Source organism: Amblyomma americanum, chromosome 4 (genome assembly GCF_052857255.1).
Source record: "Amblyomma americanum isolate KBUSLIRL-KWMA chromosome 4, ASM5285725v1, whole genome shotgun sequence".
In the NCBI taxonomy this organism is placed as follows: Eukaryota; Metazoa; Arthropoda; class Arachnida; order Ixodida; family Ixodidae; genus Amblyomma; species Amblyomma americanum.
This window is the reverse complement of record NC_135500.1, coordinates 131,964,555-132,036,643: the sequence shown is the minus strand read 5'-3', so window position 1 is coordinate 132,036,643 and position 72,089 is coordinate 131,964,555.

The window sequence follows — 72,089 nt, the reverse complement described above, 5'->3', positions numbered from 1 at the left end:
CTCTCATTACAATCCAGTGCTGGAGGATGGGACGAAAGAAGAGCCTTTCTCAGCATTCTAATGCGAGCAAGAGAACCTGACTGTTCAAAATATCAGCGGCACCGAGTGGTATGGCCAAGAAATTGATAACTACACAGGGAGAATGGCTGAGAGCAAGAGAGGAACAGGAAATGAACCAGGTATTTTGTCTTATTTGAAATAACCAAGAAGGAACTATACATTGTCACTCCCTCGACAGCGGAACGCCCTACGCCAGTGGTGTAGGTAGGGCAGAAACACTAAACGCTGTCAATGAGAAAAAAAATTCCGCAACAAAAATACAGACAAAGCTAATTTGTGATAACAGTTCGCGAATCAATAAAGAAGGCCGAATAACGTTTTGTCTCTAGTGTCTGTTTGTGTATTTTAATTAGATGCCGCTTGCAGGATCCGATATACAAACAATGCTCTCAAAGTTTGTACTGACAGTCAGCCAAAAACAGTGATCGTTAAAGATGCGCCTTATCTTCCATTGGTTCGACGCAATTGGTGGTTAGCAAATGGTTTCCTTGCACGTAAGGGCTCATACTTTTTCTGCTCCGAGGACAAATACTGCCACATTCGGTTTCGTGTTGATGCGTTAGCTTGTGTAATTTGTCCCACCTACGATGAAACGCTGGAGAAAGAAAGCGTCACGCCACTGCCATTCCCAAATCTTCCCAATTTATTGCCATAGTCTCCGACACGCGAATGTGCCTACTGCACGAAACCTTCGCATCCGAGTCCGATGTCTGTGGCCGCTGGTCGCCCTGGACGGCGTAGCTAAAAAAAAAACGGGCTTGACGATCCGGGGCAACGGCTTGCACGGAGTCCCTACCGTGAGCTGCCGCTTATCGACTTCTAAACTCCGCAATGCTGTCTTCTGGAAGAGACGATGACTTCTTATGCCACTGCTGCATACAACCTCCGTTTTGCGTCTTCGAAATTCGCTCGAACGCAGTTGGCGTGGAGTTCATAAACTTATTTGCATAATACAACGAGCGGAGAAAATTGATCCTCCAATACTTAAAGAAGGGAATTGCGCTAAAAAAGACATGGACGAGAAAAGACAAGGACGGGCGCAAACTCGCGACTGATTTTATTCAGAAAGAACACAAATATATATACACCTAGATTCTTATCCAATCATTGCCTAAGCGCACATGCCAGGAACGTTTTCTCTTTCTTATACAAATTGATACTACAATCGCTTACGCATTCATCACCGGACTTATCAATGAAAAAAGCCTCTGCGAGTTCACGTGCTACCTGGTTACGACTGCGCCTTAAGATTTTTGTTCTAGCCAGCAAAGGCTGGCATGCTTTATCAGGCGTAGCCAAAGGGCATGCGCCGCAATGTAAGGGCAAATTGGACCCTTTTCCGTTAACCATAGAAAGCTTGTGTTCCCTTAGTCGTTCATTTATACAACGGCCCGTCTGGCCGATGTAAACTTTTCCACATGTCAGGGGAATTTCATACACAGCCCCGACAGAACACCTGACAAACTGGGTGGCGTGACGTTTCGTGCAGTCTCGCACGCATTCACTCGCCGGAGACAATCCGGGGGCACAAAGAGGCCAACTTGCGCGGGGCAGAAAATACCACCGGCACACCGTAGCGATTGGCTAACATTCTTAAGGTTGTGGGACACCCTATGAATATAGGGGACAACCGCCGGTCTGGTCTTCGGTTGACCGCCACCTTCTTGAGGTGTTCTAAGTTTCAAGCTTTGCAGAAGCTTCTCTGCCACAGCAACCACAACGGAAACGGGAAAACCAGCTTTCTGTAACCTGCCAATCTGATTGTTGAGGCTGTCCTTTACCAGGTGAACACATGATTTCTGCAGGGCTTCCTTCAGGCACAGCATAACAATGGCGCGTTTAACCGTCTTAGAATGAGCAGACTCAAATGGCAACAGGTCTTTCCGGGCTCGTGGCGAGTATATCCAACACGTGTGATCTGGTGTTAAAGTGATGTTAATATCTAAAAACTGCAATCTATCTTGTTCAGGTAATTCGTGGGTGAAGGTTAGACCCTTCCCGTGTCGTTTAATGACAGATAAGGTCTCTTGCACGGTAACCGTGTGCGTCAAACCGGGCTGATCCTCCAATCTTTTCGTCCCTACTTTCATTCTCTTTTATTATTGGTTCGCCCCTCCTGTCCCAGTGAGCCTGCGTTTAGTTCGGCTATTCGTGTGTGCAGAGACCGGCTCGTCCTGTTTGCTAGCGGGTACAGCTTATTTACGTACCCTTATACGCCTTCCGATATTTCGTGTTTGCGCGTATCGGCTCGTCCGCTTTATTCCGGCGCAATATGCAGGGCCTCTTCTGGTCCCGGGACTCCGTATTTGGATATGTCCCTCTGGGAGGACGGCGCTCTCTCTGGGCGGTCAGTTTATGTGTGTCTCTCCGGGGAGCATCGATGGCAGCGAGTACATCCGGAGGGGATTAGGGAGATGGCTGCGGATGCTGCCGAGACGGGCCTGTGTCCCGAAGGAAGAGTCTGGGCCTCAAAAGGCGCCGCGTCCAGCGAAGAAACCCACACAAAGAACCGACTGGGGAAACGAGAAAAACATAAAATTGAGAGCCGAACGCACGATAAACTCGGTGAAGACGACACGAAACATACGCGGAGGATTTAAACAAACAGCAGACTCGAAGTAGTGTCAGATTTTCCGTCGATTTTCCAGCAGCATTTCTTTCCCTTGTTTAGCAGCGCATGCCAGGATAAAACCGTCTAGCTTGATGCTCGCTTCGGTGACAAGCCTAGTAAGCCTCTGGTGCTACACGTGCAGTCACGGCTGTTTTAAGATCACTGGAAAGTTGTTTTCATGAATGTGTAAGGATTTAACTTCACTTTCCTTCACGCATAGTTCAAGGTATTTTTACTCGCTTTTTCAAGAAATACTAGTTGTATACCGTATGTTTTCTTGCGTAAGCAACGAGGTCTTTGTAGTCGTCCTTCTTTCAATGTTTTTTTTGTATATTCATTGTACTGTATTTAGCTGCTGGTAAGTGATGACGTTAACCAGTTGAGGATTAGTGGGCGCTTTAGATACTGTCCCTCAACAAGTGATTCCGGTCGAAGTCATGATGGAGGGGGCTGGGTCAGAGCTATCGCTGCTGCTTCGTAACTTGGATTGAGAAAGGAGAAGCTTGCAGTTTCACAATGTTAGCTGTTACCAGCTCTCACCCCTTTTTTACCGCGTCATTGTATCCCATCGCGCGTAAGCAAAGAGCATCGGACCCGCTTATTAGTGAACAAGCGGCGTTACATATAACATCAATGCAGCGAGCCCTCAGTTAGGAAATAAAAAAACAATGTTTTTTTTAGCCGGGACCGGCTACGGGAATACGTTGATATTGTAGGCAGGCCTGCATTCTTCGTAAAAACTGATATTTACATGCGTATCAGTGCAGAGGACAAAATTAATAAACGGGAGCCTGCCATCTGCAATGGCCACAACAGTGCAGTGTAGCAAAATCGAGATTGTCGTATTTTAAAAGATTTGGTGTACTCATCTTATGTGTCTGGTATAATTATTTCCTGTCTTAACCGTTACTCTTTATGCTACCTTTTCTATGTTTTAAGTAACAGAAGGCAAAAATTTTAAAATTTTTTGCCATAATGCTATCACAACGTGAATATGGACGGATCGCAGTCGGAATCATTGAGGCGACATAATATTGTTTTCACTGTCTTTATTTCAACTCGCGGCAAACTTAAAGCGAATCTTCCAAGAGCACTTCGGTACTCTTGCTTAAAAAATAATCAAGTTATTCTTTACACCTTTGGGCCTTGTACAAACCGCTAACATATTGCTTCTGCTCAAACTAAATATATCACCTTGCTAGCTTTATAGATACTCAAGACAAAATTTAGGGTGTCCTTCCACCTACAGAAAAAGAGTTTAAAGAAAGTGGAAATGAAGCAAAAAAAAAACGCTGACGGAAATAATGCGGGGCCTCCATATTTATTTCGGATGTCTGCTAGGCAGAGGCGAATTTAACGCGCAAAATTCCTCCACTGTTTTCCTTCTGGCCTTAATCTCACTCTCATTTGTGGAAGACAGCGTCCTCTACGCACATTTCATTCCATACAACAAACTAATTCAAGCAAAACGCATGTCTTTTTGGATTCGATCAATTCTTTGCAGGCGCACGTGAACATTATTATACCTGAAGGGCGCTGTTTTCTTTGTGCGAAAAGACTCTGAAATTGGAAGACTAAAAATTGGTAGTGACTTTGCTCATCTGTGCCAGGATATACGTAGCGAGAGGTACGTTTCCCTGGCTGGGCTGCTTGAGGTCACTGTATGTTTAGCAATGAGACATTGGGTATACACATCTTTTATTCATTTTGCTTCACACAGACGAAGACTGCCCGATGATCTGTGAAGTAGCATGCAGTGGTCTCAATTTTGTCGATACAGTATTTCGATTTGGTAGAGCCTCTTTAGTATACAAGCTCTATAGTAGTTCGCCGTTGTGTAGTCTTAACATGAGGACCCGAAGCTAAAGTCAAACTCTTCTTAACACACTGACTAAGAGAGTCCTGTTTTCTGTTGAAATCCTCCAAAGTCACACAAAACTGAAACCATGCCTTATGCTGGTATACACGTGGCCACCACATCAATCTTCTGCATGACAGATGTTCCTGGTGCCACGTAGACTCCTTGGATAATAATTCCGCTTCCCAGAAGCCGAACACAGCCGGCTTCACCATTAATAACCGCGATCGAAGGGAGATGTCTGACAGCGGTGATACCTTGTTTCACGTGCACACAAACTCCATCGTTCTTAAAAGACTCAAGCCAACTGCCAGGCGAAAAGCTCCGGATCGGAAGAGGTAAACTTCTCTTGTCTATACCGCCGTTAAGCAGCGGCTGGACTTTCCTTCTCTGCATGCATGTAAAACGTTGTGATACCGAAGTCTGTCTGTCTGTTGTTGCCAGAAGAAAGAAAAGGAAAGTGCACAGGCCTGCCCACTGGCTCAAGCCGAGCCACAATAGCTACCACGTGCAGATAGTAGCAGAATTGAAAGGTGGGATAGAAAGACAGGACAGTAAAGACGCGCTAAAGACAAGGCCGATCCCGGAGGCAGTGCAATACCTTGCCAACCGGTGGCGGGAGTGAAGCATCCTTCAAACTCTCCGCCACATTTCCAAAAATAAGTCCAATTGGACCCGTAACAGATACTCTACGGGGTCCGACCGACGCCCACTGCATCTCCGCCTTTTATACGCAATCCTGTGCATGCGACGCGGGGTCCGTGTGATAGAGCGGCGATGCGGCGACGAAGAACGCGGCGCAGCTGTGTGGTCTCTCTGGTTACAATGGTATCGCCGCATGCGCACAACTGCTCATCCGCTTGACGTCACGCTCGGCTTTGACTGTGGAGCGGGCGCGCGGCCGCGGGGACGGCGAAGCGCACACAGCACTTTGCTCCTATTTGGTTGCCATGGTAACGGCGCATGCGCACAACTGGCCTGTCTTATGTACCGCGAAATGCTGTACTTGGTAGAATAGTGTAAATCTCGCTACAAAAAAAAGTGAATTAAAAACGTGACATCTAGAGGGGAAACGCCGAGAGATTAAAAGAGAATGCCAGTAAAAGAAAGACAGGGAGTTAACCAGGCGTAAAGCGTCTTGGCGGTCTTGCATTAGGACGACAAAGGTAAAGGAAACCTCGTAATAAAGGGAGAGCAAAATGCGGCTGAAGCGCACAGTTGTGTGTTTGGACGTGCAGATTGTCCGGACCCGTGGAGTATCTGTTACGGGTCTAAGTTGGACTTATTTTTGGAAATGTGGCAGAGAGTTTGAAGGATGCTTCACTCCCGCCACCGGTTGGCCCGGTATTGCACTACCTCCGGGATCGGCCTTGTCTTTAGCGCGTCTTTACTATCCTGTCTTTCTATCCCCTCTTTCAACTCTCCTTCTATCTGCACGTGGTAGAGATTGTGGCTCGGCTTGAGCCAGTGAGGAGGCCTGTGCACTTTCCTTTCTTTTTTTCTGGCAGTAACAGACAGACAGAGAGTGCCAGGCCCTACATAATTAAAGAGTTGTTTTCAACCAGGACCAACGGACAAATGCTCTGAAATGCTGGAATCTGAAAATGTACACACAAATGCGGACGTACATAAATTGTGGTGTGTTCGCGTCCGCGAAGAGAAGAAACGAAGGAAGAAATAAATACATATGTGAAGGAGAGCGCTCTTGCTTGTGTTGCATAGATCATATTCGGGAGCGTGTCAAAGCACCTATGGAGGCAACAGGCCGGGTTTTTCTCAATCACAAAAAACAAGCTGGAGAAGACGGAGAGATATTGTAAAGAAAGGAAAATGAAGAGAAAGACGATGAGGAAGGCATAAGTCAGTCTGCAAATCTCCCGTTTACGGAACGTCTGATCATACCCTGTACGCTGGTCGCTGTTCTGTTGACGTGGCTCAGCTACCCAGGCTGCGAGGCAGTGGCTAAGTACCTGGCGGTGTTGCGTTAGCTTGCTAAATTTCTCCTTCTTTTTGTCTGTACCTGTTTGCTCCTGTTCTGGGGTGATTGGGTGCGGGACGAGAGCTCAATGTCTACTTCTTCTCCTGGCTAGGGATTTTCCCCTTGGTCGGCATCCCTTCCTAAACACCAGCTCCCAATTGATCTCTTTTTCCGCAGCGGTGTTTCAAGCATTCCAGTCGCATTAGTGCCTTTCGATGGAGGCGCTATCCGACTGAACAACCCGGAGGCAGTGCAGGCGGCCCTTCAGTCCACATCGAAGCACTTTATGCACATTACCGATTTCCGGCAGTTCGGCAGGAGTGGTGTTTTGTGCCGGTCGTCGGATAAAGACTGTATTGAAGATCTTCTAAAGTACACGACCTTCGCCAGCCACCCGGTGAGCGCATTCATTCCGCCTCATCTAGCATGTTCCAAGGGCTTGGTCCGAGGGGTCGACTCTCGATTGAGCCCTGCGGAAACGCTTGAGAACCTCTCGCCTGCGGGAGTGATTGCTGTCCATCGATGCAGCAGGATGGTTGACGGAGTAAAAATTCCTACGGAGTCCGTCATTGCCACATTTGCAGGAATATTTTGCCCGTCCGAGATTAGGGTGTGGCCATTGGTTTTTCGAGTAGATGCCTTTAACTCTCGGCCCCTTCAGTGTCAAAACTGCTGGCGATTTGGCCACAGCGGCAAAGCCTGCAAATCGGCCTTACGCTGCTGTGCCTGTGGGGAACGTCATTGCAGAGAGGAATGTCCTGAACAGCAAGAGAAATGTTGTTTGTGTAGCGGTGCTCACCCTTCTGATTCGCCTGACTGTCCTGCACGAGCACAAGAAGTTCAGGTGCTCGAGCTTATAGACAAGCGCAGATGCACGCGGAGAGAGGTTTTTGGCGCAGTCAAGGAGAGAGCCTCAGCCTACTCTAGTGTGGCCGCCAAATTCCCACCCATAATGAATTCTAGTTGGACCCAGGCTATTACAGCGGCAGTTGAGAAAGCTGTGGCAAATGCAATGGATCGCATTATGGAAACCGTGTCCACGTGCATTTCGCAGGTCATAGCTACGCACAAGACCAATCTACTGCAGGTGCCCACCACTCCGGTCTTGCCTCCTTTGGCTTCGGAAGCTGCTCCTCCTTCTGTGGTCATCAATTGCGCTCCACAGGGCCAAAAGCAATATGAGCAACAAATGACTTCTGAGGTCTCTCGTCCGAAAAGCGTTATGGACGCATCCTCTGTCGACTGTGTGGATATGGAGTCGGATATCCGCGCCAAGAAACGAAGTGGGTCTCCTCTGAATATTGCAGCTCCATCTTGCCCCCAGTCAAAGAAAAAGAAAAGTAACGCAAGTCAAAACGCTAAGACCAGGATTGTAGAAAAGGCAGTCGCGGCAGCGGCACTTCCACCAAGATAGGGTTCTTAAGTGTACTCCAGTGGAATTGTCGATCTATATTCTCAGCTTCAACAGATTTAAATTGCCTATGCAATCAGCTTCTACCAGATTTAGTTGCTTTACAGGAAGCATGGCTAACTTCAAATTTCAATTATCATCTCAAAGATTACCATCCGTTCCGGCTTGACCGGTCATCACGAGGGGGAGGGTTGTTAGTGCTCATATCTACAAAGTTTTGCCACAGGGCATGCATTTCTTTTCAATATGTGGAAAATGAATGTGAAATCCTTGCGGTTGACCTCAGTGTCCCAGGTCAACAACCCTTACGGTAGCTAATGCATATTTCCCGTCTGGTGTGCGTGACACTCGGCCCCTTGACTCACTCATGTCTAGTAGCCGATCTCTGGTTCTATTACTTGGCGACTTCAATTCGCACCATGGGACTTGGGGGTTTAAAACAGACAGCTTTGGTTCTAGACTATTTGATTGGGCTTCTGGCAACAACTTGATCTGCAACAATTCCGGATTTCCTACGTTTGTTCGCAGTCAATGCCGCTCTGCCCTGGATTTAACTTTTTCCTCCTCAGGAGTCTCTGTTATGTCATGGGCGCCTGTTGAATGTGCAACAAACAGTGATCATCTAACGATTAGTTTCAAGTTTGCGCGTAAAATAACTCTTCCTGAGCGACATCAGCGTACGTTAATAAATTACAATTGCTTTAAAGACACGCTAAAATCAGCCCTTTAAATCACTTCAGACACTTGCGCTCAGAGAAGTGCCGAAAGCAAGGCTGCACATCTATGTTCAGTACTGGACCATGCAAGGCAAAAGTCTGAATTTTTAGTCAGGGGAACCTAGGATGCAATCGCCAACAATTGGTGGAATGCTGAGTGCACGCGTGCATATAGACGACGGAAAGCAGCTTGGAAGAAACTTCTCATCAATCAATGCCCAAAAAATTGGCTGGATTATAAGTATGTTGCAGCAACATTTAGGCGCACTGTCGCCCGAGCAAAGGGGGACTATGATACAAATCATTATGATTTACTTTCCCAATCAGGAAGTAAACGAGCTTTGTTTAATTCCATGAGGCGCAACAAGGTGATTCCTCCGGCTGCCAACATTGAATCCCTCGTTCAGCCCCTGCTGACATCGCAAAGGCCTTAGAGGATATTGCGTGCGGCCTAGAGCTTCGCTTTACATCTCCTTTACCTTCTCCTACTATATTCACATGCTCCTCAAGTGATTTCACTGATGTCTCTATGCCTGAGCTGTCGCAAATTGTTCTGCGCTTATCCCCAGCGGCTGCTGGCCCCGATAAGGTCACTTCACCTATGATCAAAATTTTGTTCAATGAATCTCCTGCAGACCTGTTGGCTCTAACTAACCATTCTATTAAAGGTCCTTGGATACCGCACGAGTGGCGTCTTGCTGAAATAGTTCCATTGCTTAAAAAGCAAGGGGAGGGCTTAACTTTAGGCAATATACGCCCTATTTCGCTAACATCGAACATAGTGAAATTGGTGGAAAGGGTCCTTCTCAGCCGTGTCATGTCATTCATTTCAGAAAATGCTGTATTGAATCCATGTCAAATTGGTTTCAGGCCGGGTTGTTCAATTTGGTGTGCTCATACTGACCTTGAGAGTCGTATTAAATTAGCTCGCAATAGAAAAAAGTTTGCTGCGCTTGTCACCTTGGATGTCAGTAAAGCATACGACAGCGTGGAGCAGTCGACTCTATTACTAAGATTACAGGAATTCAACTTCCAGAGCCATTTTGTAGCCTGGATTTCTGTTTTTTTGGAAAATAGAGAGTTTTACTGCTGCCAAAATGGTGTTTCCTCAAAGAGATTTCCACAGACAAGAGGTGTTCCGCAAGGATCCGTTCTCTCACCTGTTCTTTTTAACATTTTCTAAGCTCAATTCCATGCATTCAAAATGTGAAAACTTATGTGTACGCCGACGATATTGCATTTTTTTGCATCAGCAGATGACATTCACACTCTTTATCGAACCCTGCAAAATTACCTCAATGTTCTTGACAACTGGCTAGGAAGAATTCATCTGTTTCTTAATGTGAAGAAATGCGCATTGTTAGTATTTCCAGTTTCTGTTCCTGTAAATATCTGCCTGGTCTATAGAAATAACATAATACCTCAAGTTCAGACGGTGAAGTATCTCGGTGTAATATACGACTCTACTCTCTCCTGGCAGCCGCACATTGAGCAAGTTTCTGCAAAAGGAGTTCGGGCCATTGGCATCCTGCGCAGGCTTTGTAGTGCTAGGTCAGGCATGAGAAGGCATACGCTTCTGATGATCTATAAAATGTACGTCCGCCCAATTTTGGAGTTCGGGTGTGTTTTATTCTCAGGAGCCCCTGCCTATAAACATCGCCTTCTTGTGCTTTTGGAGCGTGAGGCGTTGCGCCTTTTTCTGGGGCTTCCAGAATATGTCGCCAATGCTGTTCTGCACCTTGAGGCGCGAATGCCTTCGTTATCAGCTAGGTTTCGCCTTTTAACAGTTCAAACATTTTTAAAATTGTGCGACTCACCTCTTCACGCTTCCAGTATAATATTTCTCAGTCAACCTTCCGCCTTTTTTAGTGCTGCCTGGTCTCGATTTCATACCCCGCAGATATGTTACGTGCAGTCCCTCCTTGATCGCATAAATATTCATTTCACAGATGTCCGCCCAATATATAACAACTTCTCATCTGTCCAGATTGAATTAGGTGACATTTTCCCATCGAATGCAAAGCTGCAGCCCTTCTCGCTTCTTCAGGGTCTATTGCAGGACCACCTAAGGTCCTTTCCCTCTCATGTTCTTATTGCTACCGATGCCTCGCAGGATCGCGAAAAGGCAGGTGTGGGAATTTTTTCACCTTCACTGGATTGGTCTTTTTCTCTCCGTCTTCCTGACTTCACTCCAATTTTTCTGGCTGAATTATTAGCAGTAATCTTAGCCTTACGAAAATTAGAATCTACCATTTCCCAGGTCGTGGTTATGACAGACTCTCTGTCCATTTGCTCTTCCATATCCTCACCCACTGACTCTCGGCCATTACGGCTCTTTAAGTTCCTGATTCCGCTCCATCTAAATTCGGTAAGGTTGCTTTGGGTACCAGGTCACATGGGCTTTCACTTAAATGAGGTTGCAGATTCCTTAGCAAGAGCCTCTCTCAGCGGCCCAATTGTTGCTGTCTTACCATCGTGTGCATATACAGCTGCGGTGAGGTTTCGCAGCTACACAATATTTCAGGAATTTGCTGCCTCGGCTCTTACATTATCTCCTTAATATCAGCTTCTTCTGCATCCTTGGAGTAGCAAAAACTGGCTCTCACGCAGACTAGAGGTCTCTTTCACGCGCTTGCGTTGCCGGGTTCCCCTTCTAAATTTCTACCTTCACAGATCTGGCCTGGCAGCTTCCCCACTGTGCCCTTTTTGTGCCGAACCTGAGACAATAGGTCATTTCCTGCTGTTCTGCCGCCGATTTTCTCATTTGAGGAAGCGTCTTTTGCAAATTCCATTTCATCAACTGGGCTTGCCTGTGTCTTCCGCGGTTGTTCTGTCCATTGGCGCTTCTTTGCTTGGACGAAGCGACAGGAGTGTGCGCTCTGCTGTGCAAAATTTTCTTCAAGAAACGCAGCGACACCCATTCTAATTTCTTTTTCCCGCTCTCAGTCAGTACGACAACATTGCAACATTACAGGCATTAAGCAATTGCCCCGTCCATTAAGCAATTGTCCCGTCTTCGATCTCCAAGTTAACTGGACCCCTTTCCTTCCCTCTTCCAATCTATCAGACTACATACTATTGCCACTGCTTTTCCCGTCAAAACTTTCCTGTATCCAGTAATTAACCGCCTGTGTCTTGGCCACTCCCCCGTAGCGGGTATGTACCAGCAACGTCTGAGGCCTTCCTTCCTTCCTTCCTCCCGTCGAGGGTATGTGCCATTAAGCCTGAGGACACCATCATCATCATCATCAAGACAACCTGTTCCTGCAACTAAGCTGAGAGGTCGATTTCGCACTTGACCGAGCCACATCTTGTCCGTCGAGCGATCCATACGCGTCGCCTCTGTGGGGCCTCATGCCTTTGGAGTGTTTCTTGCCATGTGGGCAGATTTTTAACGCGACAGCGTTAAGGAGCTCGTGTCGCAGAAAATATGGAGGATGCTTAGGCTTCATTTTTAACAGTGAGACGCGACAGCGTGTTGCAGCGCTGCCCAGGAGTCCACGAAACGCCAACGTCTGTTCGGCGCGACGCGTGGCCCGTTGGTCAATTTAAGGAAAGGACACCAGTCTCACATATCTCGGTGGGCACCCAAACCGGGCCGTAAGGGAAGGATAATCTCTTCCCTTACGGTGCGGTTCAGGTGTCCATCGAGAGGCACCATTTTTCGCTCGCGGCCAAAGGCGCCGACGACACCGGCTCTTCCGCGACACGAGCTCCTTAACGCTGTCGTGTTAAAATAATATATAAAAGGAGCATCTACTCTGTTGGGCTCATTTTGGTGGAGGTAGATTGCGAGTCAAACTACTCGCGTTCTAAATTGGGCGCGGCCGTTGCTCTTTGCTATGCGATGTCAGTGCACGTTAAAGATCCGCAGTTGGTTGAAATTATTCCGGAGACCTCCATTACCGCACCGCTTTCTTCTTTCTTCCTTCACTCCAACCTTCCTCCCTCCCCATCACGGCGTTGTGCGGTGTCCACCAAGAACTCAGACAGTTACTGTGCTATTTCTTTTCGCGAAAAACCACTAATTTTTACCTTTCATGCACAAGTTTGAGCAGCCCACCCTACCTTGAACCTATCCTTTTTCTTCAAAAAAAGTTAACTGTCGCATTTCGCTGCCGCTATTTTGATAAAGCAATAACACGCAAACCGAACAACCGGGGTCACGCTCTACTGTTTTTTAGAGATATTTAAGAACACATATTGTGAAGTGCGGATGTCCAGAACATATTTCTTTCCTTCATATATTTTATGTCATTACCCTTACCCCACTTTTTATTCTTTTTTGCGATGCCTTTGTGCTACTAAGAATGGTCAGCAATGAAGCGTACCCATTTATCGAGTCAATTCTATAATGAATACTTTCTCCACTTTACCATGCCAGCACTATAGCTCTGATTGAACTTTGTCTGTTGGGCGGACTTTTGTTTGTGTGTTGTGTAAGAGGATGGTGTATTGCGACATCTGTATCTCATTATTTATTACTTTTAACTTTTTTTTTCGGATGCGCTCATTTTTCTTCCTAAATGCGCTCTTGAATGTCTGCAACATTTTCCTTTCTTTGCCACTACTACTGTTATTTTCTCCTCTACAATTGGCTCTTCTCACTGCTCCGTGCGCCAGCCACGCCCACCGGCGCAGGCGGCGCGCCCGTTCATCCTGTTTTCCCCATTCTCTTTCAAGTATTCCTTCTCCCAGCGCTCTTAAGCAACTGGATATAAGGCGCGTTTTCTGGGTTTTCTTGCAGTGCAAAAGCTTTTTAAGTTATATTCTTGAGCAAACAAAGACGGGGTTAAAGTAAATAGATAAACAAAGAGAAAATGTACCTTATTTTAAATTATCGGAAGAGTTCTCAGAAAGACAAAGAGAACTGAAATAAAAACGTCACCCTTCACCAGAAAAAAAAAATGGTAGGAAAAACCCGCATACCTAGATATAGCGAATTGCCGATTTCTAACATATTGTTGTGCCGCCTTCTGCCTCCTTTGCGTGATGTTTCTATCGTAGCAGTCTGCTCTATAAAGTTATTTACAAAAATCTCACTTCAATCCTTCATTGTCAGCGCTGTTTCTGTTATAATTAGAACTGCCACTATACAGCTTTTATTGATTATTTCTGGACGTGTTCTATTAACACAATGAACTTAGCATTTCTTTGGCTTCCTGTTTTTCACTCACCACACATATTGAAGCCAGGTAAGCATTCGTTCATAAGCCTCTGCCATTTTATGTGCCTCAAAAAGTTGAGAACTGCTCGGATTTGTAAGATAAGCTAGCTTCTGAAAGCAGTGAAAGACATTTTCCCTCGATCAAGGCTACCAAATAAAACTAAACAAAGGACGCAGTGTTGTTGACAGTAGAGTAGTCACAAATTCAAATCCGCAAAAAGTGAAGCTAAGGAATAAAGTCACAGTACGAACCACTCTCTACACAGAAGGTGCGCTGGAAATAAGCAAGGCCGTTTCTTCGGCACTGAGAGGCGCAGACAATGGTACCGGTCCTCCTAAAAACAAGCAGTGGAGACAATAATTAAAATTGATTTTTGGGGAAAAAACAAGGCACAGTATCAATCTCACATATCGGCTGACACCTGAACCGCGCCGTAAAGGAAGAGATAAATGAGGGAGTGCAGTAAGAAAGGAATAAAGACGTACCGTAGTGTAGGGATCCGGAATAATTTCGACCACCTGGCGATCTTTAACGTGCACTGACATCGCAGAGCACGCATGCGCCTATGCGTTTCGCCTCCATCGAAACGCTGCCGCCGCGGTCGGATTTGAACCAGGGAACTCCGGATAAGTAGCCGAGCGCACTCCCCACTGAGCGCCCACGGCGGGGTAGCCGTGGGTGGCCAACCAAGAGTTTTGCCTCCATCGAAAAGCTATGGCACCCGTGTGCAGTGCGAAGTCAGTGCAGGTTAAACATCCCCAGGTGGTCGAAATTATTCCGGAGCCCACCACTACGGCATCTCTTTCTTCCTTTCTTCTTTCACTCCCTCATTCATCCCTTCCCTTACAGCGCGGTTCAGGTGTCAGCCGATATGGGAGGCAGTAATTGAAGCGTTACCATATCGCGCCACAAGCCGAATTCTAGGCCCACCTTGACCCCCCAAACGAAGCAAGTTCCGTTTGGGATGTATCTTGAGGAGGTGTAACTGGACAACGGGCGCATTCTTCCTCGCTTTCTTCGTCTGGTAATCCAAACTGCTTACGCTCGTTACTTCAATGTCTGCCAGACGGTGGCGGCCTTTTTTTCTTCTACCGATCCGTCCAACCCTTGATCTGCTTCTTCTTCCGTCCATGTCTTACGAAGGCGCGTGACATTTCCCTCCTCATAGACGAAGTCCGTCGGCTGAGTTATAGAGCATTTCGAATGAAATCGCTTGAGGCGGGCTACATGCACTACCTGAGACTGGCGTGACCGTCGACCACTTGCAATTAGGCGTGCAACACGTAATTAGGTCGCTTATGTACTCTAGCACAACAAACGGTCCAGTGTATTGTGACAGCAGTTTCTGGCACAGACCACGCTTGCGTAGAGGTGTCCAAAACCACACAGTGTCACCGGGAACGTAAGAAACTTGTTGGTGTCGGGCGTCGTAGCGGTTCTTGGAACACTCTTGCGTAGATAAAATTCAAACGCGGGCGCGGTTCAGGTGTTCAACAATGTATGAGACAGATACTGCGCCATTTCCTGTCCCCAAAAACCAATTATTATTATTATTAAGCTGGCGAGCTTCTCCAGCTCTGCAGAGTGTGGCAGCAAGAGAATGGCCACCATGAATGAAAAATGGCAGTATGGTGTCGAGGCCAGAGCGAAGCGAGCGAGCATAAAGCAGGTGGAAGGGCCAGTAGCCAGTTCTCTCATGTTGCGCTGTGTTACATGCATGAGTAATAAACGGTAGGATGACATCCCAGTGCTTAATTATGATCTGCAGCGACGTACATAATCAGCATTGTGGTGAGTGTCCAAAATAGTGCCTTCTACGACACCGTTCGTTTGAGGATATGATGTCGAGTGGCGAAAACTGCAGGCGCTGAGGCGGAATTTTTCGACAACTTGCGCTATGAATTGGCGTCCACAGCCACTAATGAGAACAACAGGAGGGCTGTGGCGAAGAATGACAAATCGAAGTAGGAAATGAGATACTTCAGACAACAGCAGGAGCACCCGTCGACACCAGCTCTCTGCTGGATAGCGGCTAAGTACCTGACGTTGTTGCGCTAACTTGATCAATTTGTCCTTCTTGTCTGTGCCTGCTCCTGTTCTAGTTTGATTGGGCGCGGGACGAGGGCTTAATGCCTACTTCTTCTCTCGGCCAGGAGTCTCGGCCCTTTGTTCAGCCTCTCTTCCTCAATGCCAGCTCCCAATTGGTCTCTTTTTCCGCAGTGGCGTTTCCAGCATTCCAGTCGCTTGAGTGTCTTCCGATGGAGGCGCTATTCGACTGAACAACCCGGAGGCAGAACAGGCGGCTCTTCAGTCCACATCGAAACACTTCATGCGCATTTTTGATGCCCGGCAGTTCGGCAGGGGTGGTATATTGTGCAGGTCACGGGATAAGGACTATATAGAAAATCTGCTGAAGTGTACCTCTTTCGCCAACCTCCTGGTTTGCGCATTCATTCCGCTTCATCTAGTGTGTTCCAAGGGTTTCGTCAGAGGGGTCGACTCTCGACTGAGCCCCATGGAAACGCTTGAGAACCTCTCGTCTGCAGGAGTGATTGCGGTCCATCGATTCAGCAGAATGGTCGACGGAGTAAAAATTCCTAGAGTCCGTCATTGCCACATTTGCAGGAATATTATGCCCGTCAGAGATAAAGGTGTGGCCATTGGTTTTTCGAGTAGATGCATTTAACTCTCGGCCCCTTCAGTGTCAAAACTTCTGGGTATTTGGCCACAGCGTCAAAGCCTGCAAAGCGGCCTTACGCTGATGTGTATGTGGAGAAGGTCATGGAAGAGAGGAATGGCCCGAACAGCAAGAAAAATGTTTGTGAATGGTGATTACCCTGCTGATTCGCCTAACTGTCCTGCACGAACACAAGAAGTTCAGGTGCTCGAGCTTATGGACAAACGCAGATGCACGCGGAGAGAAGCTTTTACCGTAGTCAAGGAGAGAACCTCAGGCTTCTCTAGTGTGGCCGCTCAATGCCCACACATAATGGACGCCAGTTGGTCCCAGGCTATCACAGCGGCAGTTGAGAAAGCTGTGGCAAATGCAATGGATCGCATTATGGAAACCGTATCCACGTGCATTTGTCAGGTCATAGCTACCCACAAGACCAATCTACTGCAGGTGCCCACCACTCCGGTCTTGCCTCCTTTGGCTTCGCAAGCTGCTCCTCCTTCTGTGGTCATCAATTGCGCTCCACAGGGCCAAAAGCAATATGAGCAACAAATGACTTCTGAGGTCTCTCGTCCGAAAAGCGTTATGGACGCATCCTCTGTCGACTGTGTGGATATGGAGTCAGATATCCGTGCCCAGAAACGTAGTGGGTCTCCTTTGAATATTGCAGGTGCATCTTGCCCCCAGTTGAAGACAAAGAGAAATAATGCTAGTCAAAATCCTCAGACCAGGATTTTAGAAAAGGCAGTCGCGGCTGCGGCACTCCTGCCAAGATGGGATTCTTAAGTGTACTATAAAGGAATTGCCGTTCGATATTCTCGGCTGACCCGCCGCGGTGGCGCTCGACTACTGATCCGGAGTTCCCGGGTTCGAACCCGACCGCGGCTGCTGCGTTTTTATGGAGGAAAAACGCTAAGGCGCCCGTGTGCTGTGCGATGTCAGTGCACGTTAAAAATCCCCAGGTGGTCGAAATTATTCCGGAGCCCTCCACTACGGCACCTCCTTCTTCCCTTCTTCTTTCACTCCCTCTCTTGTCCTTTCCCTTACGGCGCGGTTCAGGTGTCCAACGATATATGAGACAGATACTGCGCCATTTCCTCAAAAACCAATTATATATATATTCTCAGCTTCAACAGATTTAAATTGCCTATACAGTCAGCTTCTACCAGATTTCATTGCATTACAGGAAACATGGCTAACTAGAGATTATAATTATCATCCTAAAATTTACCATCCGTACCGGCTTGACCGGTCATCACGAGGGGGAGGGTTGTTAGTGTTAATATCTACAAAGTTTTGTCAAAGGGCATGCGTTCCCTTCCAATATGTGGACAATGACTGTGAAATCCTTGCGGTTGACTTCAGTGTCCCAGGCCAATAGCCCTTTACGGTAGCTAAAGCATATTTTCCGTCAGGTGTGCATGACACTCGGCCCCTTGACTCACTGATGTCTAGTAGCCGTTCTTAGGTATTATTACTTGGTGGCTTCAATTCGCATCTTGTGGCGTGGGGGTTTTAAAACAGGCAGCTTTGGTTCTAGATTACTCGATTGGGTTTCTGACTACAACTTGATCTGCAACAATTCCGCATTGCCTACGTTCTTTTAGGAGTCAATGCCGCTCTGCCTTAAATATAACTGTTTCCTCACCAGAAGTCTCGGTTACGTCCTGGGCGCCAATTGACTGTGCAACAAACAGTGATCATCTACCAATTAGGTTCAAGTTTGCGTGTCAATTAACTCTTTCCGAGCGACATCAGCGAACGTTAATAAATTACAGTTGTTTAAAGACACGCTAAAATCAGCTCTCAAAATGACTTCAGACAGATGCACTGAGACAAGTGCCGAACGCAAGGCTACACATTCATGTTCAGTACTGAAACATGCAAGGTAAAAGTCTGAATTTTTAGTCAAGGGAACCTAGGATGCAATCGCCAACAATTGGTCGAATGCTGAGTGCACGCGTGCATATAGACGGCTGAAAGCAGCTTGGAAGAAACATCTCATAAATCAATGCCCAAAAAGTTGGTAGGATTATATGTTGCAGAAACATTCAAGCGCACCGTCTCCTACGCAAAGGAGGAGTATAATACAAATCATTATGATTTCCTTTCGCAATCAGGAAATAAACGAGCTTTGTTTAATTTCAGGAGGCGTAAAAAAGTGATTCCATCGGTTGTCAACATTGAATCCCTCGTTCAGTCTCTTGACACATCGCCAAGGCTTAGAGGACACTGCGTGTGGCCTAGAGCTTCGTTTAACATCTACTCTACCTTCTGGAGCTTCAGTCACATGTACCTCATGTGATTTCGCGGAAGTGTCTATGCCTGAGTGGTCGGAAATTGTTCTGCGCTTATCTCCTGCGGCTCCTGGCCCCGATAAGGTCACTTCGTCTATGATAAAAATTTTGTTCAATGGATCTCCTGAAGACCTATTGGCTCTAGTTAACCTTAACATTACAGGTCCTTGGATACCCCATGAGGCGTCTTGCTGAAATAGTTCCACTGCTTAAAAAGCAAGGAGAGGGTTTTACTTTTGCAACATACGCCCTATTTCATTAACACCGAACATAATGAAATTGGTGGAAAGTGTCCTTCTCGGCCGTGTCCTGTCTCATTTCTGAAAATGCTCTCTTGCATCCGTGTCAAATTGGTTTCAGGCCAGGTTGTTCAATTTGGTGTGCTCATACCGACCTAGAGAGACGTATTAAATTAGCACGCAACAGAAAACCATTTGCTGCGCTTGTCACTTTAGATGTCAGTAAAGCATACGACAGCGTTGAACACTCGACTCTGTTACTCAGATTACAGGAACACAACTGCCCAAACTATTTTGTAGTCTGAATTTTCGCTTCGAAAATAGAGAATTTTATTGCTGCCACAATGGTGTTTCCTCTAGGAGATTTCAAGAGACAAGAGGTGTACCGCAAGGATGAGTTCTCTCACTTGTTCTTTTTAACATTTTTCTAAGCTGAATTCCATGTATTCAAAATGTGGAAACATTTGTGTCCGCCAATGATATTGCATTTTTTGCATCGGCAGCGGATATTCACACTCTTTATCAAATCTTGCAAAATTACCTCAATGCTCTTGACAGCTGGTTAGGAAGAATTCATCTGTCCCTCAATATGAAGAACTGCGCACTGTTAGTATTTCCGGTGTCTGTTCCTGTGAATATCTGCCTGGTCTATAGAAATAACATAATTCCTCAAGTTCAGAGGGTGATGTATCTCGAAGGGATATACGACACTACTCTATCCTGGCGGCCACCCATTGAGCACGTTTCTGCAAAAGGAGTTCGGGCAATTGGCATCCTGCGCAGGCTTTATAGCGCTAGGCAAGGCATGAAAAGGCATACACTTCTGATGATTTGTAAAATGTACGTCCGCCCAATTTTAGAGTTCGACTGTGTTTTATTACCAGGAGCTCCTGCCTAGAAACTTCGCCCTCTTGTGCTCTTGGAGCGTGAGGCGTCGCGCCTCTGTCTGAGGCTTCCAAAATAAGTCGCCAATGCTGTTCTGCACATTGAGGCGCGAATCCAACCTTTATCAGCTAGGTTTCGCATTTTAAAATTTCAAACATTTTTAAAATTGTGCGACTAACCTCTTCACGCCTCCAGTATAATATTTCTTAGTCAACCTGAAGCCTTTTTCAGTGCCGCCTGGTCTTGTTTGCATACTCCGAAGATATGTTTCGTGAAGTCCCTCCTTGATCCCTTAAACATTCATTTCACAGATGTTCGCCAAATGTATAACAACTCATCTTCTGTGCAGATTGAATTCGGTGACATTTTTTCATCGAATGCAAAGCTGCAGCCCTTTCCTCTTCTTCAGGGTTTGTTGAAGGGCCACCTAAGGTCCTTTCCCTCTCATGTTCTTATTGCTACCGATGCCTCGCAGGATCGCGAAAAGGCAGGTGTGGGAATTTTTTAACCTTCAATGGGTTTTGTTTTCTCCGTATTCCCGAATTCACGGCGATTTATCGGGTTGAATTATTAGCAGTAATCTTAGCCTTACGAAAACCAGAAACTACCGTTTCCTAGGTTGTGGTTTTGACAGACTCTTTGTCAACTTGTACTTCACTATCCTCACCTACTGAGTCTCGGGCATTACCCCTCTAAGTTCCTGATCCCGCTCCATCTAAATTCGGTAGGGCTGCTTTGGGTACCTGGGCAGATGGGCTTTCACTTATATGAGGTTGTAGATTTTTTTAGCAAGGGCATCTCTCTGCGGCCCAATTATTGATTTCCTGCCAACCTGCCCATATACTCCTGCGGTGAGGTTTCGCAGATACACAATATTTCAGGAGTTTGCTGCCTCGGCTCTTACATCATATCCTGAATAGCAGCATCTTCTGCATCTATGGAGTAGCAAATACTGGCGCTCGCACACACTAAAGGTCTCTTTCACGTGTTTGCGTTGCCGGGTTAATAATATTAATAATAATAATTGGTTTTTAGGGAAAGGAAATGGCGCAATGTCTGTCCCATATATCAGCAGACACCTGAAGCGCGCCGTAAGGGAAGAGATAAAGGAGGGAGTGAAAAAAGAAAGGAAGAAAGAGGTGCCGTTGTGGAGGGCTCCGGGATAATTTCGACCACCTGGGGATCTTTAACGTGAACTGACATCGCACAGCACACGGGCGCCTTAGCGTTTTTCCTCCATAAAAATGCAGCCGCCGCGGTCTGGTACAAACTAAAATGTTACTTCTCCCCCTATCCTCTCTTTCTGTACCCTCACCTCTTTCATTTCATTTCTCCATTCTGCCTGCTATCCTTTATTTCCGCTGCCCCAGCTCAGGTGCTTCAGTATCGATTGCAGATGCCGGGGCTAGGAAAACTCTTTTCCTTCCTTTTTACTATTATTTTTAATAAAACCACTACCACCACCACCACCGTGGTCTGGTACGAACCCGGCGACCCCTTCTAAAATTCTACCTTCACAGATCTGGACTGGCAGCTCCCATTGTGCCCTTTTTGTGCCGAACCTGAGAAAATAGATCACTTCCTGCTGCTCTGCCATCGCTTCTCTCAATTGAGGAAGCGTCTTTTGCAAATTCCGTTTCATCAACTGGGTGTGCCTGTGTCCTCTGCGGTTGTTCTTTCCATTGGCGCTTCTATGCTTGGACGAAGCGACAGGAGTGTGCGCTCTGCTGTGCAATTTTTTTTTTCAAGAAACTCAACGACTCTCATTCTAAATTCTTTTTCCGGCTCTCAGTGAGTACGGAATTGAAACCATGCAGGCACCGTACACTATTATACATATTAAGCCATAGTCCCGTCTTCGATCTCCTAGTTAACAGGACCCCATTCCTTGCGTCTTCCAATCTATCAGCTTACATATTATTACTCCTTTTTGCTGTCAAAACGTTCCTGTATCCAGCAATTAACCGCCTGTGTCTTTGCCACTCCCACGCAATGGGTATGTGCCAGCATTGTTTGAGGCCAACAACAACAACAACCTCAGATGCAGTAGTGGCTGGTATCACGACTGTTCCGCAATAACGGGTTAACTAATCTACGCACACAAGAATCTATCGCTTTCCTTTGGAGGTCCGTGGGAAAGGTCCAAAAAGGTCAATTTCAACTTCCTCAAACGGTGCTGTTGAAAGTGTGAACGGCCGCAGTTTTCTTGTGAACTTGAAAATCGGCAGCTTAAAGCGCCGGCATTGCACACAGCTGGCTACATAGCGCTGGATAGTTGAACGCATTTTAGGCCAGTAAAATTGTTGCTGTGTGCAGTGGAGGGTTCGGACCCTCTCAAGTGCCCAGACGTGGCGTCATCGTGCATCATTTCAAGAACTCTGGTGCGTAGGGTTTCTAGCACGACAAGAAGCATGCGTGCTGTCGGTCCGTCCGTCCGTCCGTCCGTCCGTCCGCCCGCCCGCCCGCCCGCCCGCCCGTCCGCCCGTCCGCCCGTCCGCCCGCCGGCGCCCGCCCGCCCGCCCGCCCGCCTGCCGTGAAAGAAGAAAGGAAGAAAGAGGTGCCGTAGTGGAGGGCTCCGGAATAATTTCGACCACCTGGGGATCTTTAACGTGCACTGACATCGCACAGCACAGGGGCGCCTTAGCGTTTTTCCTCCATAAAAACGCAGCCGCCGCGGTCGGGTTCGAGCCCGGGAACTCCGGATCAGTAGTCGAGCGCCCTAACCACTGAGCCACCGCGGCGGGAATTTTTTTTAATTTCTCCTTTATCCCTTCCCTTAAGGCGCGGATCAGGTGTCTCCCTTATCCCTTCCCTTAAGGCGCGGGTCAGGTGTCTGCCGACATGTGAGAGAGATAATGCGCCAATTTCTTTCCCTAAAAACCAATTTACATTTTGATTTTGATCTCCAATGGGCTCGGCTACTGATCCGGAGTTCCCGTGTTCGAAGCTGTCTGTCTGTCTGTTGTTGCCAGGAAGAAAGAAAAGGAAAGTGGACAGGCCTGCCCACTGGCTCAAGCCGAGCCACAATCACTACTACCACGTGCAGATAGTAAGAGAGTTGAAAGATGAGGTAGAAAGGCAGGGTAGTAAAGACGCGCGGTATAAAGACCCAGGCCGATCCCGGAGGCAGTGCAATACCGGGCCAACCGGTGGCGGAAGTGAAGCAAGTGAATTCAGGACAAGGCCAGCTCGTTCCATGCAATCAAACACAATATACGGCTGTTGTGCTCTCTAAATGTTTGCCAAATATTACAACGTCGTCCAAATAAACAATTTTGCCACTTCAGTCCATGCCGGATTGTTTCCATGAACCGCTCGAATGTTGCAGGCGCAATACATAAAACAAAAGGCAGAACATTAAATTGATAAAGGCCATCTGGTGTTATGAAGGCCGTTTTTTCTTTATCTGCAGTGTGCATAGGGATTTGCCAGTAGCCTGATCTCAGATCAATAGAAGAAAAATATGAAGTTGAGTGCAGACATTCAATTGCGTCCTCTATACGTGGAAGCGGGTAGACGTCTTTCTTCGTGGCTGTATTTAAGCGACGGTAGTCAAAACAAAATCTCCATGTGCCATCTTTTTCCTAACAAGGATAAGTGCAGCTGCCAAAGGACTAGAAGATTCTCGAATAACGCCGTGCTTTAGCATCTCTTGAACTTTGTCATCTATTAACTTGCGTTAAGTTGCTGAGACTCGAAAGGGCTTCTGGCGTATCGGAGGTGCGTACCCAGTTTTGATCGTGTGATGAATACGACTGGTAGGCAGCGGTGTTGAGTCGTCCTTGGCAAAGTAGAACACGATCAGGTGCTTCAGAAGTAGTTCCACTACAATGCGACGCTCGGTTGTAGAAAGAGACTGATTAATAATAGTCTTAACTTGGCTCTCCATATCACGTTGTACGGGCTGCTCAATGACAGAGCTGGTTAACACCGCGGCGAAACCTGACACTCCTTCCTCGAAAGGGGCGAGTTTCAGGCCCCGAGGCATTACAGGTGGCTCTTCAGAGTGTTTGACTGTCCACAGCTCGGTGCGGCCACTGACCACGGGAAAGACGCAATGAGGCACGAGGATGCTCTTCTTAGAGAAGGCGAGTGTCATAGGTTCGACTACAGCTTCAAAAGATGCGCACTGATTGCGAATAGAGAAAACCCGCACGAATGCTGCAGATAAAGCTGGTACTATAGTGTCTTCTTCCACCGCAAATACTCCAAACTCTGGTGTCGAGTCGTCCACAAGAGCCGAAAGCAGCTAAGAATTCAAAGTACGACAGTCTAAAGTTGCGCCACGCTCTTGCAGAAAATCAATCACAAGAATCATATCATGCGTTGACCGAGGTAGCACTGCGAATTCTGTTCGAAACGTTAGACCACTATGAACAACATCCGAAGCAAACACACCAAGCGGGACCAAACGTTCACCACCGACGCCACGGAATAACGCTGAATGGTGACCGCTAAACATTACTTTATTGCCTAAACTGTTCTTAAACTTCAAACTCATAACGTATACTGTAGCACCAGTGTCTGCAAGACCCATTGTTTTTACACCATCAATAAACACTTGGAATTAGTTCAACATAAAAACGGGTAGAGGTATGGACGTCATCGCCTCGCCGGCGGCCTCACCTCCATCGTCCACGCTGCCTAGTTTCCCGGAGGCGGAGAGGAAACACAAGATCCAGGGGAAGATGACCACCGTTTGCGATGAGGTGGCGACGTCACAGTGTGATCAGATGGAGGTGGTGAATTCTGCAAGTGTGTCGAATGGTACGTGTCCCAAGCGGACATAGTCGCAGGTCGCTGCTGTTCGGTATGCAGTTGTCTGTGATTATTCGCCGGGGGCCGGTAGTCTCGAGCAGTCGGGAAACGGCGGCGGCAATATCTAGCGATATGACGTGCGATGCCACACCGATAACACAAAGGCTGAGAGCGCCAGAGATCGCCATAAGAGCCCTGGCGAACAAAGTTGCGACGTTGGTTGTAGCCAGGCTCTCGCTGCTGACGAACCAGGTTTTCGGAGTAGGCGGGCCTCCTTCCCGTTGGGTGTTGAGCATTACGTTAATCGTAGTTGCTGCGGTCGTACATATGCGAAGCGCCGCTAGGTTGGGCCAGCGGAGTGGATAGGACGGCGACATCTGCCTGCGGGGCACAACTATGCAGCAGATATTCTGCACGGCAGAAGGTGGCGTCCCTAGATATGGACAATTTCTAGCGCACAACCTCTCGTATCATATCAGCCATCGAATGTGGACAGGCTTCAATATTTGCTACAGAGGTGTATTGGCGAGTCTTGCGAATTTAGGAGTGATTCAACGAATCTGGAGAGCTTCAAATGGTATACAATGTCTTATAACGTCGGTGGTGGTGTGCAGGTTTTCTTTGCTAATCAGAACGTTATAACCGTCTTCCGCAATTTTTTTAGGATGTGGCCGAATTTGCCTTCTTCAAACATGCTGGAATTCACTAGTTTGCACAGCTTTGAGATAGCTTCGATGTATGCAGTGCAAGTTTCTCCGGGTACTTGCATCCGGTGAAGCAATGTCTTTACCGCACGCTTCTTTGCCGATTCGTCGCAAAAATTTTTCTTTATCTTGCTTTTAAAGGTAGCCCATGTATGTACTTAGTGAATCCTCATGATTGTCAAACCAGTCGAAGGCAGTAGCGGCAAGGAAGAACACGACGTTAGCCAGTTTAGTTGCATCGTACCAACGATTATATATGCTCACTCGTTCGTAGTGTTGCAGCCACTCGTCAACGTCCTCCTCAGGTTTTCCGAAAAATGTCCGGGGCCCTCGATACTGAGGCCAGTTTTTGGATGGTCCTGGTTACTAAATATTGTCGTCTCCAGTCATGTCCGACGGCATAGGTTGTAAGCCAGCGAGTCTACCGCTCCTTCGATAGATGGAACGCTCCGTGGTCAATACCCGGCACTCCTTTCCAACCTTTTAGGTGCATAGCACTCACGTGTAGTAGTAGTAGAAAACATTTATTCCAAAAAGGTAGGATAGAGAGGCGAAAATACAGATTTTTGGGTGGAGTCCTTATTTCAGGACCCCAATGTCCACAGCAGTTGTTCTTGCTTGGGATATCAGCTTTCGCTGCGTCGCCAAGTCAGAGCTGAGCAGGGCAGACTCCCACTGTTCCTCGGAGTGATGTTTGTCTAGTTCGGGGGGCTTGAGACCGGAGCAGCCCCATGTTACATGATATGTTGTTGGAATTCCGCCACACCAGGGGCAGATGCCGTCATATCTGTTTGGGAAGATGATGTGGTACTTGTGTAGGTTAGGAAAGGTGTTCGTCTGTAGTTGTCGCCATTCCCTCGCCTCTGCCGCCGTTAGCTTACGGTGTGGTTGGGGATAGACGTCTTTGTGTTCAGAGAAGGAGGAGGCGCTCGCCGTACGTAGAGGGGAGAGGGGTGAGGTCGGGGAGGTTAGTCGCTCGGTTAGTATATCCTCGAGCTAGACTGTCCGCGGCCTCGTTTCCCTCGAGCCCCTCGTGCCCAGGAGTCCAAGTCATTTGGTGTTTGCATGTGGAATTTTGAACTTGTGGGGTAGTCAGAATGAGAGCGACGGAGTGTGGAAGTCTGCCTGAGAGGAAGAGGCGACACGCGGACTGGGAGTCGGTAATAATTTTTAACTGATTTCCCGTAGCATCGCCGTGCTGGATTGCGAGGGCAATTGCAGCAGTTTCTGCTACTGTGGGAGAACAGTTTCGTAGAGAGGCGCTGGCGATTTCCTTGAAATTGGTGTCCAAGACGACCGCCGCCTTGTTTGCTGAATCGGGGTACATGGCTGCGTCGACGTATACAGCATTTTGTGCCTGTCGATGTGTGCGGCGCAGATAGTCCACTCGCGCATTTCGTCGTCCCTTTTGTGAGTCCGAGTGCATGTTCTTCGGGAGTGGAGCTACATACACGCGAGTTCGCAGAGTTGAGGGTAGGTCTCGGTTGTCCTGGACGGCGCGTATGTGAGCCGGGGAACCCACTCTGTGGAGTTCACTGACCTTTTCGCGAACTCGCTGGTCTTGTGTTCGCAAGGTAGGCCGCTCCAGTGGGGTCGGAAGTCGCCAACAAAGGGACTCGTCCCGTCTCGGCCTCCCCTGCTTGCGGCGGACGTCCTCGTTTACACCGCGCCGCCTCGGGAATAATCCGCCTTGAAAAAGCCTAACCAGATACAGCTGTTGACATGTGTGCGTCGTCAAGGGGTGACGAGACTTCGGCGATGCGGGAGAGATACAGCTGGATGGGGACCGAGTGCTGGGTGACCAGGAAACGGATTATTCCCTTAACGACTGTGTTCTCTTTGTTGCTGTCAACAACCTGAGACATCGCCTCGTCGGCAAATGTTTCTAGCATCTGTGGCGCCGTGGGTGGCGTGGGGAACGGAAGTCGCGTTTGTGTTGTTTGTGTGGTTATTTGAAACCTCCTTCCCAAATGTTTTAATCAGAACTTTTTCCCCAATCTCTGATCAGTGGGCGGACCTTATTTTCTTTTCCCTAACCACTGATTGGCGAGATGGGTCGTTTGTTATCTTATTGGTTACTGTCCCCGCTAAGGGCTGAGACAGAGGGTCTTTAAACCAAGCGCTCTGGGTTGAGCGGGGGCTGAATTCGTCTGATCCACGATTTAGTAATGTAAATAGTTTTCTCCTTGCTTTGTTTCTTCTAGTTTTTTTACCTATGTTGTAAATAAATAGTTAACCTTCTCCTTTCCTTGAGTAATATGAATGTTTGCGAGTAGAACCACCGGGCCTTCAAGAAACCCCGATTTCATCATCAAGTAGTTTCCTCTCATCGCCACCGGAAGGGGAAACTTATCTCACTCTTTCCAAGATTGCGCGTCCAGCTTTGGTGGTGAGGAGGCGTTCCTTTTGCGATGCTAGGACGGCTTCTCGAATTTCTTCTAATGTGTTGGTCAGTCCCAGGTCCTCGAGGTGGCAGTTGGCCGTGTACATCGATAGGCCTAACGCATGTTTGTAGGCGGTACGGATGATGGCATCTGCTTTGTCTCGCTCATTCCCCAGAAGTGGTAGGAATGGGAGACCGTATGACAGGCGGCTCATAACTAGAGCCTGTATCAGTCGAATTGTATCCTCTTCTCTCATGCCTTTTCGGTTGCGCGTGATGCGCCGAATCATGCGGGAGATCTGGAGGGCAGTTGTCCGGAGACACTGTAGCGGGTGGTTGGCTTTCCTGTCGCTCTGAAGCCAAAGGCCCAGGATGCGGATAAGAGGGACTTCCTTTATTCTCGTGCCTTCGAGGTAAACCTCGATGTCGCCGGGAGATTTGTAGGCATAGCCCTGAATGCGGATAATTTCGAATTTTTCGGGTGCGCAGCGGAGGCCGCAATTTGCTGCTTGTCTTTCTACGAAATTGACAGCCTCTTGTAGGGTGATTTCTTTGTCGGCAAGGGAGCCTCAGGTGGACCAGATAGTAATATCATCAGCGTAGATAGTATAGCCGATGCCTTCAATAGCCTCGAGTGCTTTTGCCATGCCGATCATAGCTATATTGAAGAGGAGAGGAGAAATGATAGAGCCTTGGGGAGTGCCTTTGTTGGGTGTCTGCTCTGTGCCGGAGCGGACATCTCCCATGCCAATCGTGGCCGTGCGGTTGCTGAGAAAGTTTTTGATGTAGTTGAAGGTCTTGGGTCCGCAATCGAGGGCGTTGAGCTCTTTCAAGGTTGCGTCGTGAGAAACGTTGTCAAAAGCGCCTTTCAGATCAAGTACCATAATTAGGTGCTCGCCGCCTCTCGGGATGTTACTGAGTACTTCTTCCTTGAGAAGGAGGAAAGCGTCTTGCGTAGAAAGACCTTTCCTGAACCCGATCATAGTAGGTGGAAAGAGATTGTTGTCCTCTATGTAGTTTTGGAGGCGGGTCTGGATAACGCGCTCGTATAGTTTGACCAGGCAAGAGGTGAGGGAGATGGGTCGTAATGGTTCCAGGATTGGTGGTTTGCCTGGTTTTGGGATAGTCACGAGTTCGGAGTGTTTCCACTCTGCAGGGAGTTCTCCCGCCTCCCATACGGTGTCATTTATGTAGGTAGTGAGGACCTCGATCTGCGACTTGCCCAGGTTTCGAATCATCCCATTTGTGATCTTGTCCGCGCCAGCTGCCGTGTTGCGTGTGGCAGATCGAGCCGCGGCGTAAACCTCGGCAGTGGTGATGGGGGCATCCAGCCTCTCATTTGGGCCTCCCGTGTACGAGATTGTGCTGGGAGGATGGGGGGCGCCGATGTATTTGGTTTTGAGGGCGGTGAGAAGGACCGCGTCGTCTCCGGGGTACAGATGGGCGATTTTCTTGAGTGTACGGTTAGTGGCAGACCGCGATGTTTGCGGATCGACGAGGCTGCGGAGGATCGCCAAGGTGCGGGAGGTCCCCAGCGTGCCGCGTAGTGACTCACGAAATTCCTGCCAATTCTGTTGAGAGAGGTGTTGTGCATACTCTTGTGCTTCTGCCGTGATCTGTGATATGGGGATTCTCAAGGGACGATTGAGGCGTTGGCGTTTCCATCTGTGAACCAGAGTCCGTCGGGTCTGCCACAACTTCAGAAGGTGACGAGGTTTATTTACAGAGGTTTCGATCGAAGCAGGATCGCGACGAAGCATACAAGCGTCCTTCTGCTCTTCCTTCCCTTTTAACGCGACAGCGTTAAGGAGCTCGTGTAGCAGAAAAGCCGGTGTCGTCGGCGGCGTTGGCCGTGAGCGAAACAGCCTCCTCCTCGCACTCTTCCCCCTCTCTTTCCTCCACCTCACAATGTACCCCACTGCCCCAACAGATAGCGCGCGATGGCAGCGCCTCCCGCTCGTCTCGTTCGGGCGCAGTGGGGCCGCGCGAACACGCAGGAATCACGCGGTGTGAGGCGAACAACGCAGCGCACATCCAAAGCGCGTTCACCACGAAGCTTGCGGCTTGCGGCCCGTTCGTTCGGCGCGGAAGCTATGCTGGCGTTCGTGGCATCGGGTTGGTCGAGAACGATCTGCCGACGCACTACGACTGCAACTTGTGTCCCGCGCGTTTCGGCAAGGCGCATGGCAGCGCTTCTACGTGGTTTGCCGCTCCACGCGTCCGTTTCACCGCACGTAGCAGAGCGATTTGTCTTAACGGGAAGGCGTCGCGCCGAACGGGCGATGGCGTTCCGTAGACTCGCTGGCAGTGCTGCAACACGCTGTCGCGTTCCACTCTTAAAGGCGAAGCTTAAGCGTCCTCTAATTTTTCCTCTACCGATCCGCCGAACGTTGATCTGCTTCTTCTGTCGATGTCCTACGAAGGCGCCTTACAATATTTTGACACTTTTTTTTATTTTGTTGCTGCATTTCTAAGGAGTCTATAGAACGCAATCGACGGCGCGATTCCTGAAGCCGTTTGACAATTTAAGGAAAGGAAATACCCGCCGTGGTAGCTCGTTAAAGATCCCCAGGTGGTAGAAATTATTATCTCAGCCCACCACTACGGCGCCTCTTTCTTGCTTTGTTCTTTGACTTCCTTCATCCCTTCCCTTACAGCGCGGTTCGGGTGTCAGCCGAGATGTGAGCCAGATACTGCGCAGTTTCAAGGAAAGGAAATGACGCCTGTCGCATCTATCTTGGTAGACACCCAAACCGCACTGCAAGAGAAGGAATATGAACTGAAAATTGGCTTTAAGGAAAGGAGAAGTCTGTCTCACATTCTCACATATCTCGGTACTTTTCCACTCCTGAGTTTTTTTGCTGTCACACGCAATGAACGAACGCTCCGCGAGTTCTGCCTTGGAGGATTAACATCTGGACGCCCCACTTCAGTTGTAGTCAACATAGTGCTGTGCGCATGTGTTTTTAATGCTCCATCATTATCTAATCACGCGCACCACCTGGACAGATTTGTTATTGTTAAATTGTTTGTGTATATTACCTCTGCCCCTATCCTCTCTTCCTCTCCCCTTACTGCTTTCATTTCATTCCTCCAATCTGCCTGCTATTCATTATTCCCGCTGCCCCAGCTCAGGTGCTTCAGTATCGATGGCAGATGCCGGGCTAGCAAAAATCTTTACCTTCCTTTTTATGATTATTTTAATAAAAACCACTTCGTGCTACTACAACCACACGAAAAATTCGTTGGACGGTTAAGGTATACATGGTTTGCATGTGACGTCACGTCCGGTGGCGCGCGCTGTGGTGGACATGTTGGTGCAGTCTGGGCGGAGTCGGCGGAGTGCGGGTCCCGTGCGTTTCCTCGTGTACGAAAGTGGTAACGCGGGGAATTTTGTTGCATTTTGTGCCACATGCCGCCACTTCTAAGTAAGCAGCCTTTAGACGCTACCTACTACTTATATCTTACGGGGTCTGAACGCGTACGGTATGCGGAAAATGTGCGTATCTGTGAAAACATCGACCGCGTCATGCTATTACCGGGAACGGACACAAGAAGCAATGTCGACGTATTTCCCCAGATTTGTTACGGCGACATCGCCAATTACCTTGTTTTCTCTGCAAACTTTCTGACGCTTGGGGAAGTGAAGGCGTTTAAGTCCACCGAGGCTCATAATTATTTCACTAGCTGCTGGGTGAAGGGTCTGTCCTCAAAACAGCTGCAAGAGGACAAGGTGCTTCTACTTGTAGAGGTAAGCCGCAGTACTTTGATCTTTGTAAGGATTACAGTAAAGAAATAACGTTTATTCACTCCACAAGTGACTGAGTGTAAGCACTCACTCAGTGAAGTTTTAAAAAATTGTTTGCAAACTGTCAGGCTAGTGATTCATTTCTTCTTATGTACTGTACCTGGACGATTTCAGGTTTAATCACGAGCCATTCTCTATTTATGGGTATATGAGAGGAACCTTTGCTGGTTTGTCTTAGTTTGGCAACTTAACAAGTTATTGCGCAAGAAAGAAGCGGTCACGCGTGGAGATATTGTTATCGCTCGCTACAGATTTGCCGACCAACAGTTTAGGTCTCGCCTGTCGCGTCGCGCAGTTTTTATGGCCTGCCTTAACTGATCAAGCTCATCGCTGTTGCCGTTTTGGACGGTTCGGCAGCGCAAGAAGATCTACAGTGACGTGCGCCTGTGCAGAGATGTGTCCAATGTTAATTTGGATTTTGCCGTATTTTCATTGCAGGTGAACCATTCACAAAGGTTGCGAGACCAGCCTCTACATGTATAGATTCTCTGTAAAAAAAGTGTGGATGTGCTCACAGACCACTGCACGTGAATGGCAGGAGCAGGAGAGGTCTGTTCTCATGTTGGAGCCTGCTTTTATGCAGTTGAGACCAGTGTGAGAATGCAAAACGCCACCAGCTGCACCTCAAAGAGCAACATCTGGCTTCCTGCCTACGTCGAGAAGGTACAATTCAAGAGGCTCAAAGATATTAACTGTCAAGGGTGAAAAAGCGAAAGCTGGATAATGCAATCAACAGCAGCAGTTCAAATGATACCAAAGCGAAGAAACGAAAGGATATCCTACCACCAACAGAAGAACTTGATGAAATTTACAGCGCTTTCCAACATACGAACGTTGTACCTGCGCTATTTTCTGTGCTGCCAGAATATTACGACCGTTTTCAGGAGCCCGTAAAGACACGACCTGCTCACTTAAGAAAGTTGTACTCTCAAGAGAGCTTGGCTGACGATCTTGATGTGCTTGTGGAGAAGGTCAACAACTTTCTTTCCACATTTTCAGTCGGAGAGGACACGGTAAAATCAGTTGAGGCTGCAACAAGGCACCAGAGTAACTCACCGGACTGGTTCTTTTACACAGCTGGCAGAGTGACAGCTTCAGTGATGAAAATGGTGTGTCACGCAAGTGTTGAGAGCCCCAGCGTGTTATTGTTGAAGTCTTAAGGTTACCCTGAACAAAATTCTGTCAATGTGCCTGCTGTTATGTGGGGTTTGGAACATGAGAAAGATGCTTTTGAGGCTTATAAAGCTAAAGAAGCCACAAAGCACCACGGCTTCCAATGCCGAAGGTCAGGGCTGCACCTGAGCACCGCTTACCAATTTGTTGGCGCATCACCAGATACCATAGTTTCATGCAGCTGCTGTGGGAGAGGTGTTGTGGAGTTGAAGTGTCCATTTTTGTTGAAATATGGTTAGGAGATCACCACCAAGAATTCGTGTTTGAGTGTATCAATGGAACACTTAAACTTGACACAAGTCATGCTTACTACTATCAAATCCAGACTCAGATGAAGGTGTGCCGGATTGAATTCTGTGACTTTGTGTTGTGGGGACCCAACGTGCTACACATTGAGATAGTAGGGTGTGATGAGCAGTTTTGCACTGACATATTTGCTCGTGCGAGGCAGTTTCTCCAGAGGGTAACTTTACCTTAACTGTTCAGCGGCTATTTCACAAGGCAACAAAACAGTCTAGAGGAGAAGCCGCCCAATGGTGTAGAATACTGTTTCTACCGTGGACCGGATCCTGGAAGAATGGTTGCTTGTGACAGTGCGTCATGCCAGTACAAGTGGTTCCACTTCTCCTGTGTTGGACTGAAGCGCAAGCCGAGAGAAAAGACGGTTTTGTCCTGAAGACAAAGAAAAGACTGATTAGTCTTTTTTTCCTCACTCTTTCTACTCAAGTGCAGTTCAGGCTTCCAGTTTCTTTGTTGCCAATGCAAAGAAAATACAAAAGAATACAATGCAAAGGAACCCTGCCTTTTTCTATCCCTCTGTGTCATGGCGCTATGCATCCTAACACATTAGCATCAATGACAGCGAGCAAAACATACAGCTGACAATTGCACGAAAAATGTGTTGAAGTTGCATTTTAAAACCACTTTATTGGCATCCATCTACAACCCTAATCTAATCAGAAAAATGTATACATCGAAAGATGTTACAATATGTGTAGTGGTAAAGGCAGTAACAGAGATTCGTATGTGTAAGAGGTTTATATATTCAATGCAGGCCACAGAGTATCGTATACCTAAGAGTGAATAGGAAGAAGGGGAGTCGATTGTTCCCCTTTTCTATATTGTTGCTGGTTAACAGGAATATTTCATTTTTGCCATGCTGAGACTACAAATGTACGCATTTCAAAAAAGACAAATGGAACAGAAACAACGCATCATTTACGAAAGTCTGAGGGCCAACCGCATTTAGGGTACAAAGCTATGCAAGACCCAGTGCCGTGGATAGCTTTGCACCTGAATAATCTGCGATTCGCTGATGGCATTGCCTTGCTGAGTCACTCAGGAGGTGAACTGCAAATCACGATCAATGAGTTAAGACAGGCAGAGCAGAACGGTGGGTCTAATAATTAGCATGCAGAAAACCAAAGTAATGTTCAACAGTCTAGCAAGAGAACAGCTGTTCAGATTTGGCAGCGAGGTGCTGGATGTGGTAAAGGAATATTAGAGCAGGTAGTGATAGCTGATCTGGATCATGAGGAGGAAGTAACTAAAGGGATAAGAATGGGGTGGAGCGTATACGGCAGGCACTCTCAGATCATGAATGGCAGTTTACCAGCATCCCTCAAGATAAAAGCATACAACAGCTTTATTTTACTGGTACTAACCTGCAGGGCAGAAACGCAGAGGCTAGCGAAAAGGGCTCAGCTTAAGTTAAGAACAACGCAGCGAGCCATGGAAAGAAAAATAATAGGTGTAACGTTAAGAGACCGGAAGCGGGCAGAGTGGGTTGGGGAACAATAACGAGTTAATAACATTCTATTCGAAATGAAGAGGAAGAAATGGGCTTGAGCAGGGCATGCGATGCGGAGGCTAGAGCAGCAGGGGGTGGCAGCAGGTTAGGTGGGCGTTCAAAATTAAGAAGTTTTGCAGGCATAGTGTGGGCGTAGCTGGCAAAGGACAGGGTTAATTGGACAGTCGTGGGAGATGCCTTTGCCCTGCAGTGGGTGTAGTCAGTCTGATGATGACGGGCTTGAGCAGGGCATGCGATGCGGAGGCAAGAGCAGCAGGGGGTGGCAGCAGGTGAGGTGGGCGGACAAAATTAAGAAGTTTGCAGGCATAGTGTGGGCGTAGCTGGCAAAGGACAGGGTTAATTGGACAGTCGTGGGAGATGCCTTTGCCCTGCAGTGGGTGTAGTCAGGCTGATGATGATGAAGGACTAATGAAGCACACTTACTTGAATGAACCCCCTAAGGTGAAATTACTCGTTAAAAAGTTTCTTGGTGGGATTGAAACCTAAAAGTTCCATTATAATTCCTCAGCCAAGAGAGGCACCTGGTCTTCATTGTACTGTTTTAGTGATGCTACTATTTAAGGCCATAGGTTGGAAAGGGCAGAAATGGCAGTCACAATCTTGTCAAGAGGTGTCAAATCATCTCCAGATCTGCAAACAACAGTCAATGGACAGTGTGGCTTTCAGAATAACATACATAATTCTGATAAGCCCGATAACTCTCTCAAAGGGGATCCTTACATTTGCTGGTTTTCTCGTGGTCAGAACGCCTGCTGCGGACAGTTTAGCACAGTAAAACCTGACACTTTCGGACACATTGAACCCTCGGTCCGCAAGCACTACATCACCTGGAAGCAAGTTATCTAGAAGTCAACAGTGCTCAGTTATGTGCCTGTCACTACAGCGCCCTCCCAGACTTCAGACATGAAGTTGACAATTCCTTGTGGTGCAATGCCGATTAAATACTTTGCCGTATTGCTGCCTTTTTACTGAGACCATGTCTCACTTCTGGGCAAATAAGAAGATGGCCTCTCTATATTTATTTCAAAGCAGTCAATTATCACGGCAACATTTTCTCCAAAAGAATCATAAGATGCTTATGGGATTGTCCGGTGCAGAGCACTTCGTTGCGGCCACAGTATTTGGAACTTTAGACGAGAGTAGGCAGCATTCAGCCATTTGTCTTATATACGTAACCCTGTGGCATCCTACACATTAAACCCGAATGCGAGGTCAGTGACGTGCAAATTCAGTTTCAACTTCATCATGAATAGCCGGAACTCCAGGAACTTCACCAAACATTTAGTCTATTATGTGATACAAACCTCTCTGGAACATTAAGGAGTGCATAAAGAATTGTAAAGTTTGCCATACCAGTGTAGAACACACCCTTAGCGTCGCTACATTTGAGGGCATGTTCTGTCAACTTCAGCAGCTTATTTTCATTCCTTGAAGTGTAGAGACGCTCATTGAGTGCCACACATTCGTTCTTCAGTGCTTCAATGACGCCCATTTTAATGTCGGTCTGAACTGCAATCCCTGCAACAAAATGAATTTTGTTCTGTAGTTGATGTGCTGGAAAAAATACATTAACATAAGATGTTGGGGGGAAGCATTGTAGTAGAGCGTGAGGGTTAGGAGGCTGGAAAAAAAGCAGGAGGGTGACATCTGGGGTGCGCCACATAAATGAATATAAAAACTCAGTCCCTCCTACACTCCCCACATTTTTACTTTGCCGCACCCTACCCCAAACTCGCAAAATAAAAAAGACGTTCGCCTGTTTCGCAGTCTTCTACGCTGACGACGTGCTCCGCTCCCGGAGAGGACAACGGAGAAGCGGCAACGACGTACGGATTCATTGCCTCCATTGTTCCCGACTCCTCAGCCTGACACTCCGTTTGATCCGCACGTTTCTGGGTCCGTCTTCTTGCCGCACAAACGTGGCGTTCGGGATCACCATGTTTTGCGCTGTAGCCGAGCAAAAGCGTAGGGGCCTAGTCCGGGTCCGTCTCCTCCCACAGTTTTGATGGTCTGCCTACAAATGCAAGGGAAAGTTTTTTTTTAAATGAGATTTTCCGCTATGCTTGTACGTCATGCACCTAGATAAACATTGTGCATATGCTACGGACTTACATTTTACGAAGTGGGCGCTGCAAACACGTATGCCCGTCCTTTCGGTGTTGAGCTCGGCGCGTTTTATCCGAGCCAGCCACACCTAACATCCCTTCGCGCATAGAGCTTTCGTACGGTCACCTTGATGCTCAATGATCTTTGGGAGACGAAAAAAGTTTGCATTTGTTTGATTTCGCCCAACTGCGCTTGGAGCATCCAACAACAGCGCATATAACCATCGCGACGCCGTCGTAGTACACCGTACGCGTGAATTGTATGAACTGCACCACAGCCGCTGTGGCTGTCTCATATATCCTTGGACACCTGAACCGCGTCATAAGGGAAGGGTAAAGGAAGGAGTGAAATAAGAAAGGAAGAAAGAGGTGCCATAGTGGAGGGTTCCGGAATAATTTCGACCACCTGGGTATGTTTAACGTGCGCTGACATCGCACACCACACGGGAACCTTTGCGTTTTGCCTCCATAAAAACGCCGCCGCCGCGGTCGGGTTCGAACCCGGGAACTCCGGATCAGTAGCCGAGCGCCCTAGCCACTTAGCCACCGCGGCGAGTAGGGCTCCGGAATAATTTCTACTGCCTGGGTATCTTTAACGTGCGCTGACAACGCACAGCACACGGGCGCGTTAGAGTTTTACCTCAATAAAAACGCATCCGCCGCGGTCGGGCTTGAACCCTGGAACTCCGGATCAGCAGTCGAGCGCCCTAACCACTGAGACACCGCGGCGGGTGGAAAATGAAATGAACGATTGCTTTTAAGGAAAGGAAAGCTTTTCGCTTCAAAAATTTGGAGAGCGCCATAACTTCGTCTTTAAGCGTGAGACGCGACAGCTTGTTGAAGCGTTGCCAAGGGAGCACTGCCCAACCCTTAAGATGCAAATAAAGTTGCTCTCTCTCTTTCTCTCTTGAACTACGATGCGGCCAACATCAAATGCGGTACCTCCCCGTCCATCGAGGAACACAGTGCTTTATTTATCCCTGTATATCTCTTTAATGAAACCCATGACAGAAGCTGCGAAACAGAAATCATTCTGGGCACCGTATATACACTCATGATTTGATAACAGAAAGCCGAACATACTTGGACCGCTAATTCTGGACTCAGGTAAAGCGGCAGCACTCGAACGTCACACAATAGGGCGTCCTCTCTTTACCTAGTGACCTAGCCGCATTGAGTTAAACCTAGACCGCCTAGGACGTAGATACGATGGTAAAAACCATATATCGAGAAGAAGTGCGACATCCCCACACGTTTATAATTTAAAATGCCCATCATACAAACAAACAGGCCAACCAAAGTCAGCGGCCAAAACCAAATAGTGAATGGTTCATTGCTATTCCTCCTCCACGAGAAAAAATTGATAATGATAATTGGTTTTTGGGAAAAGGAAATGGCGCAGTATATGTCTCATATATCGTTGGACACCTGAACTGCGCTGTATAGGAAGGGATAAGGGAGGGAGTGAAAGAAGAATGGAATAGGTGCCGTGGTGGAGGGCTCCGGAATAATTTCGACCACCTGGGGATCTTTAACGTGCACTGGCATCGCACAGCACAGGGGCGCCTTAGCGTTTTTCCTTCATAAAACCGCAGCCGCCGCGGTCGGGTTCGAACCCGGGAACTCCGGATCAGTAGTCAAGCGCCATAACCACTGAGCCACCGTGGCGGGGCTCGAAGTAAAGTATGAAAATTGGTTTTTGGGGAAAAGAAATGGCGCAGTATCTGTCACATCTCCGTGGACACCTCAACTGCGCCGTTAGGGAAAGGATAAAGTAGGAACTGAGAGAAGAAAGGAAGAAAGAGGGGTCGTACTGGAGGGCTCTGGAATAATTTCGACCACCTGGGGAGCTTTAACGTGTACTGGCATTGCACAGCACACTGGCGCCTTTGCGCTTCGCCTCCATCGAAACGCGGCCGCCGCGGCCGGGTTCGACCCCGGGTACTCCGGACCAGTAGCCGAGTGCCCTAAGCACTGAACTACCGCGGCGGGTCCTGCACAAGTACGTGGAGAGTGGTTCTGAGAGAAGTGAACCGACGCAATAACTGCCTCTGTTCTTGGTGGACACCTCACCCGCCCAGTGAAGGATGGGGCCAGTGACAAATAAAAGAGAGAGGGATGCCATTGTATACGGCTCCAAAATAATTATCCCGCCGCGGTTGCTCAGTGTTTAGAGCACTCGGCTATTGAGCCGCAGTACCCTGGGTCGGAACGAGCCGTGTTTCGATGAAGGCATGTTCCCGGGTTCTAACCCGGCTGCGGCAACCGTGACAGCCGTGTTTCGATAGCGGCGGAACGAAAAGTTGCGTTTGTGTTGTGCGACATGAGTGCACGTTAAAGAGCCACAGGTGATCTAAATTATTCTCCACTATGACACCTCTTTCTCTCTTTCTTCTTTTACTCCCACCTTCCTTTCTTTCCTTGCTACGCGGTGTGTGTGTCACCGCGATATAAGACAATTACTGCGCCATTTTCATTCGTCAATAAATTGCTGAAGGTTTTACTCTTCTAAACCTAGTTATAAAAAGCGAAAGAGGCCCATATCTGCGGGGTGATCAGATGTGGCTTGCTGACGACGTTGCAAGGTCCTCTGCGCACCGTTTTGATAAGGCCCAGCTTCGACCGGATCTATGGCGAAGGGCATATTGCCTAGTCCGCGGCGGCAGCGTTTCGATGGAGGCGAAACTCAATGGCGCCTGTGTGCTGTGCAACATGCCAGTGCACGTTAAACATCCCCAGGTGGTCGAAATTATTCCGGAGCCCTCCACTACGGCACCTCTCTATTCCTTTCTTCTTTCACTTACACCTTCCTCCCTTCTCTTTCGGCGGGGTTCAGGTGTCCACCGAGATATGTGAGACAAATACTACCCTCCATTTCCTTTCTTCTAAACACCGATTTTCTTCGCAAGCGGTGCGCTCCTCTGAAGTCCGCTGTACGATCGTTTTTTTTTTTTCGTATGCACACGCGTCCTTGCGACGATGCGCACGGGCACGCGAGGGCGCGTTGCGGATGAGGTGCTGTACGATCAATTTTGCAGCATACGACCGAGCGGACGACTCCGGCGTTCTTATTGGCGCGCTCGTGAGTGCTGCCCGTGAGGAAGCACTAGGCATCTGCCGTGGCAAAACGCGAAGATAACTGGCCGTACGAATATAGACACATTGATATTGTGGTTCACCCGAGACATGTTTGGCTGTGAGATTTTTCGTAGCTGATAAAACCGCGATCGGATGTGATAGCCGTGCATCTCTACGCGGCCAATTCTGATGTCCGCGAACGAAGTCGCAACAAACTTTTCAACACCGCAGGCGAGGTTCTAAAACAGCTTCGCGGGAAACGATTAACGGTTGCGCTATTTCCACTTAAGAAAGTGAAAAAAGGCATCACACCGCGATCGTGACCCAACTCGTTCGTCCGCTAGTCGCTTAGACTCCGCTGAAGACCATCCATATATGCACCGTTCTAACTACGATCTACGATTTTTGCCTCCTAATATTTGAAGAGTGCCCCTATTGAAAGTTACGCTATACCCTAACGTGCAATAAAGATTTCACAACGACGACGCGATTCGTATCGCGAATTCTCGGAGCCAAGGATACGGGACTAGAACAATAAGCTATAGGTTAGCAGTACAGTCACATTTGGTCGTTTGTAATTATAACAGGGAAATTCACGTAGCTGAGATCAGGCACAGGTTAAATCATAAGTTCTTCAAACTAGAGCACTGTAGTCTTTTTACATATATTTTAATAGCCTTTATTCTGTTGCTTTTTCATTATTCCATGCACCCTTTAGTTATCATCTATAAACGTTGCTTGTTTCTGTCAAGTAAGCAGGCCTCCTTGCTGTCTCCCCACTTTACTGTTATTGCAAAATACACTTATCTATCCAATATCAGAAATGTGTGTCTGAATTTGGCATGTATAAAAAATTTCATATTTTAGCACACTGCTTTCGAATACAAACCCAAATACAAGAGTAAATTATAAGATTTCCAGTAATTTGGAATATGTAAAATCAGTTGTAACTGCAGCAGCTTTGCCTTTCACAGAAGAGTGACCATGCAACAGTACTGCTTTCTCTCTGTAATATTATTCAATCCGTTAGAAAACCAAAACTGAAATAGCACAGTGTCTTGACAATTAAAGGGGCTAAGTCATCTATCACTGCACTGAAATGCAAAGCTTTGTTTTTGCACAGAGACCGCGGGCGACCAGTTTTATTTTAGCAGTACTTCCTTAGTTCATAACGGATGAGAATTGCACAAGCTGGAATGCAGCAGTGCAGACAAGCCTGGAGAGTTGTGCTCAGAGCTAGCCAATGGTGACACATGCAGAAACAAGCTAGCATGTTGTTTGTACAACTCCAAAAAATTCTGAAAGTGCCGATGTTAACGAAAACAAAGTGGTTGCTTAGTGCTAAGTAAAAGGCCATACATGCCTTTTGCCTTCAGTGTACACATAACATGATGTGGAAGTTTGTAAACTGGTTTACATCTGGGTGGCTCATGGTTGAATTTGAAAAAGAATGCTTCAAATATTTTGAGAAACAGGATGCACTGACCATGCATAGTGTTTATCTCAAGCAGAATTTGTAGAAAAATATTCACAAGGTTAAGCTGTTTGTTGCAAAATACAATGAAATAAAAATAAGCATACAAGTGTGTGTAATCCTCTCATTTAGCTTTACAGTAATGTTTAAGACTCTTTTCTGAGTGGAAAAAAATGAGGGATCGTAACAGTGATTCTGGTTCCCAAAACAGCAGATAAAAGTGAGCATTGACTACACCACTTGTCATGAATAAAATTTTGGAATGGGCTAGCTGTTGTTATTAGCAACACCTGCTGCAAAGTAAAGCTTATTTCATTGCCAGTTTGGTTTTCAAGCTGCCAAAATTCTCTTTAGGCATACCTGATGTTAAAATGATTTAGTTGTTACCCTAACTTCTTGAAGATCTCTGCCTAGGCTATGCCTACTTTTCGGCTTCATGCAGGGAGTGCATGAGAATTTAAACCCACATAGAAGGGCTGCATGCATTAGGCAAACCAATTTCTTGTTTTTTGGCCTCCTTTTTCAAAATAACGCACCAAAATCATAATACTCCTCAGGGCCCTATGCGAAAACTCGTGTTACTAATGTAAGGAAAACAGCAACTCTATAAAAAATAATATTGAGCACAGGTTTGTGCCTTTTCATGCGGTTCGCTGCCATCAATGTAAGAAAATCACATTCGCACACAAAATTCACAGCAGCTGTAATCTGACTCCCTTCATGACGACAGAACTGTATGTGAAATTTAATTTTATTATAGAGGAGAAGGAGGCGCTCTCTTATAGACACTGTAAATGCTGGCGCCTTACCATACCTAGCTGGCCATTTCAGATGAAGATAAGGATAAAACGACACACGCACATAACAGTCCCGTGCGTAAACAAACGCACCTAGCATTTTAACCACAGCCCATAATGGTAATCTCTGTGTTACTTTGCTTGAAACAGGATAGCATACAAGCACAAAGGAAATACTGACACATTTATGCTCGCAATGGAGATGGGTATGGATGACAGTGAAAACTATTGATGCAGTCCTATTAACATTGCCAAATAGGTCATTCCCGAGCACAGACACGGTTGTTCTGGAGTGTTGGAATGTTGATATTGATAGTGGGATGGCAGAGCATATAGCAATCAATGAAGACTAGTTAAATGAGACAGTGAAATGAAGCAAGTCAGCAATTTGGGCTAGTTGGTTGTACATTTGATGAGAATAACGCGCTACACGCAGACAAAACCGACAACTGAAACGACGGATACTGTACGAGCGCGCACTAACTAAAATTTATTCTTGTACGATGTCACATAAATACATTTCATGCACATGCTGAAAACAATCAGTTCATTTCCACCGGCTTTTTCGCACGCTCCTTCGTTTCTTGATTAGTTCTAACTCCTAACTTCATGGCAACACCGAGGGTGTGCTTGCGCACTCTTCACCGGCCTCCCATATCTCAAAGGCTTCTTTTATTTTCTTTCTTGTCGCTTGCACGAGCTACAATTGTAGTCCGTTCAAAGTAAGGTAATACCCTGTAATATGATGGCTCGAATTATAGAAAATTTTTCTGAGGATGAAATTTTATCAAATCATGCATGCCTTTAACACAGAAACTTGCTGTTTGGACCAATTACAGGCTTTAAATGCACAAAGCCAATTGGGGCCCGCATATTTTTGTCGTGCAATATAGACTGCAATGCGAACGCCTGGACTGTGGTAACCAGCTAATATAACATAGCGCAAGGACTTTTAGAAGTGTTTGACGACAAATACAGACTGAATCTAATGGCTGTTGCGCCGTGTAATTGCCCTCATATCACATGCAGTGCAGCGTGCAGTTTTTGTTAAACATTGAACTGCCAGGCACGCTGACTCCTCCGCTTGCACTTTCTGACTGACAAAGCACTTCTCTTTCTGGTGTCAAAATCATTGGCCCTGGAAGGCTCGGTGACTCATTACCTGGCGCACTTTGTTCACTGCAAATATTATTTAATTAAGCCACTCGCTTCCTGTATAACCTTTTTTGTTTTAATCTAACAGAGGTTTACTTGCAACGGAGCACACCGCACGAAGAAAAAAACCACTCGAGTGAAAGCATGCCGGGCACGAGGAGAACTTGGCGCAGGTGCAAAGCAGGGAATCTGCAAATGCAATCCAAGTAGTAAGGAAATGGGTAGAAATTAAATGTTATCTCAACCTCGACAGGTCGATGGCTGCATCGGCACTGTAGGATTTTTAGAAACGGCTCAACGTCAGCATTGCAGGGCCAACCACAGTGCAATAGCGCATAGCAATTTTTGAAAAATGCAAATAAACCTTGTTAACTTGGTTTTGGCAAAATACACAAATATGGCCCTGTCACAGCCATACGACAAATGTGAACAGATGTGTGTCCACAGAAACCTAAAGCGGAGCATTGTGGAAGGTGTAAACAAGCACCTGCATTCAAGCAAACAAATTTAGAAATGCAGCAAATCCAAAGAAGGCGAAGGAAATCTAGGAAGCATTCTACATCTCGGACAAATACATTCTCATATGCCCCCCATCGCCTTCATCCAGCAGGCAAATAATGTTCATTGCAGGCAATCGCAGGTAAATGAACACAGCAGATGCATGTGCATTGATGACATATGCTTCTAAAGACTTCGAGAATGTTTCACAAAAGCTGGTGCTGCTTACCTCGGATGCGCTAGTAAAAACTGTTCGACACCAATAAAGCCAAGATGTTGAGCACCTCGGCGACAGCAGTGTAGTGAAAGCAACAATGAATAAGGGATCAGGTTCTGATTCAAAGAGTTCAGTTTCTATCCCAATTGTCATGGCTCATGGAGCACTTCGAGAACGCTGCATTTTGCCAATAGCCATGGCAACCACGATAATGAACTTGATATCGCAAGCATTTGTCCAAAATCTAACTTAACTCCACGCTGCCAAGCAAAAAATAAATTGCAATCACAGCAGTTTACTGAAAATCCTTTCCATTTTTAATCACGATTCGCTTTAAGGAAAACTCTAGGTACAGTTCTGATCCGGGACCAAAGTGTTCATATTAATAAGGCACAATTAGTTGACTGCTTTCAGAAGCGTTAGGATCTGCTGTGGTCTGTTTTTCTTTTATGGCATAAGATAAAATGAAATGCTCATGAACAAGAGCTGCACTAGTGGGTTCATATTAGAAACTTCTGCATTGTGAAACACCGGTGAATGAGTTCCGACAATGGTTTTTGTTCGTACATAAGTGTTCCTGATCTGGTGATATGTTACAACCCAAACTTAACACTACTTCTTTGGCTCAGACCATGATCACATACAGGGGAAGCTGGATTCGTTTAATTTGTGACGGCAATATTTATTGCAGATATGGGCCCGCGCAGCCAGCAAGAAATAAAAAAGACGCTCCAGATGTGAGATCTGCCATGCACTCCGATGTTTTCACACAGGTTTCACAGTGCCGCCTGCATACTATCGTAATCCGGCCACTCATAGTCGCAAATTGCACATTATGGAGCACAACGCCGCAGAATGCTGGCAGCGCTTCTGTAGTCCCGGCAGAAGACAGCTCAACGGCCGTGCAGCCGAGGTCGCTCCTCATACACAAAAGACAAGTTTCACAATGATCCCGTCGCAATCACGGAGGTTGTCTAACACAGCACCCACGAACTACGATCGATATCGGTGATGGCTAACCGAAGCACAACGACTTGTGCTCGCGATCACTGAAACCGCTGCAACGAATGCGACTTGCTGCAGAGCAAAAAGTTCATTTCATCACGTCGTACTCACGGCAGTAATCAAACACAGTACACACGCGTGCACTCGAACCAGGATCTGCGGCAGCCTGTACAGTTTTAAGTTCATTTCAGCGCTCGGGAAAACAAGGCTTGCGTACAAAGCTTTTAAACGTCATTATACTTGCAGGTGATATCACTGACTGTCGCAAAAGCACTCGTTCCTACTGCAATCACTCTCATTACACTGATATCACTGCGCTGTGAAGCTTGCTGTATGCAGAGGATTTTCACCCTCGGTAGCTGCTTCTCGCTGCTGTACGTGAAGATCCACGCGCGAATAAAGGACGCTTGAAACTATCACAAACGGCTCCAAATAAACAGATCCCCAGGTGGCCTAAATTATTCCGGAGACCTCCGCTACGGCCACCTCTTTCTTCCTTCTTTCTTTCACTCCCTTCTTTAACCATTCGCTTACGGCGCGGTTCAGGTGTCTGTCGAAATGTGAGATAGATACTGCACCATTTCTTTTCCCGAAAAAACAATTTTTAAAAACCAATTTTCAATTTTCATCCTGTTCCCGGCTTCGAACCCGACCGCGGCGGCTGCATTATATGGAGGCAAAACGCTAAGACGCCCGTGTGCTGTGCGATGCCAGTGCACGTTAGACATCCCCAGGGGGTCTAAATTATTTCGGAGCCCTTAACAACGGCACCTCTTTCTTCCTTTCTTCTTTCACTGCCTCCTTTATTCCTTCCCTTACGGCGCGGTTCAGGTGTCCAACGACATATTAGACAGATACTGCGCCATTTCTTTTTCCCAAAAACCAATTATTATTATTAGTGTTAATTTTCATCCCGCAAGATTGCCTCAACAGTGCTCCTCTCGAACGATGGTGGCGCCACTCAATGACGTCATACGCTCATCAGCCACAAGGCTTTATCATTTGCTTTGCTATTCCACCAGACTTATCTAAATTGATCGCAATGCACACAACTGCTTCCACATTGGAGGACGCTTAAACTTCGTCTTTATGATTGGGACGGGACAGTGTGCTGCAGCTTTGCCAAGGAGTCCACGGAACGCCATCGCCCGTTGGACAATTTAAGGAAAAGAAATAACGCCAGCTTCACATATCTCCGTGAACATGCGAACCGCTCCCTAATCGAAAGAAAATTACAAGAGTAATAATAATAGTTTTTTTTTGAAAGGAAATGGCGCAGTATCCGTCTGAACCTTGGACACCTTGGACACTTGAACCGTGCCGTAAGGGAAGGGATAATGGAGGGAGTGAAAGAAGAAAGGAAGAAAGAGGTGCCGTAGTGGAGGGCTGCGGCATAATTTTGACCACCTTGGGATCTTTAACGTGCACTGACATCGCACAGCACGCGGATTGGTTTTAAGGAATAGAATGGCCCCTGTCTCTCATATCTCGGCGAACATCCGAACAACGTTTGATCGACAGCTTTCGTGTGACAGATTTCGGGGAATGACGAACAGCGATGAGCCAATTAACGCTTCCGCCTTAATACAGATAATGTTTACTTAATTCGAATCGCTACGAAAGCATGGAAATGTGGCACGTTGAAGACGACGATGAGCAGACGGTGCCGCGTGACGGAGCTCTCGCACTAGGCGAGCTGCCAACTGACAAGGGAACAGACAACGCGGAGAATGAGCCGATCTCTCATCCTACTGACGGACTCGAAGGAGACGTGCAGGAACTACACGAGGGGCAGGATCAGCAGAACAGCCCTTAGAATACTCAGCGGGGTAACCTTCGCCGAGGAGAAACCCAGGCATGACCTAATCTGGATCCTGGACCACGCGGGCATAGGGGGGAACGAAAGGGCAGACAGCCTAGCTCGAGGTAACGCATTCCAAGCAGGGCAGTCAAATGCTCCGGAGCTCCGCATACAGGCTTGCGAGGGGGGATACGCAGAGACCTTGAACTTGCATAGGGGAGCTAGAATTAGATATCCACCACCACACAAAGCCCTAAGAAAGGAGGAAGCGACCGTCTGGCGCAGATTACAGACCAACTCCTTTCCTAGCCTACACATACTTAATAAGATGTTCCCGACACAATACAGAGCCACCTGCCCTTGGTGCGATGCCACACCTACACTTTACCATATCACGTGGGAGTGCGAATGCAACAAAGCATTCCACCAACACGAACACCCGAGTGCGGAGCAATGGGAGAGTCTGCTCACCAGCGGCGAGCTCACGACCCAAAGGGCCTTAGTGCAGCACGCGAATGATGCAGCACGACTCAGTGGAGCCTTGGAATAGGGGCCCACCCTTGCTGACGAGAAGCCTCAAGTCGCCAATGCCAGAGAAGACGACGGAGACTTCATAACCGCGAAACCCTTGAAAGATCCAATAAAGTTTTCACCCACTCACTCACTCGCTCTCTGAGTTGGTACCCATGAAATTAGTGCTCACGCACTAAAACATGTAGTGTATGAAAGAAACAATACGAAGCATAGCAAGAGGCAAAAAAATCAACGATGCAGCGACCGACCCAAAAATGTACGAACTAGAACACCGGAAATGAAGAAGCGATAGAGGGCCACGGAAGATACAGAGGGTGCACTGAGCGGTTCGCAGTCAGAGTGAAATACCTGCACCGTTCGATCATGCTTGAGCTCTTTTCTCTCAGGAAATTGAGCCGGCGAGTAAACTTTTTTCTTTCTCGCAGTGCGGGTATCGAGCAAACGGTGTGGAGCGTTAGGCTTCCGCATTTCTGCGAGCTTTCCTCTGCAGTGCTGGATGTATTTCTTCCGTTTTTACATCTTTCACATTGACAAAAACTTCGAGAGTTACCTTTTTAACGCTTGGCGCCGATCTGTGCCTTTATAGGCCTCCGGTGGGTGAATTGAATGTTTGTGCTTATCAAATTTTAAGCTCGGTTAAATTCGTCTTGTGCTCTTATGTTGTTTAATGAAGTGTTCCGAACAGCACACTTTTTAAAAAAAATAGAGAAAACTTACAAACCGTAAAAAATGCCCGTTGATGGGGAAATATAATCTTTTACACTTAATGAATTCAAAGCTACGTAAAGGCAGAAAACTGAAGCAAACGCCTCTTATGGCATTCCAAAAAGATAAGTATATTTAAATAATTATGCGTGTTGTTTAAAACCGTAGTAACTAATGCTAAAAAATGCCTACGCCGAATAACTTTGCACCACCAATCTCGTGCCAAAACAGTCTAATATTTAAAAAAAAAGGCTAATTTAGGATTTTGCACGTCAAGTGGAAACGTGGGAAAAACTATGTTTCCAAATCTCTATGAAATGCATGGCGGTAGAGCACTATCTACTTCTTCGCTGGACAGAAAACAGACCTACTGAGTAACAGCTAGCGCCTGCAACGGATCTTCATCCGATACACAAGTTCACCGTGCCATAGCGCAAAAACTGCGACAAAAAGAATCGACTAACAAAAAAAAGCTTTAAAGAAAGTCGCACAAAGTATGCACTCGACTAAAATAAGAGGAATAACAGAAATAGAATAAAAGAAATAGAAATAACAGCAATAAAATAACAGAAATAAAAATAACAGAAAGAACAAGAAGCAAAGAAGTGAATGCGCCTCATATCTGCGCCTTGACGGCTGAAAATAGCGACGCTTGCAACCCCCTTCACAATTTGAATTTTCTGAGTTTTCCTTCCACCTACCACTTCCTAATGTTTTGTTTCGACTCCGAAGTCCTGGCTCTTTTAGAAAAGCCCTTGAAGTGAGAACTTTTTTGGTCTCTGCTCTCATAAGGTTTAATTTCTAAAGAAAAGGCCAAAATTCTTGAGACCTTTCGGCTTTCCCTTCATCAGCCAAATTAATTTGTTTTCTTTCGTTCCGCACCTTCGCTGTTATTTATTTTTTCAATGAATCCCGAAAAAGCAAAGCTAAATTTCTTCACTGGGGAAAAGAATTGAACGTGGGCAATGTGTTGAGGGCGCGTAAGTTTTGAGCGTAAGCCCTCCATCTAAACTGAATCGTTAAATTATCGATATTTTGAAAGCGCTATATTGAGATGAATCTTTGTTTGTGTAATGTTGGAAGTAATTGATGTCCAACATCTTTGGTACTATTCACTGAAACAAAACAAATGAAGATTTCTACCCCAAACTAAACCGCATCCTTTTCTGATGAGGAGAGACTGCGCAGGGAATCATCTTAAGGCCCCTAATATGTCTGTGACAAGAGAAACTTTAGAGGAGACACTCGTTTCCCGTTGATAAGAGGTAAAAACGTCGTTCTGAAAGAACCACATACCGAAAAATCTCATACGATTGCAAGCCATTGCGAACTTAGCTGCCGCGCCAAAAAAAAGCTGCGCAAAAACAGCTAGGGACACGTGGGGAGAGAGGGGAGGGCGTCACACCATTGGACAGTCAGCTGATGTAGCGATCGTTCGAGCGAGTGGAATAACTAAGTCCCTGACGTCTAAAGTGATGCAACGACTGGTGAAGCGCCTCCACCCATTGACCGCAAAGAAGCAACGGCTTGTGTCGAGGAATTCATAGCAGCATAAAAACAAGCGATGGCAGCCACGTCTCTGTGTGTGTGTGTGTGCAGAGGAAACTTGCCAAATGTAGCCATTTTAAAGAATCTGTTCATTGATTTATGTCTTATCGGCAACTATGAAGAGACCTGCTACAGCTTTTATGGATCTACCCCCGTCGTGCGGGAATTTCTCCTATCTGAAAAAGATAAAATAATTCTCCTTTGGAATTTAAAACCGGTGATCTTTCAAAATTCAGGAACAAGAAGCATGAGCAGCTTATTAAACAAACATAGCGTTTTTACGCTCTACCAGTTCGTATTCACGAAGAAATGCTCGACAGAAAGTGCATACTGCTCCTTCAGAAAGAATTATTTTGGAAGCTTTTGTGCATAAAGAGTACATTTTTGCATTATTTATTAACTTCTCAAAGGCATCAGACGGCATTAATCACAAAACTCTTAGTGAAAAGTAGGAATATTACGGATTTCGCAGTAGTCTCATGGTCTTTCCGAATAGCTACTTGCGGAATCGCCAGCAACAGGTCCAAGTAATGGTTTTAAACCTGAACTCAGAACTGTCTGATGCGGTGTTCCACAGGGCAGCATTCCAGGTCCCCTATTATTTAACATCTACATTAATGATATTGTTAACATTGACTCAACTAGCTGCTTCCTAATTTGTGCCGATGACACTATATTTTTTCCCTGCCCTCCTTTACCCGAACTGCAACTCAAAGCTAATAATGTACTCGCTTTGTTAAACAACTGGAGAATTTCAAATCCACTGATTCCTTTCACCTCCAATACAAAAGCCGCATTATTTCGTCCTCCCAAAAACAAAATTGATACTGATACCAGCCTATACGTTAGCTCTAATAACATAGAGATAGCATCACAAGTAAAAAGACTGGGCGTCATTTTCCCCAAGAATATGTACTGGAACTCAAATATCACCTACATTCGTTCCAAATTCGCTCGCACAATCGGCTTTTCGTCGCGAGTGCGGTTTCTTTTGCCACAAAACATTAGACTTTTGCTCTATAATTAATTGTTCTTTTCCATGCTCAGCTAGTGGCCTCTTATTTGGGACGCTACCACGCAAACTAATGTTAACATTCTTTTGAGGTTACAGAAAAAAGCAATACCGCCACGGTATATGCGAAAATGACACATACCTCAAACTTCTCTCCTCATTAACATTACGAATCAATGTCTAGAACGCGCGTAGCACTGACCCCTCGGTAGTTCGATAGTTCTACGCTCCCGAACCAATAAAGCGCGACAAATGTTAAAATACTGCTTGCCGACCACTCTTAAGCAGGAATGTATCTCGTAATTGTGCAAGCAGATTGCACTAGTAATTTTTTGTGCTCTCCTAAATTTTACTATTATTTTGCATTCATTCCTAGTATAGTGATCATCACTGCTGTTTCTGCCAAGTGTTTTGTTGTTCTGTTAGTAGGATGTAGGTCTCATAAAATCTCCAGAAGTCTTTTTGCCTGCAGCCGCAGGGTTACAATGTACATACGTTGTGATGATGAAATAAACTTGATTAGATTTGAACGTCTATGCATGTTTTAAGAAGTGCACCCTCGCTTCTCAAGAATGCTCTAAGTATTTGAATCTTGATACTGCGCCCCAAAAATCTTCTTTCTACACACGCGGATAATAAGGTTAGTCGCGCAATGCAGCAGGTTTGCCTTCCACTTGAAAAAACTCGACAAAAAGACGCGTTCAAGGATTAATTTTTCTTTTGTGGTTGCCAGCCACAAAGTTTGTGGATCTACTGTGCATTATTATTACTTCAAATACGCCTTATATCGGCGCACGATTTCTGAACATCTTATTGCGAAGCAATTGCTTATGATCCAACGGAAATTCATATAGGTCGATTTATAGCTCAAAGATCTGGTCTGAAGTGGTTCCCTGTAACTTTAAAGCAATGGCGTTAAAGGCCCCGTTATCCAGAAAATCTGGTGCTAAGGTTGTCAGCGAAAACTCACGGGCATAGCTCTGGCAGGTGCTCTCCAGAGAGCAGCCCAGGAGGCAGGTGGGCCTCATAGGTCATGTGACCTTGCGGTGAGCCACATCGGTCACGTGACCTTGCGGCCTCATCACAGCCTGCCGAACGTATAGTGAGCAAACTGCCTACCGTGGCAGGTAACAGTTAAACTAGTGACTGGTCGCTCGCGAAGAGCAACCTGGCCCGCACAAGCCCCACTTCTGGGAGCACATACCGTCGCATGGCGGTGGCGCATCGCCCAACCTCTGCGCCAGGCGGGGTTTGAGGACTCCCACGGATTCACGAAAGTAATGTAGAGATCGACCACCTGCATATATGACAATTAACCTGTTACGCTATTGCGTCATACCCATAAGAAGGAGCTTAAATGTCCGCTCCAATTTTTTTTAATGTGTAATGTTCAACGTTGTCTGTTTAGAATAAAAACCGGACGCTACTTTCGACTTTTTGCCAAGCCCCTCTTTAGGGCGTGACTGTAAAAGCGAAAAAAGGGTTTTTGCAGTAACTAAATTTACCCCGCCGCGGTGGCTCAGTGGTTAGGGCGCTCGACTACTGATCCGGAGTTCCCGTGCTCGAAGCCGACCGCGGCGGCTGCGGTTTTATGGAGGAAAAACGCTGAGGCGCCCGTGTGCTGTGCGATGTCAGTGCACGTTAAAGATCCCCAGGTGGTCGAAATTATTCCGGAGCCCTCCACTACGGCACCTCTCTCTTCCTTTCTTCTTTCACTCCCTCCTTTACCCTTCCCTTACGGCGCGGTTCAGGTGTCCAACGATATATGAGACAGATACTGCGACATTTCCTTTCCCCCCAAAACTATTTGTTATAGTAACTAAATTTAAGAGAAGTGCTGTAAAGCGTCAAAAAAACACCTTTTCTTTTTTTAATGAAAATTATACACGAGTATAATGAGTAATCGTGATTGCACTTCGTCCTTCTTTTTTTAAAAGAAAGCATCACGAAACGCTTTGTGTGCCGGCAACAGCGGGATGTATTAGGTTCAGTCCTAAGTTCGTTTTGCACCATGTTCATTATGTGCCTTAGAAATTATTTACTTGAGGCTGCGTTTTTATGGAGGAAAAGCGCTAAGGCGCCCGTGTGCTGTGCGATGTCAGTGCACGTTAAAGATCCCCAGGTGGTCGAAATTATTCCGGAGCCTTCCACTGCGGCACCTCTTCCTTCCTTTCTTCTTTCACTCCTTCCTTTATCCCTTCTCTTGCGGCGCGGTTCAGGTGTCCAACGATATATGAGACAGATACTACGCCATTTCCTTTCTCCAAAAAACCAATTATTATTATTATTGTGTCGTAAACAATTACAGCCGTGCTTCTGAGGACTCATAACATTAATTGTGAAGGAGCCGCAGAAAATGGCAGCCATCCCAAGTGCAAAGAAGTCGAGAGAAGGGATTTAATCAGTTTGTGTGACACCAACCAGCAAAAAAATGGTCATGGTTTACCACGGCCAAAACGGTTTACATACGTTATTAAGACTCAGAGTATTGGGGAGTCTATGGACTTAAGTACACATGCTTAATTGCGACATTTCACCCGACATGGGACTCACTCATTGTGAATAGCACATCTGCCGCCTTGCCAGCAACGAACATTTTGCCCTGTACAGATCTTGTAAGACTGCTCTTACAGTATGTTAACGTTGTTTGGTTCCGGCAATAAATCACTAACATCGCACATCTTGACATGACAGAAAGATAGGCGGCAAAGGTGATTCACCATAAAATAGAAATATACTGTTTCTTCTCACAGCTTTGCAGCAGCTTCTACCCTTCTGTCCTTATCTGGGACAAAACAAGTTTGCCTTGAATTTCAATTTTAGTCGCTACTGCACATCTATAAGTTTGCAGGATTAATCTGATAATTGCACAGTTCTAAACAATTGCATATCTGGTTGGAAGGACACAAGTGCTCAAGCCAGCAGCCCCCTGTCACCTCTGAAGGAGGAGCCGCGCGGCTCCGAAACGACCATAATTTAAATTTAAAAATTGTATATATTAGACATATCTTTCAATTTACTGCAAGATAATTCTAGTAGTTATTTGTTCCCTTTTATATTAGGCCCATTACTCCATTCGACATATTCTGGAATAATAGCTTGCATTGGTACATGGATCGGCCCACAGCTAGCTTGAATTTTTTTCTTTCTTTCGTATATATTTTAATGTTGGAGCTGTTTGAAAGAGGATGAATGAATTATAAGCAGAAACTATAGAAAGGAGAGCCACAAAAACAGCGTTCCTCTTTGCGCAGTCTCACTAAAACAACCTTCCTGCTGTGTTTTCTGTTGACATAATAATGCTTCGACACATATATTAGCAGACAAGGTAAAGGAAATGAGCGGCTCATTTGACAAACTTGTGACGGGAGCCAACAGTCCCCGAAACCAAGGGGCATAGGGGAATGTTTAATTTTTTTTATGAGTTGTGCTTATAAGTGGGATAATAATACTTCGATTAATCTGTCGCTGAAAGAAAATTACTTATAAAGCAGCAGAAAAAACAACCATGCCGCCGGTGGGATCCGAACCCCCGACCTCCGAATATCGAGTCCGGTGCTCTACCAACAACCTTAGATTCAGTGACTGTTGGGTCCCTTCATATATATATGCAAAGTTGAGAAACGCTTCTTTTAGACAGATTTATTTTGAGTCAACGTTTTGGACAGAACCTGTCCTTTCTAAAGACTTGAGAATGTATTCGTGCGCGCGCGCACGAATACACATGTGTGTGTGCGTGTGTGTGTGTGTGTGTGTGTGTGTGTGTGTGTGTGTGTGTGTGTGTGTGTGTGTGTGTGTGTGTGTGTGTGTGTGTGTGTGTGTGCGCGTGTGTGTGTGTGTGTGTGTGTGTGTGTGTGTGTGTGTGTGTGCGCGCGCGTGTGCGTGCGCGCGTGTGTGTGTGTGTGTGTGTGTGTGTGCGTGCGTGTGTGTGTGTGTGCGCGCGCGTGTGCGTGCGCGCGTGTGTGTGTGCGTGCGCGCGTGTGTGTGTGTGTGTGTGTGTGTGTGTGTGCGTGCGTGCGTGCGTGCGTGTGTGTGTGTGTGTGTGTGTGTGTGTGTGTGTGTGTGTGTGTGTGTGTGTGTGTGTGTGTGTGTGTGTGTGTGTGTGTGTGTGTGTGTGTGTGTGTGTGTGTGTGTGTGTGTGTGTGTGTGTGTGTGTGTGTGTGTGTGTGTGTGTGTGTGTGTGTGTGTGTGTGTGTGTGTGTGTGTGTGTGTGTGTGTGTGTGTGTGTGTGTGTGTGTGTGTGTGTGTGTGTATGTGTGAGAGAGAGGATGAAAACAGATGAACGACAGATTTTTCTAGGCTAGAGATATCTTGAGCTTCTGGTTAAGGCAAAATCCCGTCAATACATGTCTCAGGGGGAAACTGGATAGCCTACATTTTATCTGGACAATACGTAACAGCCTATAGCGCGTTGATTGCCCTTCTGCCGCGTTCAACACGCTTCGAAAGCGCTGCTCTGATTGTTTTCTGTGTCTCTCATACGAGATGTGACCCATCTGTCTTCTGCAGCATTAAACCTGACGTGAAACTTGCGTCTTGCCAACTTCACAGCGGAAGGTCTCTCACCCAGCCTCCAATGGCCCCTTATTTTTGGTATGTCATCACACCTACGTTTCCCGAATATATCGGCTATTTCCAGGTAGCGCCCTCGATGAGGCAGTACTCGAATCTCGACGGGCGTCACTATGCCCAAATCAAGTGCTTTGTTGTAAATTCTATTCCAACACCTTTTGAGGACCTTGTGGCGTGGTGTGAAAACTACATTGACGTAGAGACAGTTGAGGTGCACATTCTTCCTAGAAAGCAGCCACGTGTGGTGAGTGGTTCAGTGGAGCGGAGCTCTTTTGTCTGCTGGTTTTTTCGCCTGCTGTTATCTTGGAAGTTCTGACGGAGACGCTGGCGCACCAAAGTGGGCGACGCACCGTTCTTGAAATTTGCGGAATGCACGCCATCCCTAACAACACCTTATACCGGACTGAACTTCGTTCGCCAGTGGACACGAAGCGAAAGAAATGGAAGGTGTTTTTGTGTGATTTTACAAAGCATTGGCCAAATACAGGTTTTTTTTTGCGCCGTATCGATTCGATAAGGGGCATTTTAACAAGGCAACGAACTAGCAGTTTCTTCGACCAAAAAAATGTTCGAAACTTTTTTATGCATATATGCAGCATACTCCTGGCAGACAAGATTAGGGTAAGCAAACTGTTGAGGTGACGCGGCTATCAGGCCAGTATTATATACGTGGCATGCGCATGAACCTCCGCTCACTAAGTATAATGAGTACTCGTCCAAAGAGCACTGGTTCTCGCACAGTCTTTAACCATAGCTCACTATTCCTGCAACACTCTCATCACTTCTCAGTGCTTTAATCCTCACTGAATTTTGGACTGGCTCACCCTACCTTGATTGTCTTCTTCACCTTCTTCAGGCTCTCATTAAGCATGTCACAGACAGTTAAAGCAACGCATTCTTATTTAGACGCCATACCTAAGTTTAATCAAAACACTTACCGTTGCCGCCATCACTGCTGCAGCTGTCGCTTTCAGCTTATTTCTTGTTGTCTATGTTTAAACTACAACCTAAAGATGCGCATGCTTACCACCCGTTGGTAGTTGCCATGCATTTGTGAAAATAACTAATTTCACACAAAAATTCAACTAAACGCTATCGCGTTACGTACTGCCAGAATATACTATGATGCGCTCAGATGGCTCTGCAAAGCGACCACTTTTTCCTTCTATACTTTGTCAAGAAATCATTTTTCAAACTTCCGCTTCCCTGTGCTGCTACAGTGGAGAATGTGTTACTTGCTTCAATTATTCTGCCTTCAATGCGCATCTCTCTTCTTTCTCTGTCCTTTCCTAACCTCGGGCTATTTGCAACACTTGCTACAAAGCAACCGCTGTGTGCCAGGAGCCTCCATGGCAGTACTCACTACCTTCTAGATATACTCTGAAGAGTTTGCGAATACACGTTGCACAAAACGAAACAATAGAAGCAACGATAGGAGACAATTTGCTCACTACTCCTGAGAACATGAGAACAAATGCTCCAGCAACATTCGTTGTCAGAGACGGGGCGCACAGTTGCTCGAATATTTCATTTGAGTTTCCGTCCGGTTTGTCCTGCGACAACTGCCGGAAACAACCAAAGGCCTGACTCAATTTACGTCTCACTCTGCGGTGCAAGGAAAAGCACTGCAGGGACTACGATTGTGCGCTACCCTGCCAATCGGTGAGAGCTGCACAAAACGAGACTCAGTTTGCTTGACGAAATTGCGTGCAGCATGCAATACACGGGATGAAAAGAGCCCCACTTAAATTGTTTCCTTTGGCCCCATCTTGCTATTGGATAGTTGATACGGATTGCATGCGGCCAAAACACGCACATAATGACGTTGCGACCATCGTTCACAGACAGGCAAGAGTCTGAATAGTACGCGTTGAGGCAAAGGCCGGTAATCCGGCTGAACTTTGTCGCACGGCCGGCCGACCGCCTTGTGGATTCCAGCTTCACTTTCGCGATTTCACCCATACCGTGTGCATTGTTAATTCTATAAGGCTGATTCTTTCCCGAACAAGCAGGCACACTAAATCGTGTAACGTCAGAACAAGAGGCACAAGGCGTCGGATCTAAGCGGGTATTTACGTCACAAATTCTCAATTTTGGCTTTAATAGACAGCTCCAGACATCACTTTTAAAGCACGGAAGAGCTTTTTGGCACTAAGCGTAACACCGTTGCGCGTCTTGGTGTTTCGTTTTCGTGAGCATGCAGTCATCGCCCAATCGAATGCACCCTGTCTCAACCTGTAGCGCCCGGCAGCGGAAAGCCGCATGCGCTCATTTGCTGCGGTGCGTATAGCTGTCGGGTAGCAAACCGTAATATTCTGACAATAAGTTCTCTGTTCGGGTCAAGTACAGTGTAGTACTTGTTGCCCCGAACTACAACGGCGCAAACTCTGCGTTCCTCTCGATGCGGCGGAAAGAGGAAGCAAAGAACGAATTTTGTAACAGTTGCTGATGTTTAAGTACACAATGAAAGGAGGGAAGAAGAGAGTAAAACCGGCAAAAATAACACTGCCTTTTTTTCTGGCTAGAATATGGAAGCTATATTTCATTTTGAAGCAATTTTATGCATGAAAAGCACACCTGCCGAGTCAAAGCAGAGACGCAATTCTCGAGCAAAGGCACTTAATTAAGCGAACGTGGAGACCAGAGGTAGCAACTTAGCATTGTTTTAACATCTCAACTCATTCGCTGCTTGATTCACCTAATGAAAACCGAACGTAGCGGAAAATATGTCGATCTTATAGAAGCGCAAAAAAAAAACCCGCTTCATTTTGCAAGCTTAACGCTTGAAGTGCTCATTTGGTTGCAAAATCTCACGGTAAGTAACAACAGCTCATATCCGAAACATTTATCTATGGACGACTCTTTCCTGAATTCTTAAGAATAGTATAATATTCCTGTCTGTTCAAACGGTGGTTGAAATGCTCAAAAATTTAGTGGCTATTCTTTTTCTTTTCTGGGCAGCACCCGAAATGACGCGAGAAATTCTGATGTTATTGTTCCCAGGAATGAAAGTTTTCTTCCCAGAGTAAACCAGACTTAAATGCTAGTGATGCAGAAGTATCGGTGTGCACCTTAGTTAGTGACAAACTTCCTTGCCTCCAAGATAGAGGTAGGTGTATATATAGAACCCGATGTTTGTCTTTATATAGTATTGCAAAACAAGGACAGGGGGGGGGGGAGGGTGGTTACACTGTCACCATCTAATAAAAGGATATGTTTTTTTTTCTATGTGTGCTGAGTGTGCAACTGTTAGAAAAAAAAAACCAAGTTTCAAGAATCAATTGGTAGGAGCGGCAATATCTCGTGGTCAGGTACATATGTGCTTTTTTTATTTTTCCCATTTGTTTTTACTACTAGGTAGGAAACCCTGGTAATCGTATTGAAAGAAAATTGAATACCGTTGCTTTCCTAAAACCGAAAACAGGTATGGGTCACCATTTCAGCCCACATATTACAATTGCATTTCCCACTACATTTCAGAAACTTTATACTTAGGAGAAAGTAGCGCTCAAATGTGGAGGACCAAATGGTAAGGTGTCTTCTATCTTTTGCCACCAAATCTGTTAGTCAGTCAATGCTTTGTAAATTGGGTCCAATCCGAAGCAGCAATTTCATCACACAATATTCGCCCTTAATTGCTGTATTTTTCTGTCCTTATGGTAGTGTTCGCCAGAAAACGCTGACCTTGTTCACCTTATATGTTATGCTGCATGTAACTATTATTCAGTGTGAAGATTTTGACGCTTTGAAACCCGCTGCTTGTCTTAGATATCAAGTCAGATGACCTCCTGTATTCTATTACGAACACACTTTCCAACCCCGCAGAATTCCCTGGTCATCTCAATAGTCTCATGAAAAGATGTTTTTGCTTGTGTAATCATTTAATTCTCTATTTTGATGGTTAGTGATAAGTACTCATGGCAGGCTATGAATTTTTTTTACTATTTTATGGTGTTTATAATTTTAAAATTACATATGTATTTTTTTATGTCCTAAATACACGTCATTAGAAAGTAGAAGACAAAAAACCGTGACGGTGGCGAGAGTGGCGCTGGTGAAAACTCTCAAAGTTAAGATACACGTAACATTAACACTCCCGAAAATAGAAGGCTGGATGGCCGCCACTGTACCGCAGCTGGTAGAGCACTCTACGAGACATACGCTGGTGGCGGGTTCCGATCTCACTGGCTGCACGGGGTTTCTTTTTGTTCTTTTTCCTAATCCGTTATCTTTACTGCACAAAATAATTACACTTCTAATTTCCCACTGATAAAAAAACGATTACGCTATCCTTTCCCTTAGGCGACTGTCGGCTTCCTTCATATGCATGTCATGAGGAGCCTTTCAGTTTGCTGCTCTTGTCTACTCTGCTCACGTTCGCCCCGTCAGATGACACTGCTAGAGCACAGTTTTATGGAGTCACAGGAACAGTGCTGTTCCTTCAAGGAACAGCACCGTTCATCGTATATTCACAGGGCCATCGTATATTCGCCGGGCAGGTATGTCGCCCCGTTTATGTCTGTCCTTCATATGTGTTTAGCCAGCATTGTATAGAAATGATATAAGTGCGTAAAATCTAATATTTTGCTCTCTCAGGATAAGTGATTTCGAAACTACTGATGACCCAGTGTTTACGGGTCAGCGGTTTGATGATTCTTCCGTGCCACAAGGCCTTTCCGACATGCAATCGACTTGTTTCGTTCTTAGGACGCGCACCCAGACAATTTATATTCAGGGCCACGGTTGTGTTTTTCTAAAAGCTTACCGAAACTCCGCGCACCGTGCGGTGATCACTGGCCGCAGGCCATTAAGAAAAGATCTTTATAAATCGAATCAATAAGAGTCTGGCATCAGTCCGGATATTCATTAGACTGTTCAGAGCAATTTTCTTCGCACATTTCTATTTTCGGTGTGCGTGCGCTAATTTGTTTTCCAGCCGCAAGATATGCCAGAAAATTCGATCGGAAGCTGCCAAGAATAGAAGCCTTTAAAGGAGCCCCTAACAGAAACAGCATAATGATGTACACATGATCAATGCTATCCGTACCGCAGCGGTGGCCTAGTCGTTTGAGCACCCGCCTGACATGCGGGAGTTGCGGGGTTCGATCCCCAGTGGTGCCGGGAACCGCCGGTGATGCAATGGGTACAAGCTTTCCCCTGCCTGGTCCTCGGCTTCTTTAGGGTGAAATATTTGGGAAATGGGTGTTCGACCCCCCCCCCCCCCTTGAGTAGAAGAAAACAACCTTGTGCATGGCGCTCTTTGACGACAGAAGCCCTTGCGCCATAAAAATTCATCATGATCATCATCGATGCTAGGAGCAGTGAGGCAGAAAAATGCAGCGGCTCAGCAGAAATGCACTAAATATTACTTTTACGCGAAGAGATCGGGTATGCAAGGTACGGTCATTTTATGTATTTTTAATTCCATTACGTATTATAGTCACTTGTAGAGTACTGACAAAATTGCAGAGTGCAGCAAGCCCGGCATCAATAAACTGCTTGTTCGCTGAGAAACTCTTCCATCAGAGAAAATTTATTTCAGGACACATTTAATCTCACGCTGTAACAGTTTATTAGGGGGCAAAATAAGGCTAGGGTGATTGGCTCTGGCTTTTAAATGCCTTTCATCAAGGATTATATAGAAAACACAGTAACTGCAAACAGGAGGCTGCGACGTAATGCAGCAGCATGAGTGCCCTGATGTGTTACGTCGTGCTATGAAGCTAAGCAGGAAAGAAACAAGAATAAATACCAGAACGACCATCGATAGCGCCATTTTCTTTATAAGAGTAATCGTATTTCTAACGTCATGGTAAGTGCAGAAGTTAAATCTGTTTTCACTTGTATTAAAAAAAATCTACAATCAATTCGCCTGATGTCCATGTGGTATATTTGAAATTTGAACTATGTAGTGAGCATTCAAACTCACCAGTCAGTTATATATATTAATCGGGAAAAAAGAAGCAATGAGGTCTGTTTTGTTATTTTTGGTGTTATGCGTTATTTTTCTAAATTGTCTGGTATCTTAGTAAAAAACGCTGTAAGTTTATGCAAATATTTAGTGTAAGTAAAATTCTTTACCTTTAAATTTTCTTTTGAATTTTCTTTTATGACTTCTGGAATCTCTATCAAGTTCTCTATGCTGGATTTTGTATGTTCCAGCTAGGTTCTGAGGGTGGATTACGTTGCGATTACTGGTGTGATTTTCTCCTCCTAGCTGTGATTTTCTCCTCCTAGCCGCAGCCGTTGTCAGGCTCGAATCTCTCGTTCCATTGTTGTCGATGCATCCAATGTCATTCGGTCTCCTTCGGTGCTTCACGATAAAAAATAATGTAATTCCAAAATGACGGCGGTGACGATCAGTGAAAAAAAAAGTACAATTGAAAGACATCAGCGCACATAAAAGATGTTTGAAATTGTTATGTCGTGTTTCAAAGGCGGGTGAGGACATTTCTGTACAATATATAAGCTTAAAATATTATTTCCGGCAATTCTACAGCACTTTAGCCATAAAAAGTCAAGCCAAGTACAAAGTCGACCACAAATCCGTTAAACATAAACAAACAAAATGGCCGACGCGGCGGCGCGCAGAGCGTGGAAGTGATTTCCAAAACGGTGAAGTGCTCAGTTTCATCTAAGTACTTGCGAGCTAAACGAACATGAAACGCCAACCAACAAGAAACACGCAACCCAAAATGATCGGCGGTCGCGGCAGAGGCCCTGCTTCACGGTCGGCCGTTGCCGTTGGCTGCTGCTGGGATCGAGAGTAACAACTATCCACGACCGCTTCTAGTGTCAAGAGGTTCACACCAAAATTAATATTTCTTTAGCAGAACTAAATAAATACAATTTATAACTTTGGCAGTGTGCATGCTATTTTTTTGCGTCGCTTGTTTCTGCTGCGTATCTGGTATCCAGAGTACACATTCGGTTCGAGATCGAATGCGAATGAATTCCCCGAACTCATTCGATGGCGAATGTCATTCCAACCTAATAACATTAAATATTCCCGCGTAGCAGCGGATTAATTGCATTAGGTGCTAATGTCATTCGACGAAAATGACATTAAATTTGCCGTGTGGCAGTGGTATAAATGCGGGAAAGAGTTAGACGCTATATTTATTCATCCGGCAAACGCATTTCTAAAGAAAAAGAGTGCACATTATAATATGATGTACCTATACCTAAAAAACACTATAAATATTACACTTGAACAACAGACGTCTGCATTAAGTTCACTCTAACTGGAACAGCCAGAGCACTAACTGGCAGTGGTAAACAATTCAAATCTTATTGACGGTTGACAAGAATAGCTGAGCATTGTATTGTAGAAACTGTAGCATCGTTTCACTTTCCCAGAATGGCACAGAAGACGATATATACGAAATGAATAACCCAAACGTATGTAGCATAGAAAAGACTACTCTCATCTGGTTACGGCCGGTGGTTGATAATATTGAGTTCCTCGGTGGCATCCTATTCATGATCACCGAACCACCTCCACTGCCGGAGAAAGGTCTCTTTCAAACCTCTTCAGTCGAAGCTGTACTGTGACAGCGGCGGCCAGCCTATAGCGGTAAACTTCGTGATCTCATCTGGCCACCCTACTTCCTGCCGTCTAGTGTTACGCTTGGCTTCTCCTTGAACTCAGTCAGTTGCCCTTAACGAACAACGGTTATCTTATCTTCGCATGGAGAGCGGTGAAGGAGCCCCTGAAGTTCCGAAAGGAGTTGGGTTTGAGTTCCCGGCGGTATAATTTAAGCTTTAAGTGGGCGCCCTGTGTCCCCTTGTCATGATGGTCGATGCACACGTGAAAAAGTCAGTTCGTTACCACTCTTTCGTTCCTTTTTTTTTCCTTTGTTCTCCTCCCTGGCGTAGGGTAGCCTACTGGGCATCGCCTGGTTAACCTCCCTGCCTTTCCATCCTTCTCTTTCCCCCGCTTGTCTTCATATTACATGTCATGCGCATGCACAATTTTTCTTCTTGATTTCGACTACAATTTTGTCAAATCGCGTTTGTTCTATGATCTACTCTGCTCTCTTCTCGTCTGTTAACGTTGCTGCTAGCATTTTCCTTTCCATTACTGTTTTCGTTGTCACTAATTTCAGTTCAGCCTTTACGTGGTTCACGTTAGCCTCCACCGGGATCTAAATTTTGACTTAGAGTGTAGTTCATTTGAAAAGTGGAATTAACACAAAAGGCTTCGAGGTATGCATGCCTGGACGCCAGTAATAATTGCGCCATGCGCTATGACATATGCCACAATTACATGGCTCAAAATTATACACCCTTCTATATCTGCAACTTTTGCCACTTGCATACCTTCATACGCATGGTGTAATTTTGTTTAGGCGGAAAGTTTTATTCTCTGAAAGGCTCTGATGTTCTGCTTGGGGAGATCATCAATACTTTTGTATCTGTTCTTTTTTGCAAACAGCTATCAACGGAACTATCACGTACTATTGGTACTACCTTATAACTCCCATAATTCCATTTTGTAGCTTTGAATTCGTCTCGACTATGGATGGAATTGTGAAATAAAATACAAATAACTTCATTTTAAAACCTCTCTAAAAGATAACCACACGTGCACTAGTGTAAATTACGTTGCAGAAATAATTCCTAGAAGTATTTCAATATAGGCTTCATAAAGTGTCTATAGGCTTCTCGTGTGCACAGTAGAGAAGATTCAATCAGAAATGCCAGAGAGAAACTGAAGCAAATTGCAGATACTTGCACCATACTAACAATAGAAAGAACGTGGGGCAACAAACAAGCAAGGTGGAAGATTATTGGCACGTAGGACGGAAGGTGCGCAAATATCCCAAGCAGTATTGTTTCCAGCACAAATTGAAAGTGCTAAATGATGTAGAGCAGTCGATCGATAGTCAAGAAGCAATGATTCCGGTCTTAAAGTTAGCCAGTACGCCGTCAAAATTCGTACTGGAAACAGGCGCAAAAAATGGAGGTCTCAGGTGGCGGAAAAGAAAGACAGCTTCTTTGTTTTTCGCTAATCGCTTTTCTTAATTGCGCAGCAGATAATTACGTGTCTTCTAATTGCACGAGGCACCAGCAGCGTGGCGTGCGCCGCTCTGGCGTCCTTCAGATTAAGATACAGCACGCCGGCCTGACGCCTAGACGGCCGTTTGGAGCCTGTGCACTATATACGCGTCACCTCACGTCGCTCCCACGTCGGGATTCCGAGGTTCTGAGTGGCACCCACGAAGCACTGTTTCCTTTTTTTTTTCGGCAATATTTTGCTCACCATTATCTTTACTTTTCGCGACTTCTTTTCGTTCTTTTATTAACGTGTTTTAGTCTCTCCACTCGTCTCCCAGCTGCTTTCCGCTACGGACTAGAAGAGTCTTTCTGAGCAACATAGACAGGTGGGTGACAAGTGACATCTTTGCTTGAGACGTGCCCTGAAGGCTTCGTAACAGATCTTTTTGTTTGTTCGCTTGTTTGTATGGAAGAAAAAACACATAGAATCCCTGACAAACTTCCTCGACAGTTACCAGAAATGCCAAAAATGCACTCTTTGACTTTCTTTGGCTTCCAATTCGATGGTTGCCCACTTAGAATAGCTTGTTTCAGTGGGTTCTGCCTTAAGGAGATCAGTTCCAATGTCTAATGTTATTCTAATGTTAACAAATAACGTGTAGGTGCTATTGATTTATCTATCTATCTATTAATTCTTTATTTATTTATCCTTGTTTTGTGGTTAATCCGTGCAACTCTTTACAGAAGAAGGAAGAGAATGGATCTCCCGTGGATGCCTTTCGTACTAACTAGCTTTTTCTCAGCCCCATAGCTATAGGAGATATCCGGTAAAAATAAATTGGCAGCTTTCGATATTTCGTCATTTTGGGTTTGTCCTAATCGAGGCGATGCTAGAGTGAATTGCAAAAAAAAAAACACCGCGAAAACACACTTTAAAGCCCTTGAATTTTATTTTGAAGTCTTCAGGCCATTCTTGACATCTATGCTCTCCAGAAAAAAAATGAACTAATATAACTAGCTTGCCTAAATAAACCTGACGCATAATTGATATTGATTAAAATTATCTTATTTTAGCATTCTGTACTGCGTCAATGGTCTCTTTGCAAAGGCCAGAACAATGAATTGAGAGGGTGTGGTATGAACTGCGTGCAAGTTTTATTTCTACGAAGTTTCTAGAGTACTCGATTCTGAGTACATAGGAAGAGGTACAAATACAGTTTCTTTATTCCAGGACTTAGCCGTGGTATTCTAAGTCTAGTTTAACATTTGAAAGCAGATTTCGCTAATTTGGCTAGAAGTACAGCTGTGTGTCAGACCTGCTCATGAAACACCGAAACGAAGTGATATAGCGAAAAAGTGAATTCATTGTACCTACCTAGAAAGATCTCACACCCAGATCAAATGTTTATGAACGGTCGTCTGAAAAGATATTCAAGGCGCAGTCTTCAAGTAATAACAGCTGAGACAGCAGCATTGTTCTTGAGACGAATACCGGCACCTATGTGGTGCGAGTGCATCTACGAAGATTTTTGCTCCTTCAAATGGGATGTCTTATGTGTTGTCATATGTGAGAACAGCCAGCCGAGAAAACATGACCAGAGTTCGCGGAGATTGGTTTTGCTGCATAAATCCGAAAGCGAAGGGGTGAAAAGTGAAGGAACAAGACTGCATGTAAGAGCCACATATGCACAGGCGTTGATGTCTTGCCAAACGCGATAAACCTCGAATTTTCTCAAATAAGAAAAAAAATATAAATAGTGGGGTTTGCCTTGCCAAAGCAACACGTGGGTTACTAGAACAGCCGTAGTGGAGGACACTGCATTATTTTACCCCACCTCAGGTTCATCACTTAACTTGATTAGTGCGTTACACATCAGAACGAGCAACACTGGACCCAAAAACCACACATACCGACAGGGCACAAGGTCTAAGCGCCGGGTCTATACGTGTGGTTTTTGCGTCCAGTGCTTTTGTTCCCAAAAGTAGTGCGCTAATGAAATTAAACATGAAAAACCAACTAAGCCCATTTGCAGTTTTACTTACGCTTAAATTCTTTGATATCAGTTAATTCACGTCATTCAGCACGAGTAGGTTTTTTCATTTTGCCTTCTCATGGCGCACACCGCTGTTAAAACCTTCAACGACGAGATTTGCGCTACGCCCCCTAACTGTCATGCGACAAACCTTCACGTTTCCGCTAAAACACAGAAGCGCGACGAAATTTTGAAAAGATCTGAACAAGACAGAATGATACACATCAAAATGTTTTTTTTTTCTTTCGCTGTCATCACGGCGCTCTTGCGTACGCACAAATGGTCGAAAAGGTAACGTTATCCTTCAGGAAATGCGCGTAAAGAATGGATAAACGCATGCAAAAGCGATTAGTTAGTCGTGACTTCCAGCTGGAGCTCCTTTCCCAAGTCCCATCGATGCTGTCCACCGACGCATCTCAGGTGATCAGCCGTTACTAAAACTGTGCATTTGTCATTGTCGGCAATTTTTCTGTCGATAGCGGCCAACTGCTGCTATACTGAACGGACATATTCAAGGACAGAGTGCAGCTTGAGGACTCGGCGCTCTTCGCTATGCACAGAAGAAGAGAAAAGGGCATGCACACGTGCAGTCCACAGACAAGTAGTGTCGTCCAATGGGAAACCGCTCTAACCAAGGCCCGCACAGGGGAGTGGACAGAAACGAGGGTAATCGTAAGGTGGCCACTGAGGTGCACCACGTGGAGGCCAGGAAGAGCACGCCTTGATCAAAGCCTCCTCACTATTTAGAAGCTGGCGAAAGCGAACGTGAGGCGAAGAAAGCTGCTATACATCGGTGAAGAGGAGGTAAGAGGGAGAACGGTCCAGCGTCGCCAGGTCCACACTTTCAATTAGGGCGAATTACTGGACCGAGTGGCGGCGGCCGACCGGTGTCGAAATCCGCTCTTCTCGGGAGTCTGTCGCTCGGTGTCAGCGTGTCACCCTTTACCCCCACCTCGAAAGCGGCGGCAGCCTCGCGCCACTTTGCCCGCTCAAGTACGCGTCCCCGGTGCAAGTATGTAAGACTCCGGGGAAAGTTCAGCCGGCTCTAAAGGGAGCTGCTCTCCTGTTAGCGTGAGAGGAAGCTTCTGAAAGGAACACTGGCCAATTTGTGACTGTACTCTTGTTTGCTTCGCCGCGCAGCATTTACCGAGGCATTCTGCCTAGAAAAGGCGGGTAGCCACTTACTCACATTACTTTTTATGCACTCCGCTCAACTTCATTTGTATCCGTGTGTTCAACTCAAAGGAATGAAATTTGGTTCGTGAATTACAGATGCTGTAGGTATGCCGCTTTTTTTCCCGAACATGAAATTTTTCCCGAGTAGACACCTGCCTTGCTCGCAAATTCTCGTTAGGCCTTCCTTCGCCGCTAATATTAGAGTCCCTGTGGCGATGTCAAATTAGCACAAGATTATAACCGCAAATCAAACTATGATTTCACTTAATACAGCTGAACATATGATCTACGTGATGTATGCCTTGTAAAGAAGTGATATAAAATACGGCGCACCAAAAGTAATGAAGGCGTATAGTTACCGAGGATTTCTACAGTCCTTGAAAGAAACTTTATTTGGCCGAGAAACTATCATATATCTCCGGATGCCGCTGGAAGCGCTAATACTGCTAATTGTTGGATAGATGTGCTTTGTGGTGATGCAAGTTTCAATTTCTTTAAATTCCAAGGTTTTCAATGTTGCTGCCGTACATGAGGGCGGTGCTGATACGTCACACGTGGTCACTGCTGTACAAGCACGGCAACGATCGTATTATCTAAATTCACCCCATAGCAAATGTAGGTGCTTACGGAGAGGTGGACCCTTCACTTGAGGCTTTCAATAACCAATTTTTTCACTCTTGGACATTTACAAGTTTCATGACACCATTTTTCAGCCTCAAGCTGTTTATTGCATGTTGTTCGCTATACATCTCGGAACAACTGGACAAAATATGAGCTCATTTGGTGAAGCCAGTAAATTGTAATTGAATCATTAAAAATTCTTCTTAACTGTGCGAAATTTAGGCAATATTTTCGCGCTCGCTGCTCGTGACGACTATAGCACCTAGAAATTACCAGTGTATTCTAGGCACTATATGACATCATAGACTGGCAGTCACGTGCTTGCTTGCTCGCGACTGAACTGAACTGCAGGTAATGAGCGTAGGGGAGTCAGTTGTTCTTTGTTCAGGCTTGGGGTGCAGCGGGGCGAAAGGGAAGGGCAGAAGTTGGAGGGGGACAAAGGCAACAAAGACCTGTGTCTTTCCCTTTTCTGTGCAGATCTTGCCCGGTCTCAGCGGCTTGATCGCAATGTTTTGTACCCAACACAGCCCACTGAATGCCTCCTGTAAACAGGCTGTTAATAGCAATCGCGAGTTAATGTCTCCCTGCCTGACCTCCTTTCTTATTGGAATTTGATTTCTGACTTATGCAGGACTATGGTCGCTGTTCACCCTCTATAGATATCTTCGAGAATTTTTACATTAGGCTCTTTTACGCTCTTACTGCGCAATGCCTGCATTATTGCTTAAAAGGTCATGAGTCAAATACTGGGTAGTAATCTACAAAGGCTACATTTACCTGGCTGATAGTAAGAATATGGTCTATCGTCCAGTACCCTTTACCAAAGCCTGCCTGATCTTTTGGTTGATTAAGTTTAAAGTTGTCCTGAGACCATTAGCCATCATCTTAGAAAATACTTTCTAGGCAATGAACAGTAAACTGATCTATTTGTAATTTTTCGAGACCAAGACGTCACATTTCTTATCGATTAAGATGGTGTTAGCGTCCTTCCAATTTTTTGGTACTCTCGAGGCCATAAGGAATTGCGTACACAGATTGGCTAGTCTTTATAGAACAATTTCCACAGCGTCCGTAAACTGACCTGCTGTTACCTTATCCTCACTTGCTTCTTTCTTTGTTTGCATTGGTTATAATGCTTTCTTTCTTTCCCTCTTGTTAATGGCGGGATTTCCATTGCTGCGCACTTCTGCCAGTTTGATCAAAAACCTGATTATACTGCCTACTCTGTAGTTTTGTGTAGAAGTCTTCGGCTACTTTAACTATCTTCTCGACATTGCTCACCACATGGCCCTCTTTGCTTCTAAGCGCATACATCTGGTTTTTGCCTACGTCTACTTTTCTGTTCACCGCTTTCAGGCTACTTCCTTTCTTTAGAGCATGTTCGATTTTCTACATACTAAACTTTCATATCTCGGTTGCCTTGCGCTTATTCTTAAGCTTTGAAGGCTCTGCCAGTTCTATTGTCTTCGTTTGTTTCATCCCACCCCAAAGTGATAAAATGATCCTTGTTAGATAGATAAAGGGGAGGAGGGAAAGGAAGGGATGTTAACCAGAAAGGGGTTCCGGTTGGCTACCCTGCACTGGGGAAGAGGGATTAGGGGGCTAAAAGGAGGAAGAGAGAAGGGGAAAAGGGCATAACACACACACACGCACAACGCTGTCACAATTTGTAACTCAATCGAGTCGCTCTCAATTAGGCAAAGAGTGCCTTGTATGCCTTCAGGGCAGTCGACTGCTGTGGCCACGGACCGAGGATCTTTTGCTCTGTTAATGGGCGAGGATCGAGGCGGTCCAGGGCACAACACAGTGTATGTCTTGCACTCGAAAATGCAGGGCACTCACAGAGAAGATGAGCGATGGTCTCTTCGCAACCGCAGCTTTCACAGGCAGGACTGTCGGCCATCCCCATCCGGAAAGCATAGTGGTTGGTAAAAGCAACGCCGATTCATAAACGGCATAACAATGTTGCGTCGCGACGTGCTAAGTTCCGTGGAAGACGAAGGCGCAGTCCAGGGTCCAGTGCCTTGAGGCGGAGGTTGCAACACTCTCCCGTGTTCCACGCTAAAAGTGTGAGCTCCAGCGCCAAAGGGTGAAGCCCACACGCTGCGTCAGGTCTTGAGATTGGGATCCTCACTGGAAGTCCGTCGTTGTGAGCCGAACGCCCAGCCGCATCGGCCTGGTGATTACCGTTAATACCACAGTGTCCTTCTTGTCTAACCAGTGCACCTATTAAGTCTTGCAAGCATTTACTGCAAAGCAGTTTCCATTACCGGGTTTGTCGCCTCATAGAGGCGGGTTATTCTCACCATGACATCTCATCTGTTACGGAAAAAATGCTCAAAAAGCTTAAGCAACCAGAAAGCCTGTATTTTCTTAGAATAGAGCACCTCTGGAACGAGGTGTACGATGATTCCTTGTATTCATGCTGTATTCCAGAATCTTAAGAAGGAGCGAGCACGGACTGCTATAAAGTGCATTTGTTTCGGCTCTGAAACATCCAGGGGTGATATGCGTCAAAGTAAACACGAAATTTCGAAAGTCCATCTGTGGAAAAAAATGCGGTCAGAAGCCCGTAAAATGTGATAAGACGCTAGTATATAGCATTCCGATCATAGATGGTTCCACATCCTGGAGACGAAGTACGAGCCCAACCGAACGAAAACAGGTAAATACGCAAACGATACAAGCGCTCATTTCTGACTAATAATTTATTGACACAAATGCATGTTGGACAGACAGTAAGTTGTGTAAATGATTGATATAGCATATTCATGTCGATTAAGATGCGTACAATGACAATGCGGTTATCTGTGAGACAGTGAGCTTTTGCGAACGCAGCACACTTTTGCACTGAATTAGGCATGGTGCTTAATATAGAATAAAAATAAAAATCTTTATTATTTTTATTGATTTGTTTCATTCGTGCTAGATGACGCTTTTTCAGCATGAGAATACAACTTTTAAAAATCATAAATCATGAACTACAAAGTGTCAGCCTAATGCTTTCTGTTGAGTGGTCCAAATGGCTTTTTGGACGCGTTGAGTAACGGCTTGAGAGCGGTGGGCTTCTTCGTAAGGTGTTTCAACATTATTCCTTTAACATGAGCAGGAGAAATCCTATGCAAAGGTAACAAAGTTTTTGCAGAAGTGATAGGTTGCTTGCTGCTCAGTGGTCATAAGCATATGCCGGGTCATTGCTATTTGCTTTTCACCAATAAGGTGCAGAGCACGCAGGTCTCCATACAGCAATACGCTTACATGCTTTTCGATAAATGCTTAGTGGGCAAGGACATAGAAAATGTAGAACAAATGCAACCGAACCAATGGGTTTGATAGGAAATGTACGACTTTATGGGAGGGGTTCTACGAAAACGAGAAGAGAATGAGACAGAGCATTAGTTTAGTTCCTCTTTCTTAAAATAATGGTCGAGCTCTGAAACTGACTGTCCACCGCCAGGGGAACGACCCACTGCACCTCTGTCGGCACGACAGAAAATCAACGGGCTGTCAAGCACGAAAAAAACCTACACGATAGCGTAAAGAGCAATGATAGGCTTGCAAAAAAAAATCAGATGAATACATGTTTTCGTCTTTCATACATCGTTTTTTTTTGTCTTAGGCCAAAAGACTAGGCCACCTGTGATGTCCCATGCCAATTGTTTACTTTTGTATTTTTGGCATATTTCTACTTTTGCAACCATTCATAGGAAAAAACAAGATATACAATAAAAATACCTCGTTCGAGTTCATTAGTCGTAGTTCTTGGCATGCAGTTTGAGCTGCGGACCAGAATTAAAAACGACTTCCGAATTACGTGGGTTCGCTGCACGAATAGCATTCAGTTATAACCGCCATTATTCACTGTTATAAGAATTTCGCCGCATTTGTTCTCTCCAGTAGCATTTGCGGGATGTTTGTAGCATGCGCTCACTACCACACCGTTGAGTTGATTTCTTAATAGTGCTGCAGGAATATGAATAGTAGCGTTTTATGCAAGACGTGCCGAGCCTAGATTGAAAAAGACAAAGTAAAAGACGGCAACATGAACTGTTAAGCACCATCTACCAGCTGTGATTTTATTCCGATTGCTCTTCACGCAGTTGTAAGCGCTGACTAGAAGGCTTGCAGCAGTTAGTGATGTGAAAACGCTACCAGCGGCTGACTGCGCTCATTGCCCGGATTGCGTGCCTGCATGCCCTTCCGTTGGCGTTATCCTTTTGCTGTC